This window comes from Adiantum capillus-veneris, chromosome 8 (genome assembly GCF_014529385.1).
Source record: "Adiantum capillus-veneris isolate H3 chromosome 8, ASM1452938v2, whole genome shotgun sequence".
Lineage (NCBI taxonomy): Eukaryota > Viridiplantae > Streptophyta > Polypodiopsida > Polypodiales > Pteridaceae > Adiantum > Adiantum capillus-veneris.
In genome coordinates, this window is record NC_140938.1 from 31,053,125 (window position 1) to 31,125,213 (window position 72,089).

General features: G+C 43.3%; 1 protein-coding gene across 1 annotated transcript; it reads right to left on the reverse strand.

Annotated features, from left to right (window-relative positions):
- Window positions 1-4,384: 4,384 nt before the first annotated feature.
- LOC147451899 (P-loop containing nucleoside triphosphate hydrolases superfamily protein) lies at window positions 4,385-32,184 on the reverse strand. Its single transcript, XM_086517788.1, has 6 exons — window positions 30,236-32,184; window positions 28,704-28,844; window positions 7,140-8,817; window positions 6,859-7,040; window positions 5,820-6,748; window positions 4,385-5,739 (listed from the first exon to the last, which is right to left on the reverse strand). Exons 1-6 carry the CDS (start codon window positions 31,862-31,864, stop codon window positions 4,923-4,925), a joined length of 5,376 nt encoding a protein of 1,791 aa, XP_086373914.1. The 5' UTR covers window positions 31,865-32,184; the 3' UTR covers window positions 4,385-4,922.
- Between the last annotated feature and the right edge of the window lie 39,905 nt (window positions 32,185-72,089).

The window sequence follows — 72,089 nt, forward strand, 5'->3', positions numbered from 1 at the left end:
AGAACTTCTTGCCCGAAGTTCCCACCATATCATATGATGTAGCCAATCCCAAATACTAAACTTGGCAGGCCAATTTTTCGCATCCAAAATTATTCTCAAGATAAAAATTGCACATTCGACACCTTCCACAAATTTTCATACATATTGAGCTTATAAAGCTCCCAAAATAAATTGTTTGGTGGCACAATTGATCACCAAAAATAAGATTTATGGATTTACATCTATCTTTGCAAATTTCACCTTATTCTTATATTATGTGCTCAATTGGTACCATTGTCATGCAAGTGAATTTGTATGCACATATGGGTCATGATGGAAATGCCCACAAATTATGTCCATTCTAAATTGTAGCATAAGTTGAGGCATTTGCAATAAATATATTCAACTCTTTCTTCTCAGCCTCATTTGCAACTAACTTAGGACAACCCATAATAACATTAATATTCATGCTCCAAGAGTTGAGAATTTGCACGAACATTATTTTGCTCTTCTTTTATCTTTATCATGTTTCTGTAACGTAGTTTTTTTGTGTGTTTCTTGGCTTGTTCTATGACAAGCAACTTTACCCTTCGCTTCATGTCTTAGCCAATATGTAGCATCCATTATAGCCTACTTTTTCATGGGACAATTCTTATAATAGAATTATAACCGAATCCTCAAACAAAAGATCATTATTATCCATATCATTAACATGGGAGTTGAAGAGAAAGTCTACCAAGAATTAGGAAGACTATCAATCACAACTTGGTCATGCACTTACTAGAAAAAATCTCATACGAGTAGCTAGTTCTCCTATATATCATTGATGTTGGTCAAAAAACGAAAACTAGATTCATCTTTAGTCATGTTCCTTCTTCTACTTGCTTCCATAGATTGTGGCACAAGCTACATTACAAACTTGGTATAAGTTCTTAAGTGTGTCCCATCCATTCCTTGTAGACATACATGAATGAATAGATGGAGTAATAGTATATTTTTCAAGTAACTTAATGAAGGAACTTTTTTTTTTTGCATCTCATTCACTCCATCAAACATCCTCATGAGTAGTTGGCACTAATTTTGTAGAGCACTTGCAACAGTTGAGCTAGAACCATAGTTGTACTAGATATAAGTCTCCCATAGTACAAGCTTATGCATCTCTATACTTATATGATCCTTTATAGGCCTTGGAAAAACTTCATTACCTCGTGTAACATTCCATAGACCCATAATAACCAACACAAGATACATCATAGACACCCGAAACTGAGGAATTGCTACATCAATCTATCCTAGATAACCACCATTCAAAATCCATCATTTTTTTTTGTCCTAGACGTTGATTAAACTAAAGAAAAAGAACCCTTGATCAAAAATTCAATAGCAAAGCCCAAAGTATATAGTGACACAAAATAATCCACCAGAATTCTGTGCTGAATTGAGGAAGTCAACTAGAGGATTCTAGCAATGTAGCTTTGAAAGTTCTCACTTGCTATACTAGTACTATTGGGATCAAAGTTATAAGAATTGTTGCGTACCAAGAGAGGAATTTCCCCAAGAGCACATATCATAGAATGAATATTGACATAGTGTGCAAGATATAAAAGTAAGGTAGTTGATGGGTGTATATACATGTGCACGAGAGAAAATATCATCATGAAAAAACACAATGGCCCTATGCTCAAAATGTGTGTGGTTATAGGAATGAGGGTATGTGTCCAATGTTCGATCACCTTTTGTAACCTCACCTTCTAACTTATTATGTGTTTCTTTAAGTTCAATGCTGTATCTAGTGTATTTGATAGTAGGCTCCTTTCACTTGCAAGCATGTGGTTATTTTTCTGCAGCAACTATAAGTGGCATGCTCCATACAAACTACATTTCCTTGGATATCATTTGCTTACTTTTGTATGGTGTATCAATTCTAGGGTGTAGGAGTTAATTTTTCCACAGACCTGATTTGTGTTACCGAGTTTAATCAAGGATGCAAAGTGATTGTTTTCTTTCTTACCTTTGAGGCATGCATATAAAATTTGGTCAACTTGTTTTTAAAAGGTTGCATTTGCACTGTCTTTATCCTACATTATCAAATTGCATGGTTGGTCTAACCATTGGCACTACAATTGTCACTACAATTGTGGAAGCGACCTTAGTGATTTTCGATTCAAAAAGGTCAAGAGTGTCCCTGTGTACAAACCACACAATATATATTCAATATTAAGTAGCCTAAGGCTACCAAATAAAAATATACATTATTTAAGAATTTCATTTTCAATCTTCTTGAACTTCCGCAATACTTTGTCATTTTTACCTATTGTTAATTTGGATTCTCAGTTATTTTTTGTCATCCTTATATCTACAAGATTGTTTAGTGTCCTCTGACAACATCTCCATACTTCACTATCTTGACTACAAGTGGACAAAGCTGGCTAGGAAATGTTTGTACCTCCTTTGTGACCCTAACAACTCTATCAAAACCAAACTCTTTATCATTGAAAACTCTGTGGACTTCAACCCTCTAGTACACAACCAAACATGTACCCCACCAAACCACCCAAGCCATTGTATTCTTGTAGTTTCCCAAGAACGCAAAACCTTTTCAAACCAGATACCCTAATCAATTATTTTTATCATCAAAACAAAATGCAATGAACCCACATCCTTTCAACATCGTAGCTTCTCAAGACTCCAACCACTATCAACAAAATTTTCATGTAAATGCAATGAAATCACATAACTCAACCTTTTATTATTGAAAATTTTTAATAGCTCAAGCTCCAACCCCTGTCTATAGAATTTTCATGTAAATGCAATGAAACCACATAACTCAACCTCTTATCGTTGAAATTTTCGAATAGCTCAAGCTCCAACCTACACCACTTTCCTTACCAAACAATTTTCTCTATGCAGGCTCCCAAGGGTGGAAACCCTTACCCCTCCTAGTACTCTCACCTTACATTGTCAATCAAGAAAATCCCTCCCCGCCCCGCCCCCCCACCCATCCCCCCCTTTTTTTCTAGCCAAAATCTTACCCTTACTTATGTGATAACCTTGCCACATCTAGCTTCTTACATCCAAAACCTTGTCCCAACAGCTATGGGTAAGCCTTAAGTCCTTTGACCTAACTTACTGGTTAAAACCTTGCTTGAATCATGCAGTCAAATATCCTGGTAGTCATAACCCTTCTCTATTTACCCTTGACATCCCTCTCTCTACCCTAAATCAAAAGTTTTACCCTACCATTTTTTTCCTTGTCTCCTAAACCAAAGGTGAAGTGTCACTTCAACTCCCTATATAAACCCAAAGACAGATGTATCAATTGCCTGATGAGACCCTACAAGGGTGGAACCGCCTTGGCCATACATAACACAATCTCTCTTTCCGAGTCCCAACTACCTTGGAAAGTTTCGCGCGCTTGGTTTACTATATTTACAATGTAGAGTTACAAGACTTTGCATGCCTCGTGCATCGTTCTAGCTTGCTCAACAACAGAGACTTTCACCCTTACCATCACAAAAGTTTTGTAAGAAATTGATCTTCTACAATGTTCAAAATCTTTTTTGTTTGAATCATTTTGTAGTGTTGCACTTAAGTGTGTGGTTTCACTCAAGTCTCCTAGAAAACAATAGTTAATATGGTTCTTCCACTCATCACCAATCAAAATTTGTCTCAAGTTTTCTACTCAGCTGTTTTTAAGACATGCAATCTTCAAAACCATGAAAAAATCAAGGACTTATCAAGCACTAATCTTATGTATTCAAGCAGGCTGTCTTACAACAAAACAAAGTGAAACCAGGCAGCTCAAGAAATTGCAGAGGTATGAAGCCGTTCAAATTTTGCTCTTTACTTACTCGCAATACCTATCTATAAGCATTCCCATTAGAAAAATTAGCATCATGAAATCCGTTTCCAATATTTTTCTTATTTAGATTGATCCATGTTCCTTTGACCTGACTAAATTTGATGTGATTGAGCTATTTTTTATGAATCTTTACCTCTTTTTCTCACAAATTAATTGAAGGAAAGATAAAAGGCTGTTCATTGGACCTTCCATTATTGGCACATTACAAGCACTAAGATCTTAACGGAAAAAGTCAACTTAGATTAAGAAGAAAGATTCGATCAAGGTCCTTCAAGAGTTCAATTAACTGGTCATTATATTTATCTGTATGCGGTAAAGACCACCTACCTCCTATCTCATCCAAAAGTCATTAGGGCAAAGAGCTGCTCGCATTTGCTATACCAATAAAATTGGGTACCTAAATATTCCTCTTGCAAAAGACTTTTACAATTTGACTGGAATATGAATGTCTGTATAAACACTGACGTGTTTGCACAAAGAATGAGCCAGACACCAAAGTCAGGTTCAGAAAGACAAGATCAAACTATGATTTTCTACACCACCTCATAGAAAGCAATAATGAATACATCAAATACACCACATTCATACTTTCTACCATACTAAGGTATACAACTCAAATTTTGAGCCCCCTATTTGTCTGCTTGAAATCGTCGTATCACTCCCTAAATTGATAGCTTGGGTGGGGCTGTCTTATCGTATCAACCATTTTGTAATCCACAATTGCAACAACGTTCACAACACTTGGAAACGGCTTTGGTATCTGCTTGACAAAATTGAATTCGTTGAAACTATACAGAAAATGCTCGAGGACTGATAGCCTTTGCTGATGACATCTCTGTGGGCCAAAAGAGTGGCTAGTGGACTACATCCCATGAGGCAGTAAACCTCGTTCTTGTACTGACAAGGAAAAGCTTTTCACTTTTTAAACTTTTCCAGCACTTTCACTTTCCCGAGCATCAATGCTTTGTACACTCTCACAACTTTCCAAAACCGCCATACTGTTGTGAAGACCGTCTTGCCGCATACGGGATTGAACCAGCCAATTGCAGGTAGTTTTTGAGAAGAAAATTAGAACATGATATCAGTCATTATTGAGATAAGAATCAGCATTATCGCGATCTTTCAGCCAGCCAAACTTCACTCCCTCAAGAGCCTTTGATGTCAACTCCTTGATAAGTTTGACAAGCGAACAAAGGCAAACATAACTCGAGGTTGTCAAGTTTTCATCAGATTCTGCACTGGTCAATAGCTTGCTTTTGCTGCTTGAGAGCTTAAGTGATGCTTTGCCATTCCTGTGGTGAGCTCTACAACAACAGCCATTTCTGCATGATGAGTTTGCACCATAAGGAATATCTTGTGCCAAAATGCGATTCAGTTCCATTGACACAGCTGACGCACACATCCCAATCACCTCATCTGCTACATTCAAGGAAAGTTCCGCCCCTTTGGATTTCCACGCTCTCATGAACAACCTTCTTAAAGCCCCCCTCAAAAGGAGCAAACAGCTAGGACAACATTTTCTAATAGCTCTGTTGTCTATTATCTGCTGTGGTGCCATCACTTCACTTACCTTGTCCATGGTTGTATTACCATTTAAGTGCAACTTTTTTTCAGACTTTTCAATATGTGGTGGGCTGAGTTCTAACCCATGGTCGGTTTTATTACATTCAAAGATGGCACAGGGTACGTGCACATCCGCTTCCATACCATGTAAAGCCTCGACCAAACTGGTCGATTTAGGAGAAGAAGGTACCAGTGCAGTAGGCAGCCCTTCTGTTTCTTCGGTTTCAGACGATGTTCTTGCTGCTGTGAAAGTGCCATTGTTTCCTCCAGCTTCTGATTTTGGAGCTGAAAACTCTTGAGTGTTGTCTTGACGTCTGCTGGGGGCAAAATCAAACCTGCATCACCATGTCTGGAGTATCAATAAACTTGCAAGCATAAAGACAAAACTGGTCAAAAGGCTTGAAAATGCAGTTACCTGCGCAGATTGTACGCCCACATAAAAACCTTATCCTGCAAAGATGCTGCCTTGTGGAAAAGATGAGAAAACTGCTTACGATTCTTTCCAAGGCTCACTTTCATATTTATTCGCTCCATCAATAGCTCCACAACTTGTTGAACACCTCCAGCTACATCTTTGGCTCTTGAATAACTACCACTAAATGCTAAAAGACCAACTGCATTTAATCCTTTCAAACTCACAGTATTGACCTGACCACTCTGAGCACTGCTACTATCAATTGATTCAGGCAGTGCTGTTTTGGATGTCGCTGTAGTATAGGAAGGTCCTTCCTGTAGTTTGGAGGTTGCATGGCGCAAGTCCCTTAATTCAGGATGATAAAGCAACTCATAGCCCACTATAGAGATGGCAAGTGGTAAGTAGCTTTGCTCGGGTGGACATGGAGAAGCTGGTTGGTTTCCAAGACTGCAGGTGCTCTTAGACCCCATGCTACTTGGATGCCTAGAGTCTGCCTTAAGACCCGTCTCATTCAAACCTGCAACAGGACTGAATGCATTGACATCCTTGTTAAAGGCATGCTCAGTAGAGCCACATTTGAAGCCTCCCAAAGGGCTTGCTTTCAGCATGTCTGCAAACGAAACTTGCTTAACTGAATTGAAAGGATCCACTGTGCAAGTTTTGTTTGCTGGTTGACCATGCAATAACAGTTCTTGACAAAACAAGCCTGTGAAGCCATCAGCTGCTCTGCTAAAGACCGTCTTCATATCCTGCACAAGAGATGCTTCAACCCATGAACAAGGAGAAGATCTGTTAAAAGATAGCCACATCTCTTGAAGCAGGGACCCTCCAGACTTGTTCACATTGCTGCAGGATGTTGATAACGAAGTCCCCCAAAAAAATTCAACAACTTCGTGCGGAATATCATCCTTCTGCATTTGACTGGAGGCCTTCATAAACACAGACCATGGTCAGTGACATTTATGTGAACATCTGTTAGACCTTATTTAGATATGCTTGTAATGGCTCAATATGCAGCAAAAGGATTTTATTTACCAACCACAAAAATAATTTGCACACTTGAAGGCAACAGATTCACTTGTTGTGTGAAGACACTCCAGTAGTGAGAAGCTCGTCTTTCTTCCGCTTGCTCTTGAACTTGATCTGTCACTACAGATTCCACAGCCCAGGACTCCACTTGTGGCATATATATCACACAAGGACTCTTATTTTGAATGCTCCCTGTTGAGAAATGAAACCTCAAAGGGTGAAAAACTTAAGAGGTAGTGCAGATGAACGGAACGAATGCTTCATCACACAGAGGGCAGAGTTTGTATATACCAAGAATGTGTGTGAGACCTTGAACAACATCTCCTCCTCCCTCCTGTAACAATGATGTTAAATTAAGGTTGCACATCTCCGCAAAGCCCTCAAATCCAGACATAAACCATGCTGCAAAATGGTCAAGCCATGCCCTTTCTTTTCCTGACATCATGACACGAAATTTGCTCCCTTCATAAGCAACATTCGGCACAATCAACGTCGCTGGCCTCACTTTCCCATCAGAAACCATGCCGATTCTGAAGAAGATATCTTCTAAAGTTTGCTCCAGTTCTTTTCTCACAGAATTAGATCTTGTATTATGCAAGAAACTGTTGGTTTGATCAATCCAAGAGTCACCAAGACTATGATTCAAAGTTACTTCCAACTTTGTAGCTAACTCGTTCAAAATTGGAGGCAGCACTACTCGACTATCCAGATGAAGTGACAGAAGCAACTCGACCATTGGCCACAACAAGACTGGTAGTATGTGATGTGGCACAGGCGTACAAATTACACTGTTGAGTGCTGCTTTTGCAGACCTCCAAGAGCAAGGTGGAGATACCTGTTCCAAGGCAGTAGCCCAATCAGTTGTACTGACACTTAAATCAGGAAAAGGTGGTATGTTACCCTGCTTTTCGACCAATGACATCAAATGATCGACAGAAACCATTCTTCTCAATGAGTTTATAGCAGCCTGTGCACAAAGAGCCTGCAAGTCTGCTCCAGCAAAACCTATGGTCTTGCTTGCTAACAAGGATATGACTTCATGTCTGGGAGGCATCTGCCAATTCTTAGTGAGAAGTGTAAGAATTGCACTCCTGCCAAGAAAAGAAGGCAAAGGAAAATAGATTTCCCGGTCAAACCGCCCAGGACGTCGAAGCGCAGGATCCAATGCATCAGGCCGATTGGTGGCACCAATAACAACCACAGATCCCCTGGACTTGATGCCATCCATCAAGGCCAATAAAGTTGAGACAACAGATTTCTGAGTTTGATCCTGATGCTGAGAACGGGTGGGTGCAAGACCATCAATCTCGTCAAAAAATATGATGGAAGGCTGATGCTTCTCAGCCAAATAAAAGAGCATACGAAGTTGCCGCTCCGCATCACCTGCATATTTGCCCAAACAATCAGCACCTTTTCTTGCAAAATAAGCAATCTGTTTGTGTCCCTTCGCGCATGCCCCAACAAGTGCCTTTACAGCAAGGGTCTTTCCTGTCCCGGGATGCCCATGTAAAAGTACTCCACGAGGTGGTGATACACCGAGCCGTGAAAAGGCTTCAGGGTAAAGCAGAGGCAAAATTACCATCTCCTTCATGCACTGGATGACATTGTCTGAACCTGCAATTGATTCCCAACCTTGAAACTTGTACTGTTCAGTACCTCCACCGACCATTACAGGTGCAACTCGCGCAATATCTCGCTGAAAGCGTTTACGCTCACGCCTTAAAAACTCTTCATCGACACCTGCCTTTTCCTGCCATTTTTCTTCGGCTTCTGCATCCAGTTGAGCAGCTCTTTGAGCTGTCTTTTTCCATTCACTAACCTTTCTTTTGAAGCGTATCCGTCCCATGTTCAAACTACTTCTATGATGCCGATGCCCAGGCAATTGAGGCAGAAAATGGTGAAGATGCTCATCACACGCCATGAGAAACTTTTTGTGATCAAAATAACAGCCTTCAAAGCGTGCGCAGGGCTGCATTGCAATCATCGAATACTTTTATCAACTCAGGCAAAGGAACATTCATTGCTTTGATTTTTTGAAATAGACAAAATGTCTGCATGCAATTGCTACCATTCCTACCTTCTAAAATTAGCCACCCATGAAAGAGAAATTTATTTAACTTATAACAAATGCAAATTAACGTTTATTAAGATTTGTTTGCAAAACTCCACACACAAAAACAACCAGACCTGAGTTCAACTCGCTCATGTGTAAGTGCTTCCTGTTTAATATGTATATCATAGCCATCGGGTGCACTCTTCCAAACTCAACTGTAGAGTTCACGTGGAGTTTCAATAAGTCATCTTTAAGTTATTCAAGAAGTTTTCAAAACTCTTTAGGCTGAAAGCATGAACTGCAATTTTTCTTTCTCACACTTGCAATCAAATCCTTAAAACAACCTCCTACAATGATCCACTCATTTGCTGCAGAAATTGTGCAAGGATAAGTGAAGTCTGGGACTGTCTGGCCAGTCCCAGATAGTCCTAGATATTGACTGTCTGGCCAGTCAATATCTAGGAGAAGGTACCGCTCTTTACGCGTGACCAAAAGAGAACTACCGCAGCCCATTGATAGCCAGCAGAGACACTCTTATCCTAGATAATGATTCTGTGGGGAAACGGACATGTCTGCTTGGATCCTGATGCACCTTAGGCAGAGCTCACACACCGGCTTACAAACGCTAAACATGCAGCTATAGCGACAGCCTTTCCCCGTTATTGTGGTATAGCAACACATGGTGGTCGCACTATGCCTCATGATAGCGTTAAGAGTTCAAGCATCTCTCTGGATTCATCCAATCGGTCCTAGTTTTTCCTAGGGACAAGTGTTAGGGAGTGTGGGCTGTTTTGTGGCTATGCCCGGCCAATGTGAGGTTGTTTTCTCATGTCGGGATATGTCTAGCCATGTTTAGCCTTGGGTTTTGGCTTGGTTCCATGGCCATTAGGCTCCTGCAGGCTGGGAGTATTTTTCCCAACTTTGTCTTTTACTTTCTAGAGCCAATGGAGGTATATAGGCAAGGCAAGGGCACTAGAGGGAGATGGTGTGTACACAAAGCCCTTGTCTTTTTTTTTTTTCCAGAGCCAATGGAGGTATATAGGCAAGGCAGGGGCACTGGAGGGAGACGGTGTGTACACAAAGCCCTTGGGTGCAGGGCGCCCCTAGGGGGCAGCCTTATGAGGGGTGGTGGGCAGAGGGTGCAGATCAGCCCCAGAGTTTTCCCAACATTTTCCCACCCCAGCAGTAGGGCAGCACCGCCAGGCAGATGATGGGCAGCAAGGGGATTTCTCCTTGCGTTTTTCTTCTCATAGCACCTAGATGGAGACGACAATCATCATGATGCAGAGCACCACATCCAGGGTGCAGGCTGTGGAGTGGATGTCCTATGCTCTCTAGATGGCACCATTGCCATGAGGCATGTCCATCTCCTTCCAGATCAGTTCTCTTGCTAGGAGGATATCGCGCCAAAGCCTCGCTTTCCCACGAGGCTAGGGCAACCCATGTGGAGACTGTGTCACTGCTCTCATGTGCAGGAGCAGATGTCAGAAGCAGTCGCAACTATGCGTACCTTGGGTCTAGGGCATGTCAGATCTATGTCGGACCACCCTTGGTCACTTGTATGAGCAATTGTTATCAGCATGGAGAGCCTCTCTCTCTCTCTCTCTCTCTCTCTCTCTCTCTCAGCACCGACTTTCACATATGGTCAGGAGATTGTAGAGTATACAGATGCATACACTTACCCTGGGGTTGTCTTCACTGGGCCGAGGTTTTCTTTGGGGTGAGCAGCAGAGACTAGACTGACTAGAGCTTATGCGGCCTTGGAAGGCTTGGAGAGGATGTGTTCGCAGGTACACTTCCAGGAACCTCGGACAAAGTTATGGCTCTTTGATACTTTAGTAGCCTCAGCTATGTTGTATGCGGTGCAGATATGGGGACCTTTTGTAGGCCAAGATGGTTGGAGACGTATGGAGAGGCCCTTGGTATCTATGATCTCTCGACTTATCAGAGCCAAGGCCTCCGTACCCCACGCTATCATTCGAGCAGAGCTAGCTGCCCCTCCTATGGAGATTGAGGCGCTTACCAGATCAGTCTCCTTTGTGCACAGCTTGTGGGATACTACTAGAGACAGATATGCTAGATTGGCCCTTGAGTCTTCCAGACAGTTAGCTCTTCAGGGGGACACTTCATGCTGGTACGCACAGATGACATCATGGTTTTAGATGCATGGCTGGACAGGCTGCCCCCTTTCCAGTACTCTCTTCAGGCACCCTCGATGTCTCTTACACGGGTGGAGATTACTAGACTCATTCATCAGGACCTGATCCAACTTGATACCAGGAGGACATGGATAGAGCCGCCACATGAGTTGGGCACGAAGATGGATTTCGATAGAGAGCATCTTCTCCACCTCACAGGAGATGGGTTTGTGATTCGACCCAGCTACGTGGATACACATACGTCTCATGGTTTGCGGTGTGCCATTGGTCAGATATGCACATCCTCACATCAGCTGGCGATTGAGACTAGTAGATTCAGAGGGATACCAGTAGACAACAGGATATGCCGCTTATGCCAGCTAGAGCCAGAGACAGAGTTACATTACATATGTCATTGCACAGTGTACTATGAGATTCGGGGCCGTTTCCACTGCTTATTCAGAGAGGGTTTCGGTCCTTTCTCTAGGGTCATGAGTTATGAGGATCAAAGATGTCTTGGGCTATATCTACTTGAGTTACACAGATATAGAGACACTTTACTAGGGAGAGCTAGAAATGAAATGAAATGTTATATTAACGTCTTCAAAAGGCCAAGTGACCTATGAGACCAAAAAGTTACAATGTGGTGGATCTGATACAAAGTCAAAGTAAAAAAATGACAAAATGACAAAACAAATATACTATGGAATCCTAGACTGCTGGGTGTGAGCGGGGCAGAGCAGCTAGCTGGGGTAGCTAAATCACAAGAGATCCAGCATCGGTCACTAGCGGATCTCATCAATCTCCTCCATGGTCAGTAGTCTGACCGGGCGTCGTGCATGTCGGGCCAAAGTGATCCGAAGCCTCTGATGCAGCCTTCGTCGATGCTGTGTAGTCCTCCGCAGTCGTGGGCGTCTGGATCTCCCCAGCTCGATTGCCCGGTCGATCAGTGTGCCTCTAGTGTGAGGCGACGAGCTCTGCTGTGGTAGTGGCTCCTCCGGGTGTCTAGTGTCTGCTCTAAAGAAGTCTGTGATGTGTCTCTGAGACTGGCTAGCCTCTCCTCTCATCAAGCTCTCTCTATGTCGGCGCAGCTCGAGTAGAAACAAACCCAAGCATCTCTGATTCTCATACTGCATGACTCTATAGAGTGGTCCAAAGTCCTCTCTGAACAAGCAGTGGAAGCGGCCTCGTATCTCGTAGTGGACGGGGCAGTGGCATGTGTAGCGCAACTCTGTCTCTGGCTCCATGCCACAAAGGGGGCATGTCCTGGCCTCTGCTTTGGTACTCCACTGTATCTCCCAGTCTCAATCCGCAGCTGGTGTGAAGATGTGCGTATCTGGCCAATAGCACATAGTATCCCATGAGACAAGTGAGTGTCCATGTATCTCGGCCTCGTCACAAAACCGTCCTCTGTAAGCTGGAGAAGATGCTCTCTGTAGAAAGCCATCTTCGTGCCCAGCTCTTGTGCTAGTTGTATCCATGTCTTCCTAATGTCTAGCTGAGCCAGGTCCTGTCGGATGAGCATGGTGATCTCGGACTATGTAAGAGTCAGAGAGGGTGCCTCTAATGAGTACTGGAAGGGGGGCAATCTGTCTATGTTGAACCCATGCGCCTAAAACCATGATGTCATTTCACCATACCAGCATGCTGTATCTCCCTGCATGGCTAACTGTCGAGAGGACTCAAGCGCAAGGCGGGCATATCTGTCTGTAGGAAGTTCCCACATGCGGTGTATGAAGGAGACAGATCTGGTAAGAGCCTCGACTACTAGTGGGGGGCAGCAAGCTCTGCTCGGATAATGGCACGTGGTACTGAAGCCTTGGCTCTAATGAGCCGCGAGATCATAGAGACCAAAGGCTTCTCCATGTCCCCCCACCCAGCAATGCGACCTGTCCTCCCATGATGATCCAATGAAGGTCCCCATATCTCAGCTCCATAGAGCAATGCAGACGCCACTAAAGTGTCAAATAGCCAGAGCTTCGTCCGAGGCTCCTGAAACTGAACCTGTGAACACATCCTCTCCAATCTGCCCAATGCTGCATGGGCTCTGGTCAATCTAGTCTCCGCTGCTCTCCTCAGTGAAAATGTTGGTCCACTAAAAACCACTCCAAGGTAAGTGTAAGCATCCGTGTACTCCACCGTCTCCTGGCCGTATGTGAATGCGGGTGCTGACCTCCTGATCCACTGTGGGGTGGTATTAAATACCATGACCTTGGTTTTACCAAGGTTGACAGACAAACCACTTTTGTGGGCAAATCTATGCAGAGCATCCAAGTGACGTTGCATCCCCTCTGGAGAGTCGGAGATCAACACAATATCATCAGCATAGAGCAATAGTGGAATCCATGTCCCTGCCAGCTGTGCACCTCTATCACCATCTCTCTCAATGTAGTGACTAGTCAGCAACCTCATCCACATACATACCAAATAGAGTAGGAGAGAGACGGTCCCAGAGACGAATTACAGATTTCTTTTCACTAGATATGGGACAGCCAAAGGAGCAGCCATCACTGCAGAGCTCGGCCCACACTCATTCGATCACTACCGGCACTCTCATCAACCGAGCACTGGAGCTACAGAGATCCAGATTCCAGACGGCCACGATTGAGGAGAGGGCTACACAGCATCAACGGAGACTACAGCAGAGGATTCGAGCCATACTCTCTCGACATCCAGAGTGCAGATGAGGATGGATTCTAGTAGTAGTAGTAGTATTTTTGTTCTAGTCTTTTTGTACCCAGACATGGTATCAGATTCACAATTTTGCAACAGTTTGGTCTCATAGGTCATTTTGGCCTTCTGAGACGTTGATATAACATTTCATTTCATTTCTCTCTCTCGCAGACAGGGAACACAGCAGAACAACAGCGCCAACAGGTTCTCACGCGCAGGCTGCAGCACACATGCAGGCAGTTCTGGGGTATTTAGGGTTTGCGCTGCTGTCTGATAGGGTTGGCGATACGCAGGCTGACGTCCTGCTCGCACAGGCTCTGCAGGTCGTGCAAGCCCACCTCCCGCCCCTATTCGCCCTGGTTCTGCAGGTCAAGCAGGTCCCTCCTCTACCCGCCACTGCTCGCACAGGTTCCAGCCACTGCCCTGATAGACTAGACAATAAATAAAAATTTTGAAAACCCAGCTAGACAGTAAACAGAAATTAGGAAATTTAGAAATTTGAAAATTTAGAAAATCAGAGGAATGTAGGCTTGATGTGGAGAACACAAATACACATGTATGCATGATGCAGGGAAGGTATGTATGTTTATTGAGGACATAGTGTCCCCTTCGCTTTTGGCAGCCATTAGGCATGAAGAAGCAGAACGACAAAGCTGACCCTGTAGAGGATGTCATTCAAGAATGCAAAGACGAAATGATTGAGACCATTAACACAATCACCCGCAACCTCTTGAGCAAAATAAAGATACTCGAAGAACGCGTATTGGTCCAAGAAAGCAAGATAACCACACTGAAGGATCGTGTGACGACCCAAGATGAAGAGATTGCGTTACTCAAGAAGGTGCGATCACAAAACACACTTGAAGAGGGAGAACTGCCGACCCCAGTCTTATTAGCCACTCCCACCCTTCATCGCGCATCAGGCGCGCTCCCTTCTTCACCGCTCATGTCTTATAGGGCATAAGTCATTAAGATCACTTGCAAGAGAAGGATCCAAGATTTGTTTTGAGCTACTGTTTTTTCTCAGAGGCAGTGCCATGCAGATGTTGATCTCTATAGCTACCAAGCCACACACTCCAAGGACTTGGCAACCTTTCAAGAAAATTTTTGCCCGAAGTTATATGGTTTCAGACATCTTCCTTCGGAGTGCAACTTCTGGCAGAGTCGGGTATCCTAAAATGCTTGCCATGGAAACCCTAGCAAATTATATCTTGAAATTTCTCGACATCTCTCAATAGATGTCTCTTCTCGAGCAGATAACTTTGGAGGTCCATTGCGATTGCTGTCTTGGGACTACCATCGCCGCCAAAGAAACACTGTCTATCCAAGAGCTGATGGACCATGCTGTGGTTGTCTACGACCTTATGGAAGGAACCTAACCCTACTTTTTGATGCAGGTTTTAGGATGGAAAGTCAATCGACTTTTCGAGCTCTGCTGATGTCGAGATTGCTTTTTCAGTTTGAGTTCTGTTGAACCAAGATAATGTGGATGAAGAGGTGAAAGAACTCATGACTCTAGTGGGGCTTAACAAGCAGATGCACATGAGGGCTTGGAGAGTGGGCAATAAGAAAAGTGGGAGCTGTTGCTAAATTGGCTTTATCTAACAGAAAAATGATTCTAAATGAATTATTGGATTTATAAGTGAGAGGGTTTTCTCGCTTGGAACAACAGGAAAAATAATTCTAAATGAATTATTGGAATTTTAAGTGAGAGGGTTTTTCTCACTGGAGACATCCGAGTATAGAGTATTCCTAGTGCGTCATTCAAAGTAATGACGGGAGCACTGTGAACGGGAATATCTGTAAGGCCACCAAGAACGGGTACTTCTGATGCGTCACATCGGATGGGTGACAGGGAGCAATCGGGAAGAAGTATCCGACCATCCGGGAACGGACATCTCTGATGCGTCATAGGATGGGTGACATAGAGCATCGTGAAGGGGATTGTACCGTAAGTTCGGTAGGAAAGGACTAGGTGATGGGTATTCTTGATGCGTCACAAGGTGGGTGACGGGTGCATCAGAAAGGGGATATCCATAGTCGAGAGGAAATCCGAACTGGAAAGAGGAATACGCGTAAAGATGCAAGCACAAGAATAAAGATGGGTTCTGAGAAGCTTTTCTTAAAAAGCGGAATATTTTAACGAGTTTTTCGGGAAGAGCAGACGCTTTCTCGCGAGGAATCTATGTTTGCATTGCATTCGTGCATGTGGTTGCATCCAGGGATGCCTGGGAAGTGCTGTGAAAGCATTGATTTTAACTTATTAGGTTTTATTGAGTTTTTGGGCAAGTTCAAACCAATTTTAAAAATATGCCGACCGTCCACTTAATAAGTGGGCAGCCACTTAGAAAATAAAGCAACAAAACCAGCCAGCGAATTCTCTCTCCCTATTTCGGGTAGAACAAAAAAAAAAAAAAAAACGAAAAAAAATTATTTAAAAAAAAAAAAAAACCCGGCCGCGATCTCTCCGCAGCAGCTATTCGTGTCGTGGTGAAGGAGCTATAAAAGCACCACATGCCCTCACTGAAGGGAGGTTACCAACGCCAGCAAGAGAAGACTCTGCCGCCAGAAGACGCAAGAGATCGCGTGAGACTACGAAGCACGGAAGTCGCTTTTCCCTCGCAAGAGCGACAGGTATCTATTGTGGATTCGCCATACGAATTGTTGTCGCGTGTTTGCGTGTGTGTTTGCAGGTACTTCATCGCGAAGGAGAAGCGAGAAGGCTTTGGCCTACGCTTGGGAATTCCGGAAACGGAATTCGGAAATTGTCTGCGGAGTCTCAACTCCGAGTACAGACGGAGAAAGGATTGAGAGCTGGTCTCTCGGATTTCCCTTACGGGAAGGAACGACCATCGAGTCAGAGATTTAGAACGGAGGGGTTTTCTCAAGTTCTTGTGCTTGTAAAAAGATTCTCCCTAATAAAGAATTCTCTTTAAGGGGGGGGACCAGCCCATCTTCTGGTCACTATCTATTTCTCTCTATATCCTTTGGCTTCAGTATTAAGTGATAAATTCTATTTATCCGAGTATATTTTATATTGTTATGCGCTGAGATTATCCGAGCCGAGCTAGGCGTCCCCCCCCGTGGTGGAGGCATTGACTAGATCAGTATCCTTTATACATGGTTTATTGGAGTCATCTCGACAACTAGCGCTACAAGGCGATACAGCATATTGGTATGGACAGATGACAGCGTGGTTTCAGCATATGGTTTCAACACGTTTCAATACGCCCTGGATGCACCCTCCTTGTCTCTCACACGAACAGAGATCACTAGACTCATACGCCAAGATTTGATTCAGCTAGATACCAGGAGCACATGGAAACAGCCGACACAAGAGTGGGGCACGAAGATGGCCTTCTACAGAGAGCATCTTCTCCAACTCACGGAGGACGGTTTTGTGACTAGGCTTGTATGCATGGATACGCACTTATCTCATGGGATACGATGCGCTATTGGGCAGATACGCACATCCGCACACCAGCTCCAAATCGAGACTGGCCGATTCCGAGGGGTGCCAACAGGGGCCAGGATATGTCACCTATGTAACTTAGAGCCAGAGACAGAGCTGCAGTGCACATGCTATTGCTCGGCGTACTATGAGATACGCGGCCGCTTCTACTGCCTGTTCAGAGAAGGTTTCGGACCATTTTCTAGAGTCATGAGATACAAGGATCAAAGATGTCTCCGATTGTTCGTGCTAGAGCTGCACAGACCTAGGGAGAGCTTGCTGAGGACATCAGGGGAAAGACAATCTCAGAGACGAATCACAGATTTCTTTACACCAGCCAAGGAAGAGCTAGAGGAGCAGTCATCACAGCGGGTCTCAGAGCCCACCCACACTAGAGGTACGTTGCTTGACCGAGCCACTGAGCTAGGCAAATCCAGACGCCGGCGACCTCGAGGGATCTCCCACCATCGACAAAGGCTGCAGCAGAAGATACATATCACTTTAGCTCGACATGCAAGACGGCCAAGCAGAGTATTGACCATGGAGGAGGTTGATGAGATTCGACCGCGACCGATGAGAGATTTCATTTGAACCCCCCCCCCCCCCCCTCTCCCCTATATCTCGTCTCCATTCCGAATCAGCTTCAGGTTCATTTCCTTTTTCCTTAGTGTTTTTTAGTGTTAGTTCTTTGTAATTTCCGTACTCAAACATGATATGAGATTCATCATTCACCAATTGTAACTTTTTGGTCTCATAGGTCATTTTGGCCTTTTGAAGACGTTGATATAACATTTCATTTCATCATCTCTCTCTCTCTCTCTCTCTCTCTCTCTCTCTCTCTCTCTCTCTCTCTCTCTCTCTCTCTCTCTCTCTCTCTCTCTCCTTAGTGTTTTAGTGTTAGTTCTGTGTTAACTTGGCAACTCTCCACTATTGGGGTGAAACAGAGTTGCCCATTGTCTCCTACTCTATTTGGTATGTATGTTGATGAGGTGTCTGAATACATTGACAGAGAGAGCGATAGAGGTGCTCAGCTGGCAGGGACGTGGATCCCATTGTTGTTATATGCAGTGATATTGTGTTGATCTCTGACTCACCTGAGGGTTTGCAACGACATTTGGATGCATTACACAGCTTTGCAAAGGATAGTAGATTGTATGTAAACCTTGCTAAAACCAAGGTTATGGTGTTTAACACCACACCACAGTGGATCAGGAGATCAACACCTACTTTCACATATGGTCATGATACTGTGGAGTATACAGATTGCCCAAGGGAAAGCTCGAAAAACTGTGAGGGATTTGCATCAAAGCGAAGGAGCATGCAGCCATTATGTTGGCGCCACACGGTCCAATAAGCCCAAAATCTAACCTTGTAACAGACTTGGACACTCCAAGTCAAGAATCAACCGCGACAGCACCAAATAACCACTTCAAAACAATTCACAGATCACAATAGATTTGCACTGGCCCGGCGGAGTTCCGTGCCTAGAGATATTGGCCCCAAAGACTGGCGCCCCTTTCGGTATTTCTTTTTGTATTAATCAATCATCAAAGTACAAGAGAGCGGTTAGGGTTTCACTCTCAGACTTTGCGTCCAGATGCTCTGAGAAGTGAGGCCCTCACCACTAATTTAAAGGTTACAAGGGATGCCCAAAAGCGGAGCCCCAAAAGCTTTCAAAATCAAAAGCATCAGTTCTCTCTCTCTCTTAGAGATTCTTTTCTTTTTTTTTTAATAAAAAAAAGCAAAAGCAAAATTCGCGTCGCTCATCATTTCCCAAAAAAAAAAAAAAAAATAAATTTAATAATCCGCCTCCGCGATTTCCGGAAATTAGGGTTTTTGGCAAAAATTAGGGTTTGCAGGAATTTTAGGGTTTTTGACAGAAATTAGGGTTTATGCTGTCCGCCACGTCATCACTTTGTGACATACCCCCCTCTTGAAAGCATAGTAATCGACCGCGATTACGCCTGCAAAACCGACAAAAGCCATAAACCGTCTTAGCAGACACTGACTGTTAGTACCTACGTACTAGGAACGCACATCTAGCACATGTACAAAATCGATAGTCACATCACACGACATCACAGGACATCACCAGACATCACAGGACATCACATGACATTCAACATTCATTCAGATCTTAGACCATGATTTATCGGCAATGTAGCTAGCAATCACATCTAGGTCCAATCGGGACCTCAACGATGTCCGATTGACTAACCCCTATTGCAACCATGTCTATTCGAGATCAATCAGACCAAAATGCTGCAGTCATTTCGTCTATCAGTTCCTACACTCACAAGAAGTCAAGAACAAATCAGTATCATAATCAGGAATTCCATTTCATAAAGTCATCCAGCAGAATACTGTCAGCTCTCAGTATCCCTGAAGCTCAAAGAGACATCAGTGACTTTAGTATCAAAATCGAGGCATCTGTTGACAAAGGAGTGGAGTAACTCCCCTCTTGTGCATCCCACTGCACCAGATCTTCGGCCAAGCTGAGTTTCTAGGTTCCGTTTGGAGTAGACTATGCTAAACCAAAACATCGAGGTAAAGTTTCACAATCTGAGGAGTATGTGCTAGGTCCTCCTCCTCCATCCACTTCGCATCAAGTGCAGGATAATTCTTGAACTTAACCAAGAACCGCCTTCAGACTTTACCTTTCTTCGTATCATTATGTGTCAAAATCTGTTCAGGAACAAGGATATCCTCGTTTTCTTCCACTTTGGGTTGCTCATCAGGCTCCCCATCATCAGGCACATCACCCTTAACAAGGTTCAAGAGACTCACATGCAATGCATTGTGAATCCTCCAAGTATCTGGCAGTTTCAATCGGAAGGAGACATCATTTATCTTGTCAGTAATCTGGAAAGGTCCGTAGTATCACATACTAAGCTTTGGAAAAAGCCTCTCCTTTCCCTGTTTCTTTCTTAGGCGTGCCTTCTCAAAAGTAAGAGCACCCAATCATCCTCCTTCAGTTTCCAGTCGCGACGATGGCGATCCGCTGCCTTTTTCTGTCGTTCTTGAGACTTCTGTAAAGTCTCGCGAACCTTGGCAAAAGCCGTATCCAAATCTCGCGAATATTCATCCGCTTCAAATTTCTAATCTTTCGTGCTCAGGAAGGATGGAACCTTCGCAGCAGTTTCAACAATCTCTCATGGCGTCTTCCCCGTCGAAGAGTGTATCGTGTTATTGTAGGCAAATTCCACCAAAGGTAAGTTCTTTTCCCATTGAGTCTTCTGATGCGAGATACAAGACTTCAATAAATCTAAAATCACTGAATTGGCAATCTCAAATTGCCCGTCAGTCTGCAAGTGGAACGATGACGAGAACTGCAACTACGTGCCAATGTTCTCCCAAATTGCCTTCCAAAACCAACTCATAAATCTGGGGTCTATGTCGGAGAGAATCGTCTCAGACGTGCCATGTAAGCGGAAAATCATCGTGATCATTCTGTATTCTCGAGAGATAAAAAAAAATGAAATCCATTTCAATATTTTCCCAGGGGCGGGTGGGTATGGGTAAAGGTTGTAGCAATCCTTGTGCCTTATGCCTGTCAAACTTGACCTTCTGGCATACCAAGCAACTGCGCACAAACTCTTCCACATCCTTCTTCAGTCCCCTTTCTTGGTGGTAGCAATGCCGCGGTGACCCGTAAAAGGTGGACAGTGGCAATCAATCATAACCTTTTCCCTCAACGGCTGTGTAACGCACAACATAGTCTTTTTCATCAAGTAGCCTTCCCGAAGGGAGTATCCAGCTACTGTCTCCCCATCCCGTATCCGTGTGAAAATATCTGCAAAATCTGTATCTGTGGCACACTCATCGACCATATCCTCGAAGCTCCTATGATGTATCGCGGAAATGTGTCCCAAAAAGTGTATCTCTGGTAGGAAAAATTCACTTTTCTTAGCATTAATCACTAATGTGTGATCTCGTAATGCCTGAAAGACTTGAAGCAGATGATCTCTGTGTTCTGCCTCATTCTTGGAGAAAACAATGATGTCGTCAAAGAAAGTGCCAACAAATAGCCTGTACTCTCGAAAAATCCTGTCCATCATCCGGTTAAATGTCGCAGGAGCATTGGTTAAGCCAAAAGGCATCACCAAAAACTCAAATAACCCAAAAGTCGTCCGAAAAGCTGTCTTGTAGACATCTCCTGGTGCTATCTTGATTTGATGATATCCACTCTTCAAGTCAATCCTGCTAAAGCACGAGGATCCCTGTAACCTGTCGAGTATATCATCGATCCTAGGAATCGGAAATCTGTTCTTGATAGTGATTTCGTTGAGAGTGCTATAATCGATGCACATTCTCCAAGATCCGTCTTTCTTCAAAACCAACAACACTGGAGAGCAATACGGTGAAGTACTAGGCTGGACAAGACCCTTTTCCAAGAGGTCTTTCACTGAGTTCATAATCTTTTCATTCTGTACTCGGCTCACACGATAAGGTGGCCGATTCGATGGCGTGCTTCCAGATATCAGATCAATGGTATGATCTTCAGGCCCTCTCAAAAGCAATCGGCATGAGGGTGGAGAAAAAAAAATCTTGGCGTTCTTTTCTTCAGGTCAAAACATATTCAACCTTTATCCATCGTTCAGTTCTCCCAAAAGAATGAGTAAGAAAACTGAAGTTCATCAAGTACAATCTCTAAGCCCTTCATTTATCAAAGTGGCTTTCTCGGCCCGGTAGTCAACCACGGCGTAGTTCTTGTGGTACCAAGGGATCCCGAGTAGAACGTCACTCACATGCCCTGAACACCCCTGTCATTGCAAACGAAGTTTGCCAATGCTCGGTGTAATGGCAACATCCCATCCGGGTGCCAGTCGAACTACCTCCGCCTGTGGCGTCAGTCTGTCGGGCGTAGTTCCAAATCGAGCCGCCAATTCCAAGTGAAAAGAAGTTGGCCTTGACTCCTTCAAAAGAGCTTCCTGATCCTTCGCTTTGCCCCGAAAGCGGCAAAGTTTGTACTTTCATTCATTAGATTCGGTGCCGGTCCCACGCCATGTGGTACCAGTTCTACTTTTCTATCTGCCTTTTCTGCCACATTCCTCAGCTGCTCTCGAACTCTCAGACCTGTCGTCGTCTTTATCATTCTGTTCTTTCTGTGCCTTATCAGGGCACTTCGCGGAAATATGTCCATGTTCCCCGCATCCAAAGCACTTCCCCTCTCTCTGATGAAGCGAGCTCTCTCCTCAGGAGTATGCTTGGGTCGTGCATCCTTTTTTTTTTCGCTGGGTTTCTCTTTTTCATTCTACTTTTATTCCCGGAAGTCTATTCGGCTCGTTGTGTCATGGCCTCATCTGTGGGGTAGGTCAGACTGCCAAAGTGAATGGCAAAGCCCCGCTTCGCATGACTCATCAACTCCTGAATAGAAGCCGACTTCTGTTCCAAGCAGTGATCTCGGATCTCTGTAGGTAGACCCAAGGTAAACCGCTCAATCTGTTCTCTGAACGAGATCTTCTTGAATGAAGAGGCGGGTAGAAAAGAGCTCCAGAATCTTTCACAATAAGAATTCACTGTATCGCTCTTGGTCATCCGGAGATGGTTCCAAGCAGCTCGTATATCTCGCTCAAACTCTTGAGTCAACCAAGAAGAAATAAAAAGCCTCTTGAATTTCAGCCATGTAACTGGCACAGTCTTGCTTAATAGAAGCGTGGACCACCAAGTACGAGCAGTCCCCTTAAAGTAAGAGGCAGCTCTCCGAATCTTGGAGTGCTCTGAATAGCGTCCTCCGCGAAAGCGATGTCAAACTGCTGTATAAAAGACAAAGCCTTCGAAGCATCTCAGTATCCTGAAAAGTATCAAACTTGATCGAGTGGCCACCTTCCTTAAACTCTCGGACTTTCTTGCTTTTATCTTCGAGAAAGTCATACTGGTTGGCTTTGTAAAAATTCTTCTTGTTCGCATAAAACTTTCCGTCATCGGAATCTGAGCTGTCTGTAGACGAGTCCTCAGTAGAACTGTGAGTCTCTGGGCGAGATTTAGCCTTCTTTGCCTTTCTCTTGCCCTTTCCAAAGCGTTGCTTCTTGCTTCGCTTTTTACCTTTTCTGTCTTCTTCGCTCGAATCCGAGGAGCTAGAAGAACTATCAGAAGAAGAAGAAGAAGAACTGGGTAGGTCTTCAAACTTGACGCGCTTCTTCAATTTCTTTGCCTTGTCAAATGTCGACCGACGACCTAAATATCCCGGGAAGTCAGTGCCTTTCTTCTGCTTTTTGCCGTGCTTTTTGGCTTTCTTTTGCGTGTCAAAAAGCTGAGCAATCCGTGCATCAACCACGTTCTCCAGTTCCTTCTCCGTATATTTCTTGGAGGCAGAAGGTTTCTTGAGAGCGGGTTTCGGGAGTGGTGTTGTGGTTCTCTGCCACTCCATCTGTACCTCTTCCAAAGAGGTCTGGTTCATATATTTTGCCATCTTCGGGTCCTTGGCAAAATTGAGCATCATCTTTGTTGCATCGCCAATCAATTGACGACGCTCCATCTCTCTTTGCTCCGCCTGAGTAGGCCGAGGCGGGCCATACTCTCTGTCTGAATCTTCGTTGTGATCCCAGCCCGTATCTCCAGATGCAGAGGGAGTCGACTGATCATTGCCTGAAGCCATAGGTGCCGCGGAAAAAAATTCGCGGATCGGATTTCCCGTAGAAGAGAAATCGGCCGTGCTCTGATACCACTCTAACAGACTTGGACACTCCAAGTCAAGAATCAACCGCGACAGCACCAAATAACCACTTCAAAACAATTCACAGATCACAATAGATTTGCACTGGCCCGGCGGAGTTCCGTGCCTAGAGATATTGGCCCCAAAGACTGGCGCCCCTTTCGGTATTTCTTTTTGTATTAATCAATCATCAAAGTACAAGAGAGCGGTTAGGGTTTCACTCTCAGACTCTGCGTCCAGATGCTCTGAGAAGTGAGACCCTCACCACTAATTTAAAGGTTACAAGGGATGCCCAAAAGCAGAGCCCCAAAAGCTTTCAAAATCAAAAGCATCAGTTCTCTCTCTCTCTTAGAGAGTCTTTTCTTTTTTTTTATATAAAAAAAAGCAAAAGCAAAATTCGTGTCGCTCATCATTTTCCCAAAAAAAAAAATTTATTATTATTTTTTTAATAATCCGCCTCCGCGATTTCCGGAAATTAGGGTTTTTGGCAAAAATTAGGGTTTGCAGGAATTTTAGGGTTTCTGACAAGGGTTTCTGCTATCCGCCACGTCATCACTTTGTGACAAACCTACACAAACAAAACCGAAAATCGTTGCAAGGAAGGCGGGAGAATACCAAAAGCCCAAAACCTTTTGTGAAAGACTATAGAGGGGAAACGGATCTGCACACTAGCTGCTATGCGGTGAAGAAAACCTCTAGTAATGCAGCAATCCCAAAGCAGGTGACAAAGAGTGTCTTCTGCAGTCGAGCAGTGAACACAACGAGAAGAGCAGATATGACATGCACTGAGAAAAGAGCCCACCAGGAGAACTCCAAGCAAGCATGGCCAAAGAAACAATCGCTCCTTCAAAGGCAAGTGGCTCTTCCAAAGGGCAGAGAGGCTTCTTTCACCATGTATCAGACTTGTGCATTGACCATAGGGCATAACAATGGTTAGCAATCCAGGGCCGGGGTAGAAATAGAGCATAAACCTGTCTAGCAGACATAGCCTCAAAGGGCATATCTCGAAAAAAACCAATCAAACATGCGATCATCATCAGCCAAAGGTGTCCAGAGCAATTCAGAGAGCAGGTGCGAGTGGATCATGAGACAGTTTCAAAGGAAACGTGCCAAGGCTGCAATTAGAAAGCACCAAGGAGGCCTGAAGCATCAATTAGTCGTGTGACTATGACTGCACAACAGTCACCTCCTCATGCCCCTGCCCTGGAGGATACCTAGCCTCAATCGGATCAGTTCTAACTTCTCCCCATAGTGGGCCCCCAGTGGAGAAAGCCTCCTTGTACAGCCAGACTGCCTCTCCAACTGAAGGCTCACCCAGCGGGGGTGGCAATTCCGGGAAGAATTTATTGCTTTCGTTAGGAGTATACTGACTTGACGAAGGGGAATAGCTGGGAGCAATAGGTGATGTCTAGTGGCTTCGCCCTGTCTCGCCCTGGGTAGGTCTACAGTAGGATCAGTCTCCCCGTATGATCAGATTGCCACTGCAAGTGAGCCCCACAAACCCCCATTGTGGGTGGGGTCAGGTAAACCAGCACCCCTTACCAGTTTATTAGATCCCACTAACCACTCCCTCACATCCAATAAAAATATCCCATACCAGTTTATTATCTTTGATGACAAGGAGTTCAGGACCTTCAGCTGTTTTCAGATTTTCAGAATGACCCAGAGTTCAAGAAAACAGGGAAGCAATGTTGAAGGCAAGACAGTTGGCCGACAAGAAGAGATGTGAATCAACCCTAATTGCCAAGAATCCATTCAAGGTGGAAAGGTACGTAAGGTACAGGTCAGATCAGGTACGTATGGAACGTACTTAAGGTACAATCCTCGGTTAAGGTGTGTAAACAGTACGTACCATTGGTAAACAAGCCTAACTTACAAAACATTCCATTGCCCGATTACAGAATAAGTTATATACCTAGATGAATCCAGAATAAGCCCAGATTCACCCTTAAAGGAAAGTGCAAGGTATAGACCCATGGTAGTCACCCACAAGACAATATAACCATCAGCTCCATCATGCATAGTATTGACTAAATACCACGACATCCCCACTAACGTCGTCAGTGCCCAATAGTGGGTGTAGAACTAGGTACTAACATATGCTCCCAAACACAACACACACCACACGCACACACACACATGAGCATACATCGACACAAAGCTCAGCGTACTGAGTTTCTGTCATGACTCCGAAGATCAAGGGCAGACTCAGCCATAATGAAGCCTAGCACTAAAAGAAGCATCGAATCGGAAAAATTAGCACAAAAATGTCTAAACAGAATAAGTGTCTAAACAAAGAGAGATTAACCAGCATTATTAAAACACACTTCGAAATTTAGACAAGACATGAATGATGCGATACCTCTTAAATTTCTCAAACTCAATGCTCATAGACAATCTATGGAAAATCACCACATCATGATCAGATCATAGATGCAGAAACAAATCCACGTGGCACATGCAACAAACAAAATAAAAGTCTGCTGAATGTGAACTCCACCTGCCAGCAACAAAATAAAAGTCTGTTGTATGTAAAATTCGGCAACTGCAACAAAATAAAAGTGTGAGACTCTCCAGCCATCGGTCACAATTATCAAAACTCTTCATCTGATGAAGACTCGTTATCAAATGAAGAACAAGGGTCCTTCAAGGAAAGCATGCCTCCATCATTGAGGGCATTGCTCTCATCATCAAACTTTGGATCATGTGAAGCTGGACCTGCCCGCACATGTGCCCAAACAAAACGTGCTGCCTTTTTTTTTTAAACACCATACGGTACGGTGCAGCCTACTGTACAGTACCTTCCGTACATACATATGGAAGCAACAGTGAATCCATGAAGGCCATCTACCAAAGTTACAGCAAAGAAAGGAGCCAAATTGGAAACATGCACATGCTAATGAAGACTATAAAAGAAAGGACTCGTTCATTCTGACGGGTTGGCACTACGAGAGCGAGAGCTAGCCATTAGCCTTGTACAAGTCTTACTCTTTGTACACAGACAGCCTTGATTGAGCCATTGGGTTGTTATACTTATGCTTTACTCTCAGTCTCATGTCTATTGATCATCATCTATGTTGTCTTGAGTATTTCTATTCTCTATTCAGTTTCAGTATAAAGCTCTTGTCTGGTTATATTCAATGCTGCTTGTTGTGCCTAACTTCTGGTTATGTTCAATGCTGCTTGTTGTGCCTAAGTCATGCCATCACCAAGACCTCACAGCTTTTCACTATTGAGCTTAAGGTTAGCCACAGACTCACCCCCAATGCAAGCCCTCCCGCCATAGCCCGCCAAAGAAACACCTTCCAATTATAGGAAGTTGAACATGCCAGGATTGAAACAATACATCTCCCCACGGAGCAATAGGTTTTTGACCCGTCAAGCATTGTTGACCTTGTCAACCAACCAATGCTTTCGTCCAATACCAGTGTGATAAGAGGTAGTTGCGGAACTAAAAGCAATGAGCTTTTGCCTTTTGACTTCCCAATCTTGCCACTGCTGATCAACGAGCAAGGGAAGGAGCATATGGAAAGAAGAAAGGCAGAACGAAGTTGGTCCCAAATACCTTGATATCCACGAGGGATATAAGATCGATGCCACACTCTACAAAAAAGAAGAAGCTAGTAGCGTTGCAACAACTGCTTTGTGGCAACGCGGTATCAGAGTTTTAAGCAATACCAAACCTTTCAATACGGTTATGTTCCTCAAGGTAGACACACAAATTTGGACAAAGCAATGCAACCATGGTCTCTCTATGCACTTATGTCTAGTCTGTGCATAAACATTCGCAAAGATGTCCTTATTAGCTTTAGAAAGGTGGCAGGGACATGTGGAGCACAAAATATAATGTGCTTAGGCACCTTGGCTACCCACTCGGTGTGGACAGAAGTGTCAATCAATTTCTGTCTTGGATCTCTAGCAAGATCATGGATAAATTTGTTTATTGGGAATTGTGGACATGGCTTTTTGCTAAAATTAATTCAAGCAATCATGCTGCCTATGCTTTCGTATTTCATGCCCTTCGTTGCCTTGGGATTTGAACGCAATTTCAAGAATGACTCAACCCATCCGCTTCATGCTTTGGAAGAAAAATAACCTCAAGTTGGGCATGGTTTGGGTCTCATGGCAGCACTTATCCACCCCTTAAAGAATGGGTGGGTTAACAATTTTGGGTGTATGGACACATATGATAGCCAAATGTTCTTCAGGATATGTGTGTTGATTCCATACAGTCATGGGTTCCTAGTGCTAAGTATTTCATATGCTAGACAGGTGGCATGGCAAGACTATGATAGAGGCACCATGGTGGCATGTTGTAAATGCAAATGAACCATTTAAATGTAAGTAGTCATTTTTGCTCACATGGTTGGTGCTTTCACGATAAGAGGTATTGAAGTTTGTTGACGAAGCCACCCTCTTGCTCGGCCTACAAGTTGTTGTCCCTAGGGAAAAGTCCCCCACATCAAGTAACCGCAATTGATATAAGAGACCAATTTAAAAAATTTATATATATACCTAGATGAATCCAGGATAAGCCCAAATTCACCCTTAAAAGGAAAATTCAAGGTATAGACCCATGGTAGTCACCCACAAGACAATAAAACCATCAGCTCCATCAAGTATTGACAAAATACCACGACATCCCCACTAACGTCATCAGTGCCCAAATTTGGCCAACTTAAAACTCCACCAATTACAGAGGGAATTAAGAAGTATATGGAGCTCAAGACCCGATAGAAGTTATTTGCATCATTTTCAACATACAATCACCACTGATCAAGATAAATGTTACCTTATCAAATCTGCTGAAGCAAACGAAAAAAAACTAAAAGATCGAGTGAAAGCTGTATTAATGAGAGACTTTAAAGTACAAAAGTGGACCCACCAGATGGTATGTTCGTGGACAACGCTCTATTCGACATCCGATAGTTGCACCAGGCCTTGTGCACCAGCTGCACTTCAAGAACTTACCCCTTCGCAAGGCTGCACGTATATTCTTTATACGTCCAACACCAGCAAAATATACCTGTATAAGAAATGTGAAGGATAATCAGGCAAACATTTTGTATCTGACAAGGCATTCTCCATTTTGAGAGCAATAAGACCATCCAGACAAAACTGAAGCCCAGAAAAGTCAGGAGGCAGAGCAATGCTTCGAAAGATGTTTGCACGAAGCAATGTTAAATAATGGAAAATACAATCCATCCAGTAAAATTTCCAGCTTTGTCAGCTAAAATGCAGCTGAATATTGCAAATACACGTGAAACTTTCAAGAAAAATGCTATAAAACAAAAACCAGCCTTACATTTCTGCCCAACTTGACAATTTTATCATAGATAGATACTGGAATAACGTAAGGGAAGTTATACACTAATGGTAATAATCCACAAGACTATATAGCCCTCATCTCCGTCGTGAATAGCTTTGACTAAATATGACAGCATCCCCACCTTGACGTATATCTCAAACATTTTATGGATACACTCACATAGGCTCTATATTCTACTCAGTAAAACAAAATTGTTTAATTTGCGAATAGCTAAGTTTAAATTGTCATATTTTCAAAGGTAGGCAACAATCATATGTATGCTGGTAATCAGCATTTTATGAAGCTTTACGAACCCCAGAATGTCTTGTAAATCTTGAAAACAGGCAACTCTAGTTCCAATTCCACCATTATTGCATAAGGCAACACTGATGAGAGCGAGTGCTGACACCCCTCATATGCCAAATTCCTGATCTTTATTTGGTATTGCTACCACAAGCTTCATTTTAAGCAAAGTAGCAAGTCAGCAATGTTCCATCAGAAACTCCTCAAGAACTTCACAATCCTACTGGCATATTTGTCAACCTTGTGATAAACAAGCAGCCAATCCTGGAAGAACTTTACTCAACCAATGCCAATATGAATAAATTATAATACCTTTTTGTGTGCTTCATGATGGAGAAAGTGAGGTCCCAAGCTAAACAACACTTCTTGAGAACACCATCAAAAATTTCTTGGTGACCCAAAAAATGAAGCTCTAAGCAAGCCTTTCAAAAGCTAGCAGCTTCTTCTTCGCCCAAACATCATTTTGAAGAGAATCTATCTAATATGCTACTTATTCAATCCACAAAATACTACTTTGCTCTTTTGAACACCCCCGCTCCAATAATTTCTAGTTTGAAAATGACAGGAAATTTCCTAGGTTACTTAGCATCAAAGGGACCACAAAATACTGCAGTCTCCAAACTTCAGGTCTAAGCCCTGACAACAGACTTCCTTGTTGTTTTTAGAAGAAAATCATCATAATTTTTTCTTCTTGTTCAGCTAGAAAATCCAAAAGATATAAACCTACCCATTGAAACCAGCTAAATTTCACATAAGTATGCAGGCAAGTGCTACAAGGTCAAACAAACACGGGCTCATAATCCCACCTCGGGACTCCAAATAGCACACTCCTGATGGACCCAGACTCCAGCAATGCCAAACTGATCACCCAAAGGACCCAGGAGAGGGCCAAGCCAACCTGGTTCATTACCAAAAGCATCCCATTCACTGTATACTGGAGAGGTTCGGTCGGATTTTGAATTTTGACTATCCTTTCTTTTGATTGAAACTGGTAACAAATACTTGGCAGGTTCCCCCCTACTATCTCCACCACAGAGACCACACTTTCTCCCTTCGAGTTCATTCAATCTTACTTCACCTTCATAAGCAGCATCTTTCTTCTCATTGCCCTGATCAGAAGTTCCAAGTGTCTCCACAATTTCCTCCTCCTTTGAGATTGGTAAGGTCTCCTCCTGCCTACTCTCAGGTAAGGAAGTCTTTGGAAGCTCATCCCCAGAAAGAGGCTTGCCAGTATCAAAATGATCAAGAGTTGAGCATGATAAATTGTGGTCATTGCTTGATGCCTGCACTCCATTCGGTAGTTTGTTGAATGACTTATTGCAAAAGTTAACCTCTGAAGTCTCCAAATAAATGAGGCTGCAGACACCAGAAGCATTTGCTGGAGGCTGAGATTGAGGAGCATCTTCTTGAACTCCTCCAAATGAGGCAGTAGTTTGTTGCTTGCTAGAATGGCTTCTTGAGAACAACCTTTGATCATTCATGATGCAATCTTTTTTATATTCTGAAGCATACTTTAAGCATTTTTGCTCATTTTCGTCACTATAAGAAGCATCGTCCAATCCCCGATTCTCTGAACTGCTTAATGACCTCTGCAATTCTGCTGCAGGGCCAGCGTTGATTTGAACATGCTTGGGATCTCTACTTGTCTTCAACACCTCACTGGCAGTACTTTCCTCTTTTCTGACCCTCCTCCTGGACTTTTTACTCCACGTTACCAGTGGGGCACTTTCTGTTTCCTGCAACTCGTCCAAGCTCTTCCTCTTTTCGGTTTTGCGTGGTTCCAACACATGCTCTTGTGTCCAGTCTTCTAGTGAGTCCTCATCAGAGGACAAGCTACCTTTCTTGGCAGAAACTAAGGAAGCATTTGACTTGGTACCATTAATCTCTGGTAAAGCTGAGCCCTCCTTCTTAATGATCCTACTACTTCTTCTACTTTTGCTACCTGACAATTCCATGCCTTCCTGCTTTTCTGCATGTGAGGCACCACTTCTCTGAAGGCTGTCCACAGTGCGGTACTTATGGCTTACCATTTCCTTGCTCCTTGAGCTTTTGACGGATGCAATATCAAACTTAAGGTTAGACACTTTGTGCCTCTTTTCTGACATCACATAACCATATTCTCTGAGATCTAAGCTCCGTTTGCGGGTGCCATTACCTGTACAAATTGGAACAAGATGTTCCATGGCACACACTGGAGGTCTCAGATGAGCCTTATCAAAGAATGTGCGTCGGAACCTGTAAGCATCTTGCCTTCTTTCTGAGTTTTCCAGAATCGATGCACGTCCATTCCTGCAGGAAGAAAAATTTTGTGGAAATACCTGCAGATTCGTAGGATTTTCATGTTGAGATGGCAAACTAAGCCCTCTTCTATGCCTTTTCGGTGAGATCAAGGGGTCGAGGTGGCTATGAAAAGCGCTACTAGAGCGAGCTGGCATAATGAAGCGGCACTAAATTCACGAGTCTCTGCGATCTAACACGCGAAGGAACGACAATTCACCCCGGGAGTGGGTCGAAAGTGCGGCGAATGCAATAAAAAGAGCCGATGCTACCTGAGCAGCGATCTTTGCATCTGTCTGCCTAGCTCGGTGAGCTTCCCTGCCGACAGCGAGAGCAAGCACAACGGCCAAGACGACGATCGCACATCCAATAGACGGTTGTGTGAGCAGGCGCCAACTTCGCCAAGTAGGAAAATTTGTTGTTGCGAGTTCAATCCCTTGTGATTCGGAAGGTCGCATGACTGCTAATACAGAGATAGCTTGAGCACATAAAGACGTTCAAGGGTCTAGTAGCCTACGCTATAATCACAGCTGCTGATAGATTTATCTCCGAGAACTCAAGCAGATAAGCATAGTAGAGGCTTTTGGAAGAAGCCCTATTGGTCGGGTGGATGTGAATTGAGAGGTCGGATTTTTCTTGTCATTGGAGCATCAACCCTCACTCGAAAAGGAGTGGCCAAATCAACCGAGGTCCTAGTAGGTGTGTGGGTGACTGCGCAGTGCTAGCTATGCTTATGTGCTCAGCACAAAAGAGAGGGAGAGAGAGAGAGAGAGAGAGATTAGAGTTATTTGTGTTTATTGGCACTGCTTGCTCAGCATGAGAGAGAGAGAGAGAGAGAGAGAGAGAGAGAGATCAAATGTCATAAAAACTAATATCTAACCAACCCAAATGATTTTCTCATATTAAACTGATCACTTAATGTGGGAGAATAAACGGGAACAAGGGTTAAGATATAGACGTGTGCTTTTAGATCTATCTCAACACGGGGCCATTGGTAAAGGGGCCCAAATGAGAAATGGTCTATCAAAGAGCAAAGCTAACCAATGGAGCATAAGACCTTAGGGTTAGCTTCATTGAAGACCTCCAATAATATGTGTAAAAGTCATTTGACCTTAGGTAAGCTAGGGCTAAGCTTGAGGCGCAGAAACCCGACCCAGCTCGAGGTGCTTGTCCTGCTTGTCATGCTTGATGACTAAGGTGCTTGACATGCTTGAGATGTTAGGGTTGCACTTGAGGTGAGAACCCAGCCCAAGCTTAAAGTGCTTAAGGGCCAAGCTTGTGGTGGGAACTGGGCCTATGCATGAGGGGTTGAGGCGTCAAAAAGTCAAAGATTCAATCCCTACAAGGAGAGGGCGAGCCCTACACGAGGGGGGATGAGAGAGAACACCCACACACTCACACAAGTCATGCATGGTACAAAGAAAGCAAAAGGGACACTTGTCAAGTTCCTCCTCATGTTGCCCTCATGGTGTGCCTAAAGCCTATTGGTTGGCCACCCAAGGGGTCCAATGATAATTTGGGGGATTTAATTAATTGATTTTGCATTTATCAAGTCCTCTCTCTCAAAGGGAAAGGGAAAAGGGGAACACTTGTCTCAAGGCTACCCTTGCTGCATGTAATGCCTCCTGCTTATGATTGGTTAAGCCTGGAGGGGTCCAATGAGCTTCAAGCATGAGCTACAAGGGGGGGTCGCCCCAAGCAAGCTAGGGGGTTGCTTAGGGGGTATACTCACCCACACACACTCACAAACACTCTCATTGTGTGCTATGCATGGTGCAAGAGCTCCATCTTCTTCTCCAAGCTCCTTGAGAAGTTGAGAGCCTACACCAACACTCTTGGCTATGGAATGCAAATCCAACCAAGTGCTATGCTTCAATGCTTAAGCTTTCCATCTTCTTTACTAATGCTATTATGTATGCTAAGCAAGAAGAGTGATGATAAGTGATGAATTATTTCTTTCTCCTATGGAATACTTCTTCTTCCTCTTCCCTACCCTCATTCCCTGCTAGCTCTCTCCACCTTCGAAGGTGTTTGAGGTCTTGTGAGGCTTGGGATAGTTAATGCTTTCTACAAAGTGCATGTTATGCTTATTGCAAGAAGACTAATGGTTTATTGCAAGTAGATTAATTGTATTGCAAGGTAGATTAATTGCTACTTTAGGCACAAGTTGATGCATAAAAGTATACATCCTCATGCACTCAAATGATTTAGGGAACACAAAGACTAATGATGTTCACGAGTTCTTGATTGTTTTCAAGCTAAGATTGATTGTTGATATTATGCAAAAGCTTGGTGTATGAAGCTTCCATCTCCATACTGCCAAAGAGGTCTCAAGGAACACAAAGATTGTATTGTATCAAGTCTCTCTTAATAAGAGAATCTATAATACAAATGCCTTTTGGAGGGGGGACCGGCTCCACATAAATCCGGTCCTCAACTGTTGTCATATTCTCTAATCTCTCTCTCTCTCTCTCTCTCTCTCTCTCTCTCGCAAAAGTATTGCTCATGCCTAGTTAATTAAGTGTTATGATTAAGTTGCTACTACCAATTAAGTTCACCCTCTATGCTCTCAAAGTTGCTCACTCTAATTCTCTTAATTCCGCTATTCTCTAAATTCATAGGCCATTCCATTACATCAAAGCTATTTGTGTTTATTGGCACCTGCCTGCTTGCAGGTAGTGGTATAAGCATGGAACTTGTCCAATCTTGGTGCACATTTCAAGGCTATTTTTAGCTTTATCTTAAAACTATTTTAAGCGAGCTTTATTTCTACGAGGCATGCGCTCTCTCTCTCTCTCTCTCTCTCTCTCTCTCTCTCTCTCTCTCTCTCTCTCTCTCTCTCTGTCTCTCTGTGCGCGTTGGCGCATGGTGCAGATTGTGTTCTCTCTCTTTCTTTGCAAAACAATGAAGAAAGGTATCTCTTTCTTGCTCCATGCAAGGTAGAAGGGGATGTTCTTACACATGGCCTACGGTGGTGGGAGATGGGCAATTGAACATAGACGAGAGCAACAAAACAATGAAGAAAGGTCTTTCTCTGCAAAACAACGAAGAAAGGTCTCTCTCTCTCTCTCTCTCTCTCTCTCTCTCTCTCTCTCTCTCTCTGCCTAAGGTGGTGGGAAATGGGTAATTGAAGATAGATGAGGCCGGCATGGCACCACCCGAAATGTCTAGAGCAGCAAAGGGGCTACCACAAAGGGACATCGTAGAGCAGCGAAAGGTGACTATTGGAGAGAGAGATTTTCTCCAAAGTTTTTAGGTGTGGGGGATGGTCATGATGGTGCTGTAATAGTGTGATCACATCGTGACCCATTGATGTCAGGAGCCATGGGGTCGGAATGGTCATGAACATAGACCTTCCAAAGGTTGCAGAGGCAACAAACTGTAGCAAGTGCTTGCATCTTTGTATATCCCTATGTAACTTTGCTTCCTATTGAGTGTGGTGATGGTGCATTTGGGGTTTCGGATATTGAGCTATGTATGAAAGCATCACCACGAATATTAACTTGCATACGTAAAAGACTATGTAGCTGAGAAATAGGAGTAACTGTGTGATCTTGGTAGTTGGAGTTACCTTAAGTTTCTTGATTGCTATCTTCAAAAGTGTTGGCAATGTTGACATCGATCTCCATGTTGTGCACTTGATGGAAGGAAGGTATGGGCTTGCTTTTAGAGCACTAGTTAGTTGTGTGTCCCATCTTGTGACAAGTGTAGCAAACAACATTCTTCATATCAAGTTTTTCATTATTCTTGTTGTCGTTATTGTTGTTGTTGTGGTTATATGGAGCCTTTTTCTATGACTTCAAGACAGGGAAAGATAAAGGTTTAAAAGCATTACTTGAACCATCTTTATTTTACCTTCCTCTCTTTAAAAGCATTTTGATTGGAGGGTGTACATAGTGCATCGATTTTCACTATTACCAGTACCACTGTGTTTTTCTATAATGAAGAGGATTTGTTAGCGCATAAAACTTCTCGAGGAATCTATCCACGGGCCGATGACATGAGGTAAGCAGGTGCGTCAGATGGCATCTAGTGGCGTCAGGAGGCCGAACGGGGTCAATATTTGCACGTGGATGAATACGGACACAACGTGGGTGTTTTCTTGTGAGAGTTATGCAAAAAGGTCATCATTAGGACCACTTTTTGGGGCCACTTCACGTGGTTGCAAGAAGCATTATTGAAAAGAAATGAGTGCCAGGTGTGCGGATGATGCAAAAAGGTGACAACTATGCACTGCGAGGTTAGTTTTTGGCCTGTTCGGGGTCCGTTTGAGGTCATCTAAAAGGCCAAGGGTGCCCAACTAATAAAGCTAAGAGTGGGAACTGAAAAAACTGGGAGAAGACCAGAAAAAACGTGGAGAAGAGAGGAGGAACAGCCGCAGGTGTGTTTTGGGGGTTTTTGGAGCCTATTTTGGCCGTAAACTGCTCATCCGAGGTCGGATTTGAGCACTTTGACATTGTAGACTGGGGTTTTGGGCAGTTCTGGACGCGATGGCGCTGTCCATTTTGCCAAATTCCTCACTCTTTTTGTGCTATTTTTGTTGTGTAAGTTTCTCCTATGAGCGAAGCTTCTGCTCCAATTTGTGATTGTATCTGGCAAGTTTTACCTATATTGTGTGAGCTATTTGCCCCATTGGTGTTGGCCCAAGCTCTATTGTACCTAAACATCAGAAATTCTCCTCTTTTGAGCTGAGTTTTTTGGGTGTGTGTGTGTCTCTCTGTGTGGAGTGGGCAAATGGGTAGTCTCTCTCCTCTCACTCCATCAGTGTGTTCCCTGTCTTGGCCAGGTGGGTTGTCTAAGCCGAGTGGTGCCCCATAGTGTGTGTGTGTGTGTATCTTCCCAAGAGTGTGTGTTGGGTCGTTATAGAGGCGTTCTGTGTGTTTCCATCCCGCTCACATTCTTTTGGCGCCCCCACGGAGGATCTTCTTCGAGTACCTTCTGCTTCGAGCTTCAAGCTTCGAGATTTGGGATTACAGGTTGCAGGTTGGAGGTTGCAGGTTATAGGTTACAGGTTACAGGTTACAGGGACAGGTACAGGTACAGGTGATTCACACAGGTACAGATATCTGGAGTACAGTGATATACTAGAAGTGATGTCACTTGCAGTTGTTGTGGGTATGCATCACTTGGCACCTGTTTGAGCGCATTGTCTGCTGGATTGTACGTTACTTGTGAAAATTGCCATTGTACGTCTTTTTGGAGCCATATTTGGTTTTATTTGGCAGTCCTAGCCATTTCTGAGACTTGGTCTGGAAGGTAGTCATTTTCTGAGACTTGACTATACGCGATTTGCATTAGCCTTCGTGTGAGGGTCGATAGCGTGAGGTTTTATTGAGCTGGGGGATTCTCAAATGTGGAGATCCTTTCGGTGATACAGGTAGCTGGAGCACCCTTTTCGTGACCTCGCCATAGGCTATGTATTAGTGATTCCTATTTGATGCTCGGGTTCTATTGTTGGCAGTTTATGCATACATATACAGTCTATATTTTGGGTTCACACTGCTCTACTTCTGGGGAAACTCTGTCAAAATTTTTCCAAGTTATGATGGCTGGTCTTTTGGTCTTTTAAGCCATTTATGCTGTTAAGCTGCTGAAATTTTGGCAAAATCGGAGGATAAGACAGGTGTGCTTTCATGGTTGTCTTTAATGGATGATCAAAATGGACCTCAGTTCACTCCTTTTCATTTAACACAGAGAATCCAGATAAATGTTCATGTGTCCAGGAAGATTTTTTTCCAGCAGCGCATAGTCTTTATGTTCGGGCCAAGAAGATTACGAGAGATCTTGGAATGTCCTTTGCCTGTTGTAATTCCGATGATCAACTATGAAAACTCATTTGATGTGCATGTGTTTGTCCTTATCTAAAGTTGAGCTCCATTGAAGTTTCTGGGAATTGAGTCAGTAAAAGTTTTGGGTTCTTGCACGTGTGTTCAAAGGGGTTCTCAAAGCATTGTAACTTGGGTAGCCATGGCTTTCTCTTATCCGGAGTTTCATGGAAGACGTGATGAAGATGTGGAAGATTTTTTGGAAAAGATGGAGGTTGCCTACATTAGCAACCAGATTCATGACCCTGCGCAGATGTTACGTCTTCTCCAAATTTGTTTGAAGAGTGATGCACGAGTCTGGTCCAAAACATTTGAAGAGGAGTTGCGTGCAGCGGATCCACCTGTAAGATTGAGTTGGGACAATCTAAGGCATGGGTTGGAAGTGGAGTTTGTGAAGATAGAAGATCCTGACAAAGTGTGGCAAGAAGTACAAGGTTTGGTGCAAAAGGAAGGTGAACCAGTAGATGCGTACATACGTAAGTTCTCATTGGCATGGGAGCGGATGTGCAAGGCCTTAGCACCACAGGTACCCCCGCCTGACATGATGAAGAAGGACAGGTTCTTGGCTGGTCTTTGGGAGAATATACGTTGGAGAGTGGAGCTAAAGAAGCCTAGGACATATGAAGATGCACTAGAGGTAGCAAGGAACAAAGAGTGGAAGTTGAGGAAAATGAGCCAGTTAGGGGTGGAGTCTTTGCCCATGACGTATGAATTTCAGCCAATAGAGTCTTTACAAGGTCGCATGTCAGGGGTTCATCATGAACCAGTGGTTCCTGTTACTACTCAGGTTATGCCAGCAGTGGTCACTACATCGGTGCAAGATGATGGGCTAAGGCAAGACATGAGGCAAGTGGTAGATTTGATGAAGAATCTCAGCCTAAACATGCTAGGTCAAGTGGGAAATAATCGAGGTCGAGGGAGGTTTGCAAATCAGCCAGGAGGTGAAGAAAAGCCTATGAATGGTGTTGGACAGAGCAATGGTAGGTTTTGGAGGCAGGCGCCCACATGTTACAATTGTGGAGAGTTGGGTCACATCAGCCCGCAATGTGATAAGCCACCAAGGATGGGGGAGACATGTATCCATTGCCAAGACAGGTGTTAACTAGGTCAAATGATTATGGCATCGAAATTAAGGGAGATGAAGAAACCAGTGGATTAACCCAAGAGGAAAAGGGAAAGACAAAAGTGCTTAGTGTAGTCACCTTGGAGAAGGCATCAAAGCCAGAGGATACATTAGTGATGCCTATTGGGAAGAGGACCACAGAGGATAAGCAAGGAAGAAGTGCCCCAGGTCCTAGGAAGAAGAAAGGAAAGAGCCATGAAGGCGAGGATGTCAAGGCCAAGAGAAAAAGGAGATCTCGTCGAAAGTTTCATGTTTCAGATTTTCCACTAGGGGATGGGCAATTAAGCTATGACTTGAAGGAGGATCTGACGAGCAGGAAGGCAGATATTACTTTTGGGCAGCTTATAGAGATGGTGCCTAAGCTAAAGCGATAGTGGAAGAGGATGGTTAACCCAATGGAGAAAGAGCCAGAGAGAGGTTCAGTGAAGGTGTTGGCAATGGATGAGCTACCAGGCATTTGCCCAATAGTAGATGTGTGGCATAAAAGGAAAAATTTAGGACAAGTCTATGTTGATGGCGGGGCCCAAATATGTGTGATAACACACTCATGCGTTGAGAAGATGGGTCTTACAGTGACAGGGGTGTCAGGGTTTCGGATCAGATTGGCAAACCATCAAAAAGTAAAATGCTTGGGTGTTGTAAAGAGCTTAGAAGTGGAGGCATATGATGCAAAGGCAGTGGTTGATTTTCATGTGATGACAGCAGGGTTGGGAGCATATTCTATTATACTGGGCAGACCATGGTTACGTGCAGTGGGAGCTGTTCAAGATTGGTGACATGGTACGATTAGCCTCTATGGAAAGACAGGTGCCAAGAAGCTATACAATATGGACACAAGGAAACGATTAGAGGAGCTTTATGAAGATGAGGATGGGTCTAGTGATGAAGACTCTTCCACGGTGACAAATGAGGACAGTGATAGCACTACCAGCAGTGATGAGGATGCTGATGTTGCATTTCTTTTGATGGATAAAGAAATCCAGGAGTCTGGTTTAATCACATTTGCAAATGAAGTTGAGGATGAAAGTGAAGGGCCTTATGAAGTGATTGAAGGGCTGATGCAAACCAAAGTTGAGTTGTCAAAGAAGCAGGAATTGATGACACAAATGATTAGCGGAGACCTCTCAGCTATGGAGAAGGAGATATATTTGCACATGCTGGCTAGTTTTCCTGATTTGTTCATTACTTCATATGAAGAGATCAGAGGGTTCAAGGGTGAAGAGATGCATATAGAGCTGAAAGAAGGTGCTAAACCAGTGCGGCAAAGGCTAAGAAGGATGGGTCAAGAGCAAATGGAAGCCTTGCGAGAAGAGGTGAACAAGTTATTGAAGGCAGGGTTCATAGTCCCTGTGGAGACCACCAAATGGGTGAGTCCAGTTGTAGTCAGTCCAAAGAAGGATGGGAAGTGGAGAATTTGTGTAGATTTTAAACCCTTAAATGTAGCCACTAAGAAGAACCAATATCCCCTTCCATTCATCGATCAGATCTTGGATTCAGTGACAGGTTATGAGAGGTACAATGTGTGTGATGTTTTTTCAGGCTATTTCCAATTGAAGATTGCTCTTAAAGACCGCACAAAGACAACTTTTATTACGCCATGGGGCTGCTATTGCTATACAGTATTGCCGTTTGGGTTGTCAAATGGACCTTCCTTCTATCAAGAGAGAGCAAATTGGGTGTTGGAACCATTCATTGGTAGTTGTGTTAAAGCTTTTATGGATGACTTCTGTGTCTATAGCAGTAGGGTTGAACACCATGAGAAGTTGCAGATGGTATTGGCTCGATATGATGAATGTGGAGGACAGCTAAATCCAAAGAAATTTCATCTAGCACAACCAAGGGTGAAGTTATTGGGCCATATGGTGTCAGAAAATGGCATCGAGGCTGATCCAGACAAGGTTAAGTCTATTATTCTTCTTCCATCACCTACGAGTACAAAGCAATTGGCAACCTTTATACACAAAGTGAAGTACATGGCACGGTTTATTCCATTGTCTTCGCAACTCCTTTATCCATTACAACAAGTGGCAAAGCATGATCCATTGCAATGGGATGACAAGTGTGAAGAAGTGTTTCAAGAGGTGAAAGAGGTGTTAGGGGGGTTGTCAGCCATGCAGGCTCCTGATTGGGAGCAAGTGTTTTATGTAAATCCATCAGTAGGGGAGGATGCCATTGGAGCCATGCTATTGCCAAAGGGGAAGGGCAGCCATTATATGAGGCCAGTGTATTGTGCAAGTCGTGTGAAGCTGGTAGCAGAGAGAAAATTCTCGGAAGTAGAGCTAGTGATGGCCAGTGTAATATTTGCTTTTCGACGATTTCGTCATTACTTGCTACCACGACCTTTTGTTTTCTTGACGAGTTATGCCTTTTTGCCACAGTTAATTAATGGCACTAACATGTCAAATGTGGTCAAGAAATGGGTAATTGAGGTGCAAGAATTTGAGTTCTCTTTTCTAGTGGAAGATAGTACAAGGGCTACCCTAGCTGATTTGTTGACCTACAAGGAGAATCCCCTTATTGTTAAGGAAGAGGTGGTGAGAAAGGTAGTTGAAGAAGTGCCACAGATCAGCAATGCACATGTGTTGTTCTTTGATGGTTCATATAGAAAGATCCATGATGCGACTTCAGGGGGTATAGCACTTTATGATCCAGAGGGGAAGCTAGTATGCAAGAGAGGGTTCAAATTGGATGCTCATAGTAACAATGAGGCTGAATATGCTACTTTGGAAGCCGGATTACCCATTTGTTTGAAGCATGGGGTTCGAAGGTTGAGCATAAAAGGTGATGCCTTGTTAGTGGTGAAGCAAGTGCTGGGTGTGTGGAATAGCAAGAACACCTCATTGAAGGAAATGTGCTTCAGAATTAAAGGCCTGTTAAAAAAGTTCGAAGCATGGAGCATCAGACACGTTGAACGTGCTCTAAATGGGGAGGCACATGAAGCGGCTCAAGGCATGATTGGGGAGCTATTTGTGTTGAGGACCAACTTACCTCTTTACCATGGTCGGGAAAGTTTGGCTCAAGAAGAGGAGTTTTTGCTAACAGGAATCATTCAAAAGGAGATTCAGAAGTCTAAGAAGTATGGTTTTGTGCGTAGAGCATATAGGTACAAATTGATTGGTGATGTCTTATACATGAAAGGGGCTGATCTCGTGTTGAAACGTGTACCTTGGCGGGAGGAGCTTTACAGAGTGTTGGAAGAGAATCATGAAGGCGCATGTGGTGGCCATTTTGCTCTAAAGATCACCTTGCATAAGATTTTGCAAGAGGGGTATGTATGGCCTAGTTTGCACAAGGATGTTCACCATTGGTGTAGGTCTTGCAATAGGTGTCAAGCATTTGGGAAGAGAGTGTTGAAGCCAGAGCTACGAAAAACCATTATGGCGTTTGATGTGTTTGAAAAGTGGGGGATTGATGCAATAGGCCCATTACCTATCACAAGCAGGGGCAAAAGCTATATCTTGACGGCAGTGGACTATCTCTCTAGATGGGCAGAGGCTATAGCAGTAAAATAGATCACTGCAAAGGATGTGGCAAAATTTGTGTATGATGAAATATGTTGCAAGTTTGGGGTGCCATTAGAGCTACTTTCAGATAAGGGGCCAGGATTTAGAGCTAAACTGCTAGACTTCTTATGCCCAAAGATGAAGATTAGGCACCAGCATACCACTCCTTATTACCCGCAGTGTAATGGCTTAAATGAAAGATTCAATGGTGAGTTGGTACAAATTCTTTCTAAAGTGACAGAGCACCAAGGAAAGAATTGGGATTTGGAATTTCCTAGTGCATTATGGGCTTACCGTACTTCGGTGAAGACAGGTACAGGGTTTACTCCATTTCATTTGGTGTATGGAAAGGAAGCACTATTGCCTGTGGAGGTAGAGTTGCCCGCGGTCAAAATGTTAGAGAAGTTGCTTGGGCCGCCTAGTGATGCATTCAAAGAGAGGCTCTTGCAGTTACAAGAGGTTCAGTTGGATAGGATGAGCGCATTGGAGCATTATGTGCAGATGCAGGATAAGGCTTTGGCAAAGATAAATGAAAAGGTCAAAAGTAAGGGTATCAAGAAGCATGACTTGGTTTTGCGCTACAAAAGTAAGTTGGACAACACCTTCCAAAAGAAGTTTCAAATTAAGTGGGAAGGCCCTTTCAAGGTAGTGGAGTGTTTCTCGAATGGTACATATCAGTTGGCTAACCTGGATGGGGTTCTACATAAGTCAAGGGTAAATGGATTTCGTCTTAAATTGTATTATGCTAGATTGATGATGGTGGATCAGGATGAGCTGTCTGTGGAGCAAGTGATGTCTGTGAGAGATGAGGAGACTTGTGATGAGGCGAGCCTCATATCTCTTTTTGCTACTGCTGATCATGAATGATTTAGCATGCTAGGGGATGGAAAAATTATGTCAAGAGTTTTTTGGAGTAAGAGATTGTGCATATGTACATATCCATGCATGGTGCATCAAATAAAGAATTGCCCATTTTTCAGAGCCAGGTGGTTACGTGGGGTCCACATGTGTACAGGTAGGACAGGGTGTACATAGTGCATTGATTTTCACTATTACCAGTACCACTGTGTTTTTTCTATAATAAAGAGGAGTTGTTAGCGCGTAAAACTTCTCGAGGAAGCTATCCACGGGCCGACGACATGAGGTAAGCAGGTGCGTCAGATGGCATCTAGTGGCGTCAGGAGGCCGAACAGGGTCAATATTTGCACATGGATGAATACGGACACAACGTGGGTGTTTTCTTGTGAGAGTTATGCAGAAAGGTCATCATTAGGACCAATTTTTGGGGCCACTTCACGTGGTTGTGAGACGCATTATTGAAAATAAATGAGTGCCAAGTGTGCGGATGATGCAAAAAGGTGACAACTATGCACTGTGAGGTCAGTTTTTGGCCTGTTCGGGGTCCGTTAGAGGTCATCTAAAAGTCCAAGGGTGCCTAACTAATAAAGCTAAGTGTGGGAACTAAAAAAACTGGGAGAAGACCAGAAAAAACGTGGAGAAGAGAGGAGGAACAGCCGCAGGTGGGTTTTTGGAGCCTGTTTTGGCCGTAAACTGCTCATCCGAGGTTGGATTTGAGCACTTTGACATTGTAGACTGGGGTTTTGGGCCATTTCGGACGCGATGGCGCTGTCCATTTTGCCAAATTACTCACTCTTTTTGTGCTGTTTTTGTTGTGTAAGTTGGTAAGGTTTTATTTCCATTCCATATAATCCCATGATGGTATGTCTTTAGCTGGTTTTTATCATTAAATTGCACAATTATGGAAGAACACCCATGGCAGCACACATATTTATTGCATGTCGTAGCTATCAAGCACCTTTTGCAATAGAAAGAAAAATCACTTGTGTACCTCATAAAGTTCTTAAGCCGACTTGCCTTGCTGCCGTAATAATCAAACCTATTCAATCAAGAAGAGAACCGATAGCCTCTCTCATCCTTGCAAGTAGCCCATGGCCAACATTGTCGGCCTTGTCCACGACTGTCGCCTCTTTGTATGCTCCATGAATGCTTCACATGAGCATAAGCATTGTGCCTTTGCAACATGAGGCAAACATGTTGCCTTTGCAGCATGCAATGTGCCTTCCATGACCCTCTCCTCTTGGTCCAGCTACATGGCTCGGTTTGAATGTGGTAAATCTCCTTCTTGCCCCTTGGATGCCACAATATGCATGCCACAACCACCACCATGCCTTGCATAGATTCTTGAAATCTTGCATAAATGCTTCGAGTTGGTTTGAATCTGGCATATTTAAAACTCTTCACTAAGTCAAATCCATTTACAATAGAGTTATTCTGGGCGTTGCTAATTGATGAGCATCCATGTACTAAATCCGGGTTACCTTGAGCGCATGAAGAACCCAAAACGAAGCAAAAAATTCAACTTGTGCATCGTTTACATGGAGGACATCACCCTTCATGTGAACCCAACCGAGTATGAACTCAAGACTAAAATAAAACCTTTGCTAGTTATGTCGGTCGTCTACAATAGAGCACCGATGGCGAGGAAGAAAGAGAAGATGATGCATTGCTCTACTCAGCCAGGTCCAAAGACGAAAAATACTCCACGAATCCGTAGAGGGAAAAAATGCTCTGATTCATGTAGGTCAACTACGCCTACTTCCCTCCTCAAGCCGTCGTTCTCGCCATGCATCCTCCTTGATTGCTTCTATCTTCGTCCCTTTTTTCCCTTGAGGACACCATGGCAACTTGAAAATGAGAGAGAGAGAGAGAGAGAGAGAGAGAGAGAGAGAGAGAGAGAGAGAGAGAGAGAGAGAGAGAGAGAGAGAGAGAGAGAGAGAGAGAGAGAGAGAGAGAGAGAGATGCTTTGCTTCAAAAGGGCATGCCATAGCATACAAAAGTAGGAGATTGGATGACCAAGAAAAGAATCTAGGAATATTTGAAAAAGAGCTTTTAGCCATCTTACATGCTTTAGATTCTTGGAAGTATTATCTCATAGGCACTCCATTTATTTTGCGCACAGATCATCAAAGTCTTAAATAAATTTTGATGCAAAATAAATTAAGTGATAACCAAATGAGATGGGCAAATACTCTCTCAGAGTTTAATTTTTGTATTGCACAACCAAGTGGCTAATGTACTTTCATGAAGGCCAAGGGTGAATGCTATATCAATAGCTACTCACAATGATCTATCTTCTAGGATAGATGATTACACTATGGATCCAGACTTTAAAGATGTAATGTCATCCATTGCACTAGGGAAGAAAGAGGAACCATATAGTGTGTAAGATGGTTATCTTCTCTATGGCAATAGGCTACGCGTTACACATAATCTACGTGAAAACGTTATGTACAAATCTCATGTTCACCTTATGCGGGGCATAGAGGGATTCAAGCTACTGTCAAGGGAGTAGAGATGTACTTTTATTGGCCAAGAATGAAGGCAAAGGTACCGGATTATGTTGCCAAAAGCATTGTATGTCAAAAGACAAAGTATGATAGAGGAAAGTAGCCTGGCTTGTTTCAATCATTGCCTATACCTGATTCCCCATGAAAAAGAATATCCATGGATTTCATCTTTGGATTACCCAATTCCATACATGTGAACACGGGAATGTGGACAACAGTAGATCGGTTTAGTAAGCAAACACACTTCATACCGGTCAATAAGAGTATTAAAGCCACCATATGGCAACCCTCTTTATCTCTGAGGTCTTTAATGTTACCATATACATGTGGTAGTGATGTGTGAACACACTTAGGATCGTCGTGGCATTTTTTCCCTCTTTAGGAGGTTTTCTCCCCCATGCATTGTATATACACCCATTCATCCTAGGGCTATCTATCTTTCCATTGCACACTAAGTAAAACACTCTCTATTGTGTGCCTTGAGCTTCCTTTGTCTTCTCTAAGCTATGTGGTTTCCTTGCAACCCTAATTCAAACAATTGGTATAAGAGCAGGTTGCATCCTCCCGGGCTTAGTCGCCAGTAGCTCCAGCACACGTCTACTCACTTTCTTCGATTTCTGTGAACTTTGGCGAGCGTTTGCAGGTCGACAAAAATTTCAGCCTCTGTTTCCAATACAGGCAGTACTGCACAGGCTATTTCGTCATTTTGTGTAAAATTTCTGTCATTGATGTTTTCTGCATAGCAAGTCCCTTACAGTCTTCTACGGTTTGTGCTATATAGCACGTATTGTTCCCGCTTCATATCTCCTCTTTTCGGACAGTTTTCATATCAAGTGCAGCATTTACCATGGGTGACAACAACACGGATGTGTTCAAGATGTTTGCTGCTAAGGACATATTGGATGGGGACAATTACCCTATGTGGGCTTACATGATGCAACATGTGCTTGTGTCAAAGGGCGTCTGGAATATTGTGCAGGGCATTGATGTTTGTCCTGGATTTGAGGATGAGGTCTTGCTGCAAGGATTGCTGCTATAAGAGTTGTTTTGCCTACGACAGATCAAGCTCCTTGGCATGTAAAGGATGTGCAGGCTAATGCGTTGATTGTGTTGTCTGTGAAGCAAACCATTACTCCTCACATTAGCTCAACAAAATCTGCAAAACAGGCTTGGGATATTCTGGTGGTCTTTATGCAAGCCGCAATGAGGCAAAATTTGCATTGCTGCGTAAAGAGCTGGAATTGAAGATTATGCATGAGGAAGATGATATGGACACTTTTCTTGCTGGTGTGAAGGATATCAATGAGCAAATTATTTCTGCAGGTGAAGTCATTTCAGACAGTTCCCTTGTGCAGACCGTTCTCGATGCCTTGCCAGACTTTTACCACACTTTTGCTAGTACTTGGAGACTTATGACCCAAGGAAATCCTGAAGTTGTCAAGTTTGATGCATTGTGCACATTGTTGTTGCAAGAGTCACTTTCCAGAAAAAACAAGACAAGATAGCATGCAGTGAACAAGCTTTTATTGCCGCTCAAAGAAAGGGTGGTAACAGCAATGCAACCACTTCTTATGGTTCTTCTGTGAGTGGAAAATCACTTGTTCCTACTACTTCTGCTGGCAACAATTCGTCTGGATATTCTGGTGATAAGGGCAAAAAGAAGATGCGTTGCCATTATTGTAAAGCTAATGATCACTTGATCAAGCAGTGTCCTAAGTTGAAGGCCAAAGAGGCTAAGAAGAAAGAGGCTGACTCCACTGCAAATGCTGGTTCCACTACAAATGCAGCCATTGTTGAGTCTTCTGTGAAAGGAGACTGTGATGCTAATGTTGATGCAGAATGGGCTTTTAGTGCAGAGTGCACTTATAATCTTGTTGTCCATGATGTATGCATGTCAGTTGTTGCAGATTCACATGTGTGGTATTTTGACAGTGGTGCAACAAAGTACATTACCTCACATCGTGATTTGTTCACCTTTGTTGAGTCTGTCCCTTATGGGAATTCTATTACTTGTGCCAACAATGCCTCTTACCCGGTTTAGGGAGCCGGAAAGATTGTGCTTACCGCTGCAAATGGCAGTTCTTTCACACTTGTTGATGCACTTTATGTACCTGGGATAAAGAAAAATCTTTTGTGTGTATCTCCACTTGCTAGACTTGGCCTTGTAGTCAAATTTGTGGATGACAGATGTATAATACATGATCTCAGTTTCGATGATGAAATTGTTGCATCCAGCATTTTATGTCGTGGGTTGTATAAGCTCACTTTGTATGACAAGTGTGGGATAATTTTGCAAATGCAATTTTGGATTCAAAGGATATTTCAGATGCAAAACTTTGGCATGCACGTTTTGGTCATTTGAATTTTGTCAATTTTCTACATTTGCAAAAATCTGATATGGTTGCTTCTTTGCCACCTCTTGAAGCACTTGTCAAACACGTTTGTGAAGGCTGTATTTTGGATAAGATGCAGCGTTCTAAGTTTCCAAAGGATGGTTCAGTTAGGGCCACATGCAGGTTGCAGCTTGTGCATAGTGATGTTTATGGGCCCATGCAAACTCCGTCCTTGGGAAATTACATTTACTTCGTGACTTTCATTGATGATTACTCCAAGCATGCATGGGTATTTCCTCTTCGAGAAAAGTTCGAAGTTTTTATGTGCTTCAAACAATTTCTGGCTATGGCTGAAAATGTCTTGAAAGTACTGCGTGCACCCTCCACTCCGATCGAAGGGGGGAGTATATGTCTCATGAATTTAATGCATTTTTGGCTAGTCGTGAGATAAAACACCAATGTACAGTACCTTATACGCCTCAACAAAATGGTGTTACTGAGAGGAAAAATAGGTCACTTACGAAAATGGCACGATGTATGGTCAAAATTTAAGCTTTGCCGCATTCTTTTTGGCTTGAGGCCATCATGTGTGCCACTAATGTACTAAACAGGTGTCCTACAAAAGCTTTGCAATCTATTACTTCATATGAAGCATGGCATGATAGAAAGCCTTCTATTGAGCACATGCGTGTTTTTGGATGTTTGGCATATGCTTCGGTGCCACAAACACAACGCAAAAAATTGGATGATAAGGCTGTCAAATGTATTTTTGTTGGTTATAGTGCTGAAAGCAAAGGTTACAGGTTGTATCATCCACAAACAAAGCGTATTCTGGTTTCACGGGATGTTGTGTTTGTGGAAGATTTTGTTTAGTCCTTGCTGTCATGTACTAGAGACAATAATGTAAGCTCATAGGACATTTATGACACTTTTTTGCCTCTTTTCAGTGGTGAAGTACGAATGTAAATTCCAATAAGGCAATTGTACAACCTATGGGGGTTTCTGAAAATGTTACGGATCAGTCTATTACTGATGCAGATGTATATGATGTACTTGATGCGGAAAGGGCTGAAAATGAGAAGGCTAGAGGTATGCCTAAATGGCTGGTGCATACTTTGCGTGACAGTAAATTGGATGCACCTTTGTCTAGTCGTACTCCTTCAGGCTCTCACCATGCATCTTATGCATCAGATTGTTATGCTTTGGCTGTGTCTAGCTTCCGTGATGTTGAGGAACCTCTGTCTTTTGAAGAAACACAGAATTCAAAAAAATGGATGGCTACCATGCAATCAAAATATGATTCTCTTATAGAAAATGATAGATGGACTTTATGTGATTTGCCTCCTGGCAAAAAGGCCATTGGTACGAAGTGGGTTTACAAGTTGAAACAAAAGCCGGATGGTGAGATTGATCGCTATAAGGTTCGACTTGTTGCAAAGGGTTATGCACATCAAAAAGGCATAGATTATGAAGAGACTTTTGCTCCCACTTGTCGTATGACTACTATGTGTTTTCTATGTGCATTGGCAGCTTATTTTGGTTGGGAAGTACATCAGTCAGACATTGTTACTACTTTCTTCAATGGTGACATATTTGAGGAAGTTTATGTAACGCAGCCTCGCGGTTTTGTCAAGAAAGGACAAGAGGATACGGTGTGCAAATGTAACAAAGCTTTGTATGGGTTGAAGCAATCTCCTTGCACATGGTATGAGAAGGCTGACACTCATTTGGTCAAAGGAGGCTTTCGTAACAGTCCAACAGAAAGCGCATTGTATGTTAAACATGAGGGTGATGTACTTCTCATTGTTGTTCTTTATGTGGATGATTCGTTGGCCACTGGCCCCAATGAGCCGATTTGAATGCTACTTTCAAGATGAAAGATTTGGGGTTGTTGCATCATTATTTGGGTATACAATTCAAGCAATGTGATGGTGGTATTGATTGCCTTGTGTCAGAAAAGTTACATAGAGACACTACTATGTACGTTTGGACTTGAGGATTGCAAACCTATTGCCACTCCCATGGAAATAGGTTTAAAATTGATTCTCCATGATGCTGATGATCTTGCAGATGTCACTCTTTACCAAACTGCTATTGGTTGCCTCATTTATGTATGCAACACGAGGTCGGATATTCAGTTTGCAGTCTCACACGTCAATAGATTTATGCATAGCCTCACACGTCAACAGTCTCACACGTCAACAGATTTATGCATAGCCTAGGGTCTAAGCATTGGCAGGCTGTCAAGAGGATTTTCTGCTACTTGAATGGCACTTTACACTATCATTACCGCCAGACTTACATGCTTTTTCAGACTCAGATTGGGCTGGTTGTTTTGACACGCGAGTGTCCACAAGTGGTTTTTGTTTCATGCTTGGCAGTTCATGTATATCATGGTTGAGCAAGAAGCAATCTACTGTGGCCACTTCTAGTGGTAAGACTGAGTACAGGGAAGTCTTCACCACTACGGTTGAGTGCGTATGGCTCAGATGCCTTATGGTTGATTTGGGTGTTGGACGCGACATAACGCATTGGCAGTTTCAGGAACCCAGTTTTTCATGCTCGCACAAAGCACATTGAGGTGCATTACCACTATGTTAGGGATAGGATCTCAGCAGGAGAGATCAACTTGGCTTATGTGCCAACATAGGACAACTTTGCAGATCTTTTCACAAAGGCATTGTCTCGTGAGAAGTTCGAAGCTTTTCACAAGGCTTTGGGCTTACTCCCCTTTGTGGATTGATCATGTCCTCAAGGCATGGTACTTCCCTTTACTCATGTACCAGCTCTCATTCACGGCATCACTCCAGGGTGGATTTGTTACCATATACATGTGGTAGTGATGTGTGTGAATACACTTAGGACCATCGAGGCATTTTTTCCCTCTTTAGGAGGTTTTTTCTCCCGTGCATTGTATATACGCCCATTCATTCTAGGGCTATCTATCTTTCCATTGCACACTAAGTAAAACACTCTCTATTGTGTGCCTTGAGCTTCCTTCATGTTCTCAAAGCTGTGTGCGTTTCCCTGCAACCCTAATTCCAACTGGCTTATGCGCCAACACAGGACAACCTTGCAGACCTTTTCACAAAGGCATTGTCTCGTGAGAAGTTTGAAGCTTTTTGCAAAGCTTAAGGCTTACTCCCCTTTGTGGACTGATCGTGTCCTCAAGGCATGGCACTTCCCTTTACTCATGTGCCAGCTCTCATTCACCGCATCACTCCAAGAGGGATTTGTTACCATATACATGTGGTAGTGATGTGTGTGAACACCCCTCGGTATTTTTTTCCTCTTTAGGAGTTTTTTTCCCTTGTGCATTGTATATACAGCCATTCATTATAGGGCTATCTATCTTTCCATTGCACACTAAGTAAAACACTCTCTACTGTGTGCCTTGAGCTTCCTTCATCTTCTCCAAGCTGCGTGCGTTTCCCTGCAACCCTAATTCCAACATTTAAATACCACGGCTTACCAACATCTATAGTATCCGATAGAGATCCAAGAATGAGTAGAAATTTTTGGAAGGGTCTCTTTGAAACTTTGGGTACTAAGTTGAATTTCTCATCGGCCTATCACCCACAAAACAGATGGCCAAACTGAGATAGAAAATTCAACTATCATTGATCTACTTAAAGCCTATGTTACGAAAGTATATCAAAGAGATCAGTGGGAAAAGTATTTACCCTTAGTAGAGTATACGTACAATAACATTTTCTATATTTCTATGGGAAAGGCTCTCTTCAAGGTAATTGAAGGAAGACCCAAGCTCCCATTGATAGTCAAGATACTCGGGAAGATATTTATTGTTGATGAGTATAGCAAAGATCTTAAAGAATCTTTTGAAAAGATCAAAGAAGTTATATCCATCACGAAACAAAAACAAAAGGCTCCTGTTGACGAGCCTTTACCTTCAAAGAAAATGATTGGGTATTACTCAAGTTTCCAAAAGCACACCTAAGTCACACTACATGCAAAGGAACACAAGGACGTCCAACGGATCACCCAAAATATTATGCTAAGTTAGCGAAATGATGTTATGGTCCATTTCAAATTCTTAAGCCTATCAATGAAACAACTTATACATCAAGGTTACCAAGTACTTGGCTCATTTGTGATGCCTTTCATGTGAGCCTCTTGAAACCTTATAATGGTGAGCCACCCAAAGAACCAATGATTGAGGGACCACCTAAGTTTCAGGGTCAAGAAGAGATTTTGTAGCCAGAGAGCATCTTACATCATGAAGACAAGGTTTTAAGAAGTGGTAAGACTATCGAACCATATCTTGTAGAATTATTTTTTTGAAGATGCAAGGTGGATGTGCGCTTTGCCGCACATGTCGGAGGCTGGGAACTTTCTTATGCACTGTGTGCAAGCCTCGAAAGGTTGCAAGCACACAACTAGACAATCCTAGCAAGCTCAAAGGGGCGGGGGTGTGTCACTCATTGCTCAATGCTTCCGTCGTGAAGGATCCTGTGCCGCAAAGAAGAAGGAGCCGCCGCCACCACCGATGCCGCCGCAATGCTCAATCACTCTCTCTCTCTCTCTCTCTCTCTCTCTCTCTCTCTCTCAAGCATACACACACATACACGTGAGCACATGAAGGAGAAGGAGACAGAGATGGAGCAAGAGCACTTCTTAGCTTGCACCTCTAAGAATGAGGGTTTTTAGGTCAAATGGACCTTTTGTAAGAGTTTGACCCAGTCACACATGGACGCCCACAGTGGTCGATCATTGCAGAACTACTGTAAAATTAAGTTAAGTGGTGCACCTCTCATCAAAGATCACCTACACACCTATTGGACCGACAAGCCTGGTCCACGACTCAATCAAATAAATAATAAGGCATTCGTCAAAGGTGATGGGGTGTCCGTGAGGGTTAACATGCCCCCCTTCCTGATGTAGATTCCATCCTCGGAAGCTATTGAGATGAAGCCCGTTCATCGAGGTGGAAGAGCATCTGAGTTTGTAGTCTTGAGTTGTCTTCGAACACTGCAAAATCAACCAAAAATCACACAGTAATTACATTCTCATATAAATTAAAAGCATATGCAATTATAGGCACACAAATTGACAGAATATTAAACAATTTGTCACACCTGTAAACATTAAACTGTAATATAATCAAATGTATAAGCAGTGTAAAGGTAAAAAACTTAACAAGTTTGGGGTCGCTAATTTAACGGTTGAAAGGCACTAGAGGTCAACTATTAATACCATGGGCAAGCTTTTCAATTCTCTCTGGTCAATTAAGTTGTTTAATCGCAAGAGAAAAGTATTTCACGTTCGAGGGCTATTTGAGGCTATACCTAGAAGATCTTCTAGTTAAGCTACAATAAAAGGAATTGCTTCTGAAATCATCGTGTGAATAATTCCCTTTGTTTGACCCCCAATTTTTTTTCACATTGATTCAATTTTTGACGTGTGTGCTTATTTTGTATGCCTTGGGAATTTTGCTTTTCAAGGAAAAGCGCCCACACTGGGAACCTCTAGGGCTCTAGTACCATAGGCAATATATGTGAGTGAAGTACCAAATCAAGCTGAGATTTCTCTTCCAGCTTAAGATTTTACATTGTGACACTTTTGATCTTTTTGTTTGTTCGTTTTCAGCATTTTAATTTTGTAACTTTGGGGGGTCATATAACACTGATACACCTCCCCAGGCTCATCACACTAGTAAACTCCCTTTATAATACTTAAGCGAAAGGTCAATAGGGTCAAGCCCACTAGAAAGCCCTAGTACATTTCACACAATGCTGCCTAAATCGGATTAAGAACCTAAGTAACCATTGATTATTAGGAAGGCATTCCCCATGGTATTAAGAGAAGATCTCTAACACCTAACTTGGTCAAACTAGCTTAGTCGGACTGCTTGATTTTTAAACCTAGACAAGTGATTATGACAAAAAATTACATTGAATTAAATGTTTGATACTAAGCAAATGCAGTGAATATTAGGCTACCAATCACAATTAAAGTAGACAATCATAGATGCAAAAAAGATAAGGGGCAATGCTAGTGGACAAGAAACACCTGTTTGTGTCGATGGTCGCGCTTGATTTGAAGAGTGAGTCGAGATAAAGATTCTATGAAGGTCCAAATCCTATCAATAGCAACACGCTCCTGTACAAACTAGGAAACAAAAGGAATACCTCCAGGAGGCACATTAGTGGGAAAAGGTACCAACACTTATTGAACACAACAAAAAACATAAGGAACCCTAACCTAATTATTTGCACTCCCCCTAGAGAGTCAAGGGAATAGGATATTGTAGAGGTTGGGGGGAAACCCTAAGGCTAAACCCCTATCCTTGTCGTCGAGATAAACAAAGTCACCATCCATGAGACCATATGTGCCATCCGTGTAGTCCTGTAAATTTTCTTCTTCATCATAGGTGTCCATGTTTACTAAGAAGGTCACTAGATGCCTATAGTCATCTTGGTCAAAAGGGTAGGCTTGTGCAATGGGAGAAACGCTCTCTACTAAGTATGGATCAGACGTGGTCAAGAGACGTACCAGCCATTCTAACTCCTCAAAATTCCTCTCACATGCTAGCGTACCTATCAAATCCCATTCACATGCAAGCACTGGAAAGACCATGTGAAATATTTGTGAAAAGTAACGAGGGTACCTCTTACCCAAGGCAGGAGTGGATGACTCTAGCGTACTAGCCATATCTGTACACGCAAATAGATGATGGTTAGAGTGCAAATATTACAAGGGTCGTGTTCTTGTGCATAATTTGATTTTATGATTTGTGTTATGGCTCTTGCTCTTTTACTTTTTTATCTTGTTTTTGTGAGTATAAGGCTTTATATATACATTCCCTAAGATTGGAGATTAAGAGGTCAGGGAGAAAGGTTGAGAGGGAAGCAAGTGAATAATGGATGTCCACAAACACTCCCCCCTTCCTTGGGTAGATCATATCGTTTGAAATGATGTCGTCACCCTTTGAAACCAATTGTTCCAGTTGGTAATAGGTGAGGATTTTTGCCAGTAGTTTTCTATTACCCTAGGTGCCTCGTCAAGTTGCAAGGGTGGTAAGGTACTCTCCCAGGATCGATTGAAGTGGTTCATCAGGTGATTCTTGAACACTGGGAGGTGTGGATTCTTTTGTAGCTTCATGGAGGTCCACTACTATAGATGGAGGCTGTGTAGAAGCTTTTACCTCTATGGATGTATTACATGAGGAGCTAGAAGCTTCATGGAACTCCCCCCTTCCTGAGCCAGGTGGAATAAATTGGTTTTGCCTTGGAGCCCAAACTAGCTCTGGACTAGGTGTGAGCATTCTGTGATCTTTCTCTTCCCACGGTCTGCTGCCATTGGCTTTAGCGTTACACTGTTTGACTCATATGGGTTTGTTGTCGATAGGGAAGGACACATTTTACGTTTAGGTACCCAGATTTTCTCATTTCCATCATAGTAGCCTTGGGCTTCTAATAGTCGTTTTGGAATCCATCGTGATTTGGTCTTGGCTCTCCTACAGCGCGCTCTTGGTTTTCCAGGGGAATTTTTTCTTGGAATGGATGGGAGGGTTGAGGTAGTTGGAAGTAAGGCCTTGGGGACCCATTGATATGTACTCTTAGGTCGTGCAGGTTGAGTACTTGCAATATTACTGCTTGCTGCAACTACAAGTGTTGAAGTGCTAGGTTCATGGGTAGCCGGCAAAGACGAGTTAACCACCTTGGCTTGTGAATGTTGGCCATCCTTAAACTTTGCTAGAGTTTGCAATGTAGGTGACTTTGCTTGAATGATAGGCGTAAGAGTCGATGGTCGCGTCGTGACACTACCAGTATCCCAATCAATAGTGCATTTGGTTGCCAACATCCACGTGCGTCCCAGGTTTACGTTGCCTTCCATAGCTCCCGCGGGCATGACTAGAAACCTCTGCACTATGCTTCCATTGTCATAGACAATAGGGGTCTGAAGGACTCCAAGAATAGCAGTTTTCTTTTTATTAATGCCCTTGACTTGCATCGTACTCGGGGATAGGGTCGGTTTCCCTAATTGACACCAAACTCCATGGGATAACAAATTGTGTTTAGCTCCCGTATCTAATAAGGCATTGTATAGTACTTTCCCATAGGGACTATTTAGCTCAATTGGGTATCGTAGGGGTGGCTCAGATTCTAATGAGTCGTCATCTGTGTCCTCGAAAAATGCTTGCGTGATTCCCAGATTAGCCTCTCGTTGGCGTCTAAGACATTGTTGTCGTTCTCGAGCCTCAACTCTTGCTTGGATTTTTTTAAGCTCTGCTTGTTCCTTGGCAGCCTTCTTTGATGGATGGCTTGCAACTCTTCCTGGCTTAGAGGATCATAATATCTTTTGAATTTACTCCCATTAAGGAATCCAATGGTTTCAACTCTATCTAGAGTCTCCACACGAATGGTACCTTGCGGGGTAATTTCACACACTCGATATGGTCCCTTACCAGCGTATTTCAATTTCTTCTTTTCATTACGTACCCCGTACATAAGAACTTTATCACCAACCTTGATGTCTTTATCCTTTAAATGGCTATCAAACCACTTCTTTCTCCTATCCTTCTCCACTAGAGCATTTCACACAGCTAATTGCCTCTCTTCATCTAGCCTTTCCAGGATATATAATTGCTCCACTAAGGGGTTACCATCCCAACCTTCTTGAGAAGCTACTCGAAGACTAGGAATGACAAACTCCCATGGCATAACTGCTTCTTGGCCATACACCATCTTAAACGGTGTGCAATTAATAGCAACTTTATACGCAGTACGATAAGCCCATAAAGCTGATGTAAGCTTTAGGTCCCAATCAGTGCGATGAGCCTCGACTATCTTTGTTAAAATGGAGATGAGAGTTTTGTTGGTACTCTCAGCTTGGCCATTTGCTTGGGGATAATAGGGTGTAGACTTGTGGTGAGATATCATGAAGTTTGATGTGAGTTCTTTTATTACTTCATTTATAAAATGAGTTCCATTGTCACTCACAAGTTCAAAGGGGCATCCAAAACGTGTGATAATGTTCTCAAAGAGGAACTTAGCTGTTGTTTTTGCATCTGCCTTTCGTGTTGCTTTTGCTTCAGCCCATTTGGTTACATAGTCGGTAGCCACAATGATATATCGTGATTGCGTGTTACGTGCAGCCGGACTAATCGGTCCTACAAAGTCTAAGCCCCACTTTTCAAATGGTTGGGTTACCTTGATGGGATGTAGAGGCATCCTATCACTTCTTTGTGGCTTCTTGAAGCGTTGGCATTCATCACATCCCTTTGCAAAAAGTGATGCATCCTTAAACAGAGTGGCCCACCAATAGCCTGACTCTAAGATCTTTCGGGAAGTCAACTTTCCTGAAAAGTGACCACCAGCTACGCCCATGTGTGCCTCTTATAGAATATATAAATACTCATCCTCGCGGGCACAACGTCTAAGGACATCATCTTTTCCTCTCTTATAGAGAGTTCCAGCCAGTAAGCAATAGGGTTCGCATTCCTTGATTAATTTTTGAGCTATATCTTTTCGCAGCTCTTTGGGTGGAAAACCATTAACTAAGAAGTTAACAATCTTTTCACTCCATTTAGGCATTGTCTCAACAATGAACAAAGGAGTATCAGGCAATTCATCATCAACCCCCGTAGGAGCTTCGCCATTAGGGATACGAGATAAATGATCCGCCATGACATGTTTCCTCCCAGGCCTCACAACAACGGTGAAGTCAAACTCAAGAAGAATTAACAACCATCGTGTAATTCGACCTGTGGAACACGGCTTGTTTACCAAATATAGCAATGCTTGATGATCAACATAAAACACAAACTTGGTAGCAAGAAGGTAATAGCGAATTTTCTTTACTGCGTAAATCATAGCTAGACCTTCGCGCTCTGTAGTAGTGTAGTTCATCTCGGCATCATTTAATTGGCGACTTGCAAAGCTAATAGGGTAGTACAATTTATGTTCTCCTGGTTGAGTTAGAACACACCCAATAGAAAAATTTGATGCATCAATATGCACATGAAAAGGTACATTCCAATCAGGTGTTCGCGGGATTGGAACACTTGTTAGGGCCTTCTTTAATAACTCATAAGATTGATGACATTCTTCCGTCCAGTGAAACTCGATAAGAAGCTTGTACAATGGACGCGCTATCTCGGCAAAGTTTAAAATAAACCTTCGATAATAACCAACATGGCCCATAAATCTTTGAACTCCTTTATAGTTAGTAGGTGGTGGCAAATCGGCAATGGCTTTAATCTTACTCTCATCTGTGGATATCCCGTTCTTGGACACTATATGCCCTAGAATGACTCCATGCTTAACCGAAAATTGGCATTTGAAAGGGTTCAATGAGATGCGATAAAATCTGCACCTTTCAAATATTTTTCGTAGATATAACAAATGCTTCTCCCAAGAAGAATAAACACAAAGGTCGTCTAGGAAAGCTTCACAAAACTCCCTTAGAAATTCTTTAAACGCAGTGTTTATTAATCGTTGGAATGTAGCAGGGGCATTTGTTAAGCCAAAAGCCATAACACGAAATGCAAACACTCCAAACTCTGTGATAAAAGCAGTTTTAGCTTGGTCCTCTAATGCAATTGTGATTTGATTGTAACCAGAGTACCCATCTAAAATGCTATAAGCTTCCTTGCCCGCAACTCTTTCAAGCACATGTTCTGAATATGGCAAGGGATAATGATCTCTCCTAGTAGCTGCATTAACTTTCTTGAGGTCCACGCACACTCTTAGTTTCCCATTCTTTTTTGGCACAATGACTATTGGAGAAACCCATTCTGAGTGCTCAATAGGGTATATGAGTCCACATTGGATAAGTTTTTCAATCTCCTCTTGTACAATTTTGGCGTATTTAGGATTCATTGGATATGGTCGTTGTTGGACGGGTTTAGCAGCGTTGATCATGGGAATTGTATGTTGCACCACAGAAGGTGGAACGCCCTTCATGTCATGATATGTCCAAGCAAAGATATCCTTGTATTCCTTGAGGAGCTCCTTAAGTACAGCCTCTTCAGTTTCGGTAAGGTCTTGAGCAATAAAGACTGGTTTAGACTCCTCACCTGGTTCTGCTAATTCTATCTCTTTAACTACCGCTGGACCATCATAGACTCCACTGCTTCCATTGGTAGGTATTCAATGGGCTTTGGCATACACAACCTTTCGCTCCCCCGTGGTATAAGATTTAAAATGTTCAGGAGCCGTATGTAAGTCAGCAGGCTCTTGTCCTGACGGAGACCTTTCTTTTAGTTCTGCCTCCTTTTGTTGTTGTGCTAACTCTCGGTTTTGACGTCTTCTTATAGTTCGACTCAATTTCGGCTTTGTAACCTCCAATTGAGCGAGGTCAATGGGTTGCGGGCTGCACCACATGACACTCTGGAGATGTTCACCCCAATTGTCTACTAGCTTTCAATGAGCATCACATGCCCCTAGATAGCTAAGCCATTCTGCAGTAGATCTTTCCTTGTTTATCCTAGCTCTCACATTTGCTCGATATCGTCGTCTCTTATATGACCTTTGTTTCTTGTTAAGGTTTTGATTTTGGTAAATGTTTGAACTCGACTCGCTTGATAGGTCTTCGCTTGTATCTTCTTCACTCTCATATAAATTACCGTAGATGGTCGTACTAGGCCTTGAGTTTTCAGTTTCTATACTTGGCTCACTCGATGTTTCCTCAGGTTCTGAATCCATTTCTCCCTGAGATTCCGTTTTTGATGTGTATTGGCCTGAAGCCTTTGAGGAATCATCGGTTTCACTCTCAGGTAGGTGTGCCTCTTTCTTATCATCGGATGTTACATGCGCTACACCTAACATGTTTACTGGGGCAATGTGTGGTATCTCTTCCCCATCTGGTGCTACCCAGGTTGTTCCTCTAGCTCCCCATGTATCTATAGTTGCCGCTAGGTGCACCCAATCGACATTGTCTGACTCAGCCATTCCGGGTAGGATATCCATATAAGGAGAGTTCTCCCCAATATCCGTGTCTTCGTTACACGTGTAACAATACTGTAATGGAGCTGAGTGAATTGTTGTGTCTGATCGATTATCAATGATGAATTTATTTCCTAGAGGATGCGTTCGACCACTTAAAAGATCAACTCGAATGATAGAGTCTTGGAACTGTAAGTAGACGTGGTTTTTGGACCAGTCATGCACCATTTTTGCTTCCCTCATGAATGGACGCCCTAAGATCATCTCAAATGACATAGGATGCTTGGAAAAATCCATAACAATGAAAGTCTGCCTTACCTTGTGTCCCAAGACCTTGATTCTGAGATCCTTTAGCATTCCAATAGGCGTAACAATAGATCCATTAGCCATTTTTACCACTACGCTTGTGGCTTCAAGGTGAGGTCGCCCCATAGACTCCCAACAACTCTTTGTCACCATGTTGACTCCCGCACCACCGTCAAGGACCCCCTTTACAGTTAATCCTTTAGTAGTGATTGGTAGAGTAGCATTAGATTCATCACCTTCAAAGTATTGCCCCAACTTGTAAACAGGTACTTCAATTACAGATTCATGTCCCGCTAGGTCAGATGGTGGTGCTAAATGTTCCTCATCATTCATTACCGAGTTAGGTTTGTTCATATGTGCAAATTGTGGTAATCCGGCCTCTAATTCTCCATTGAGGAAGGCTAGAAGAGCTGAGACTAGCTCGGGGTCTTTATATAGTTTGGACATGATGGTGGTTCTAACTTCTGAAGACATGAAATCCATCAATTTGGCAACATTTAATGGCATCTGTGAAGATGGAATCTCCACTTCCTCAAGGGGGTCGAGCATTCCCTCACCAAACATTCTCTCTAGTAGGAAAGGTGTGTGTCCACTTACAGATGTCCTACCCTCACTCTCTTCCCGAATGATACTGGGTATAGCTAACGGCCTGTAGTTCTTGTGAGGTTGAACTTGTGTGGGGAACACTGTGTCAGACATCTGGATATGTTTGGGTTCAGGTTCTAATGTTCGTTGAGTTTCTTCCACCAAACCCCTCAGTTGTTGGACTCGTTCAATTTCCACTGTTGGGTTTGGATAGGTTCCAATCTTTCTCTTGCAATCCTCATTTTTTGTCTCTCGTGGCTTATCTTGGGGGTTCGCAACTGGGTGGTTTAACTTTGAATACTCTTTTGGTGTTCGTCGTAATTCCCTCTCGTGATCCTCCTCACTGGCTTTTTCCTTTGTAGTAATAGTTTTGGTCTCCGTGGTCTCTATCGAATCTGAGTCATCCTCAGGGTCATTCATATACACGGGATCCTCTCCTGTCCCTATGTTAGTCTTTGAACTAGGTTTTGAGCTAGAAGCATTAAGGGATTTCTTTCTTCGTGTTTTCTTCTTTCTCGCTCTCCCAATGGATGCAGCATCTCTCTCTTCGAGGATGTAATTTTGCTTTTGGAGCATCGATTGTGTGAGTGCATTCACTGGTGCTATGTTTATAGTTGGTGGTGTCCCATCAACAATCTCTATTATGTTCAATGGTGTGATTTTCGGTGCATTTGGATTGTTAGGACACTGTGCGATCAAATGATCTATGCCACAACGATTACAAGTGAGTATTGGCATTGCCAATGCACCCCCTTGACTTGTTTGCATTAGTGCAGCATTCTTTTGCATTCTAATGGGGCACTCAGCTACTCGATGTGGTCCACCACATTTGTAGCACTGAAGAGGTGGTCTCTTGGCAAAACTATTAATGTTTTGGCCTCTTGCTGCTAGCGCAGTAGCTTGATATACCGGTTTGATTTGTCCCCAATGGTCTTCCATATAGTACATGGGACACTCCTCAAGCATGTCGACTCCATAGGTGATACTAGAGTCTATGTCCTCTTCGCAATCTACATAAGTACTAGATGACTCGCAACCTATTTGGTTCATAGGTGTAACTCTTGGATGAGGGGGTTGCGGTCCTAGCACTGGAGGTGGCAACGGTGTGGTTTGGACCACATTTTGGGTTCTAGGGACCATGTGCTGTAATGGAAACTGTTGCTCCATGGGTGGGGTAGGCATCAATGCAGGAACTCGAGGTGAGTCTGCCCAAGCTATAGGCGGTCTATTTTCCATGATGCGTTTAAGCATTAGGCAATCCTTCGCTTGATGGCCATACCTACCACACGCGTTAGAAGTCCCGTTAAACTTTACTCTGAAAGTAGGGCATTCACTCGTAGTATGTGGGCCCAAGCAAATTGAGCACCATTGTTGCTCCCTTCTTGGATACATATGAGTGTTTTGTGGAGCACGATTACCCATAAGGCTTTCTTGGATGGCCTTGGTGAGATCTGCCAAAGTCATCTCAGATATCCTTTGCTCTTTCACGATTGGCTTTATCTTCATTGGCTCATGCCCTGACGCTTGCGAGCTACTAGACTTCGGCTCGGCGGACACTCTTTCTCCTGCAATCATTAAATTATCCTCCAATTGGATTGCATTCATGGTGACTGCTTCCCAAGTAGTGATACCTCTAATGACTAGGCCATTATAGATACTTTCATGTCGTAGTCCCCTAATGAATCTATCGAGCAATTGGTTGTTGTTGAATCGCTCGTTTGGATTGCATCGAGAATTCAAATTCTTTAGGCGACTAATGAAGTCTCTCACGGATTCACCTTCTTCTCGTTGGGCTTTCTGGAGCTGAGAGGCTACACCCCAAAGTAGTCCCTCTCATATGTATTCTTTTAAGAACAGTCTCCTAAGAGTAGAGTAGATCGTTTTCTCTTCTACTCTTAAGGTTCTATACCAATCTCTAGCCTTTCCGCTTAGGGTCAAACTCAAAGCCTTACACTTATGTAGCTCATTGTGCTCTTCCAAGGAATCGCACACATGTTCAAAGACTTCCATATGCTTTCTAGCATCTCCGTCTCCACTGAATTTTTGTGTGAGCTTAGCTACTTGAACTGCCTTGCTACTAGGCTCTCTATCAGGTGCACTACGCATGTTTTCCGCAATAGAGCGACCGATAGTTTGAGAAAATGTTGCCAAATCACCTATTTGAGCAGGTATAATGGGTGTATGTGCTCCTGGAACCACATGTGAGATGGGAGTTGGCCTTGGCCTTGGCATACGTGCGGCTCTTGGGTCCCATATTTCGTATGGTGGTGTACCAGACGGTGGTCCAAAGTTTACAGGCGTGGCCCTAGGCATAGGGGGTGCCTGATATGGCATGTTATTATTAAATGGCATGGCTCCACTTGTATAAGAGCTTGGATAATTCTATTGTGGATTGTAAGCTCTTGGAATAATCGGAGGTGTAGGAGCTACATGAGGCTGAGGTACGACAGGTACACATGATTGATACATACATGTAGGTATAGTTGGGGGCACTGTGCTACTAGGCATCGGCGCAGTGTTAACAAATGAACTCCATGGTGTATTTCTTGTCATGCTCACCACTGGGATATGCATGGTAGCCGTAGTGTCGTTAAGAGAAAGATGAGCTAGATCTGGGAAGGTAAAGCTGCCACTTGTGGGCTCAGATTGTACTGAGACTCCTGGCGAAACAACATATGGAGGATCAATGGGGCTCACTGAGGGAGTCTCCATTTGTGATAGGGTTGGTTGGTTGGCCTTTCCCGTATCCAAGAATCTCATTAGGCCTGTTGAAGGCATGTTGATCCCTGTGTTCTGTCTTTCTAACTCGACAATCCTATGGAGGACATCACAGACTTTCTGTTGTTGCTCATCTATGCTAGTAGCACCCGATGTGGATTGTAGAACATCTAACCAACCCACATGATAGGTGTGTCCTGTGTACCGATTAGTTAAAGCTTCTGCTTGTAGGTCATACTCCCAATTTTCATTTAGGAATATCCCATCTAGGCCTGGCGTGCTGGAGGTTTCCCTCGAAGTGGAAGCATTATTGCTCCCCATCGCTTGCCCCTCTGTGATTGCTACCTTGGGAGCACTCGGTTGCTCGGCTGGCATGATTGTTGTCATAGGATCCTTTGCTTTCAGGGCTCGACTTTGTTCTAGCCTTCGTAGGTTCTCAATTTCCCTCTCCCTTGTTGCTTGCATATAGCGTTCGATCTCTTGCACTTCGGCAAGACTCCTACCATCGGGTAGTAGAACCTCAGAGGGAGATAGTCCTAAAGGATCAGGAGGTGCAGTGGATGGAATATTCACATGCACACTCTCAAGAAGCATAGGGTCTATTTTAGGCACGAATGACGAATTTACTTCCCCACTCCCTTCATTTATTTCATTAACCGCATGTTCGGAGCGAGTAGCTCTACTAAGGGTCTCTTTTAAGAGGCTAAACACGCTGGACCTGGGCCGTGGGCCCATGGCATGCATGTCTTGACTTGAACTATCAGGGTTTGGTGTAGGATACCCCTCCATGACTTCATAGTCAGAGGAAGAATCACTAGACGCGATATGAGGATCTTGGGTCGCTCTACCTTGAGTCCCAGCCGAAGGTCCAGAACCTAGGGTGGAGGAATAATGGGTGCCCGCGTAAATGGAGGCACTACCAATATGCTCATGCTCTAACACTCGTCCAGAGCGTAGTTTCATATGACTTGGATCCCCTAGAAGTGTCAGTGAGTGCCTGTGAAGGCTGCTCACCTAGTATTTTTGGGTGTTTTGCAACCCAAGTCTTTTCTTATTTATTTATTTTTTTGATTTTTTGGTCCTTTTTTTCTGACCCAGCCATAGAATAGAACGTATGATAGCTCAAAACGAGCGTCTCGGTCAGAGGGACGTGCCGTGCTTTACAGCCCTCTGTTTGGTCACTTTATGCCCTCGGAATCCCTAAAACCGTCAATTTCTAGTAAGGAACTAGGCCCAAATTAGAAAGTCTAAGGGTGCAAGTGGGAAGAGAAGGGAGGAGAGTGGAGGACTTGCCCCACATGCTCTCATTCCCTCTTGAGGGGGTAGGGTATATATATAAGAGTGAGTCTAGTATATATCATAAGATTGAGGATTGAGGCCTGGGCTTGGGCTTGGGCTTGGGCTTGGGCTTGGGCTTGGGCAAATGATCCCGATCAAAATTTTAGTGTAGCCCCCCAGTCACTCACGCTTTTTTTTTAAAACAATTTTTTTTAAAAAAAAATGAGGCGACGACCACACACCCTGTCAACACCTACCTATCCTCTCTGTCAACAGCTCACAGCTCACAGACAGCTCACTACCTTATCTACTTACTAACAGTGCTACTAACCACTAACTAATCTACTAACTGATCTGTTAACTGCTTACTGACAGTGAGCTAACTGTCCACCTACTTCCTCTCTCACTACCTTACTGTGCAAAGACTGTGTGCAGGCAAACCTTGACAGAAAACTGTGTACGGGCTGTGTGCAAACAGAAATTGCTAACTGCCTTCCTACTTATTCATTCACTGCAAACAAGCTAACGACTACTAATTGTGCAAAGACTGTGTGCAAACAGAAAACACAACATTATGCAGAAATCACAGAACTTGCAGACAATACAGAAATTAACAACTTGCAAAAAAACAACTCATTCCTCTTCCTCTTCCTCTTCTTTCCTACTACAAACAACTCATAGGAGAAGCACAAAGTGCCTCTTGGGCTTAGTGCAGGGCGATTCCCCGGCAGCGGCGCCAAAAATGTGTGCTCCTTGCCGCACTGTCGAAGCAAGGGCCTTGCCTAACACTGTGTGCGAGCCACATACGGCTCCAAGCACACAACTAGCTTAACTAGTAAGCTCAAACGAGGGCAATGGTGTGTCACTCACTGCTCTATGCTCCTGCCGTGGAGGATTCCTCGCCGTGAAGAAGAAAGAGACGCCGCTATGTCGCGCTCAACCGCTTCACCGCCGTCGTGCCGCCGAAATGCTCAATCGCACTCTCTCTCTCTCTCTCTCTCACACACACACACACACACACACACACACACACACACACACACACACACACACACACACATACACACACACACACAAGGAGGTGAAGAGGGAGAAGATGGAGTTGGAGATGGAGATGGAGCAAGAGCACTCTTCTATTGCACAAATGAGAGAATAAGTGAATTTTAGGTTTAGTTGGCTTTTATATGAGCTCACCCCATTCACACTTGGGCGCCCATGCTTAGCCAACTAATCCCTTGAATGTCCCAGTTAGAGTGCGCCTCTCATCGGCGATCACTCTTACCCTTTTCCTATTGGTCCGACAAGCCCGGTACCTGACTCTACCAAATACATAATACACGTCCGTCGTAGGTGATGGGGTGTTTGTGAGCCGTGAGGGTTAACACATGCTCACGATCATCATGCACCATTGTCATATATACTAGGTTGTCCTACCAGAGATTGTAGACGTCTCTTTTGTCAGAGGTTTTATATGAATCTACCTCACTTCTTCTCGTTCCCACCTCTCATCTCCCTTCCTCTTGGCAAACACCTATCTTCCCAGTCTCGACCTTTTTGTAAATCTTCTCTCCGGCTCACATCTTGGAGCCTTGCCTTATTAATTTCAACAGGATGTCGAGCTATGCTCGTTAATCCTCCCGAGCCTTGCAGGAGATTGAGAAAAGGCTCGCCTTCTTGCTTTGCTTGCGTGCATTATCATGTTGTTTCGCATAATGGAAAACACACAAGGTTGCAGGCGCGTTGTGTAGGGTGAACAAGCTGATAGACTAGGACTGACATGACACAGAAAATGGATGTGGACAATTGTTTGTTGTCAGTAGTAGGTAGACTCCTAAGCGGTTGTCCAATGTGGCTCATGCAGTCAGTTGGCGCTATTGTGCGCGTCTGTCGCATGTGTCAATGCAAGGAGCTTGCCGATACACTGTGTGTGAGCCACAAATGGCTCCAAGCACGCAACTAGCCTAAACTAGTAAACTCAAAGATGGTGATGGTGTGTCACTCACCGCTCTACGCTTGCTGTCATGGAGGATTCCTCGCCGCAAAGAAGAAGGAGCCGCCGCTGCGCCGTGCCATCACAATGCTTGATCGCACTCACTCTCTGTTTCTCTCTCACGCATACACACACACACACAAAGAGGTGAAGATGAAGAAGATGTACATGGAGCAAGAGCACTCTTCAATTGCACAAATGAGAGAATGAGTGAATTTTATGTCTAGTTGACTTTTATATGAGCTCGCCCCATTCACACTTGGGCGTCCATGCTTAGCCAACTAATCCCTTGAATGTTCCAGTTAGAGTGCATCTCTCATCGGCGATCACTCTTACCCTTTTCCTATTGGACCGACAAGCCCGGCACTTGACTCTACCAAATAAATAATAAAACGGCCGTCTTAGGTGATAGGAATGTGCGTGTGGGTTAACATGCCCCCCTTCCTGATGTAGATTCCGTCCTCTGAAGCTATTGAGTTGAAGCTCGTTCGTTGAGGTGGAAGAGCATTTGAGATGAATGTCCTTAGCCTTCTTCAGTCATTGCAAAATCAAACAACATTGGCACAGTAATTGCATTCTCATATACAATTAAAAAGCATATGCAGTTGTAGGCAGACAATTTGATTGGTAACAAAATTTTAAACCATTTGTCAGCAATAAACATTAAATTGCAATATAATCAAACACATAAATAGTTGTAAAGATAAAAAATTAAACAAGTATGGGGTCCCTAATTCAACGATCGAGAGGCACTAAAGATCGACTATTAATACCATGGGCAAGCTTCTCAATTTTCTCTGGTCAATTAAGTTGTTTAATCGCGAGAGCCAAGTATTTCATGTTCGAGGGCTGACTAGAGGCTATACCTAGAAGACCTTGTAGTTAAGCTACGATAAAAGGAATTTCTCATGAAATCATCACCTAACTGATTACCTTTTCTTTGACCCCCCAAAGTCTTTTCACAGTGATTCAATTTTGATGTGTGTGCTTATTTTGTATGCCTTGGGTTTTTTGCTTTTCAAGGAAAAGCGCCCACATTGGGAAACCTCTAAGGCTCTAGTACTATAGGCGGTACATGTGAGTGGAGTACCAAATCAAGCTGAGGTTTCTCTTCCAGCTTAAGATTTTACATTGTGGTGGCACTTTGATTTTTTGTTTATTCGTTTTCAGCATTTTAATTTTGTAACTTTGGGGGGTCATATAACTAGTGCATTTCACACAATGCTGCCTAAATCACATTAAGAACCTAAGTAACCATTTATTATTAGGAAGGCATTCCCCATGGTATTAAGAGAAAATCTCTAATGTCTAGCTTGGTCAAACTAGATAAGTGAGACTGCAAACCTAGACAAGTGATTATGACAAAAAATTACATTGAATTTAATGTTTGATACTAAGCAAATGTGCTAGATATTATGCTACCAATCACAATTAAAGCAGACAAACATGGATGCAAAAAGATAAGGGGCAATGTTAATGGACAAGAAACACTTGTTTGTGTTAATGGTCGCGCTTGATTTGAAGTGTGAACGAGAGAAAGATTCCATGAATGTCCAAATCCTAACAACAGTAACACGTTCCTGTACACAATAGGAAACACAAAGAATACCTCTAGGAGGAAGAAAGAACTTTGCTAATCACTAAACTCTAAAACATAAACACTCCTATCGTACTAATCTTACCTACCCTCCATCAGTTGAGTGATGAGGATCAAAGGTGTTTGATGACATAGATTTCTGTTTCAGTGTACCGGATGTGAATGTGTAGGTCTGGGTCAATGTTTTGACTTTTATTGTGCATACTCGTTTGCTAATTGCTCTTGCTCTTTACTTTTTTTCTTTTTTGTGAGTATAAGGCTTTATATATACATTCCCTAAGATTGGGAGATTGAGAGGTCAGGGAAAGAAGGGTAAGAGGGAAATGATTCAATAGGCTGACGTGAATGAAGACTTCCCCCCTTCCTTGGGTAGGTCATACTATTTGAAATGTGCTCATCACCCTTTGAAACCAATTGTTCTAGTTGGTAATAGGTGAGGATTTTTGCCAGTAGTTTTCCATTACCTAAGGTACCTCATCGACTTGCAAGGGTGGTAAGGTACTCTCCCAGGATCGAACTTGAAGTGGTTCATCAGGTGATTCTTGAACACTGAGAGGTGTGGATTGCTTTGTAGCTTCATGGAGGTCCATTATTGTAGGTGGAGGCTGTGGAGAAGCTTTTACCTCTATGGATGCATTACATGAGGATCTAGAAGCTTCATGGGACTCCCCCCTTCCTGAGCTAGGTGGAACAAATCGTTCTTTCTGTACCCAAACTAGCTTTGAAGCGGGTGTGTAGCATTTTGTGATTTTTTTCTTTCCACAATCATCAATTCATTTTCGAGCTACAGGATTGGGCTCGCATGGATTAGGTGACAGGTAAGAACACAATCTATGTTTTGGCACCCAGATTTGATCATTTCCTTGATAGTAGCCTAGGGCTTCCAATAGTCGTTTAGAAATCCACTGCCACATTTCCTTACATTTCTTGGAGCGAGTGGGACGTTTCTTACAAGGCTTCTTCTTTTTAGGACTAGCTATGGTCGCTAAAGAAGTTTTAGGGACCCACTTGTACGTTTTCTTGTTATATTAGGATGAGTCTTGTCAGAAGCTATATGCATTGCTTGTAGCATATTTAAGGGTACGGGCATTTCATCCCCCTATGTGTTACCTAGGTCGTCCCCCTATTTCCCCAAGTGTCTATGGTTGCTGCTAGGTGGACCCAATCCACATTGTCCGACTCAGTCATCCCAGGTAGTACATCCATATAAGGAGAATCTTCCCCAACATTAGTGTCCGCTTTACACGTGTAACAATACTGCAATGGGGCCGAGTGAACTATGGTGTCAGATCTATGATCAATTAGAAAGCTGTTTCCTAGGGGATGTGCTCTACCAGTTACAAGATCACTCGAATGACAGAATCTTGGAACTGCAAGTAGACATGGTTTTTAAATCAGTCATGCATCATTTTTGCTTCCCTCATGAAAGGGCATCCTAAGATCATCTCCGATGCCATAGTGTGCTTGGAGAAATCCATAACAATGAAGGTAACTCTTATTTTATGTCCAAAGACCTTGATCTTGAGATCTTCTAGCATCCTAATAGGTTTAACAATAGACCCATTGGCCATCTTCACTACTATAGTTGTGGTCGCAAGGTGAGGTCTTCCCATAGTTTCCCAGCAATTTTTAGTCACAATGCTAACCCCAACGCCACCATCAAGGATTCCCTTCACAATTAATCCCTTAGTAGTGATTGGTATGGTCGCATTGAATTCATCACCCTCAAAGTATTGTCCCAACTTGTTAACATGTATCTCTATAACAAGGTTCTCATCTATGTTGGGTTGTGGATCTAAGTGTTCCTCCTCTATTGGCATCTCCCCAGCTCCATCCATCTGTGCAAATTGTGGTAGCCCAAACTTCAGTTCTCCATTGAGGAAGGCTCGAAGAGCTGAGGCTAGCTCAGGGTCTTTATATAGTTTGGACATGATGGTGGTTCTAACTTTTGAAGACATAAAATCCATCAATTTGACAATGTTTAATGGCACCTTTTGGACTTCAGTCCCTTGACGTGGGGAAGATGGGATCTTTAATTTCTTCGATAGGATCAGGTAGTCAATCTGTAAACATTTTTTCCATCAAGAAGTGAGTACGTCCACTTTCCCATGACTTTAAGTCACTTTCATCTTGGACGACACTAGGTATGGCTAAGGGTCTATGGACTTGGTGAGGTTGTTGTTGCGTAGGGAACACAGTGTCTGTAATCTGGATTTGCCTAGGTGCTGGTTCTAGATCCCTTTGGGTATCTTCTGTCAAACTCCTTAACTGCTTGACTCGCTCAATCTCCTCTGTACGGTTTGGATAAGTTCCTATCTCCTTCTTGGATCCTGGCCATTGTGGCTCATGAAGATCTTCCTTGTTGGTTTCTATCTTAGTGGTCATTTTGGTCTCCATGGTTTCACCTGAATCAGAATCCTCTTCAACGTCGTTCATATATACGGGGTCGTCACTAGTCCCTATGTTGGTCTTTGAACTGGGTTCTGACTTCGCTGCTTTTTGCGATCTCTTCCTTCGTGTTTTCTTCTTGTTCTGAGATTGTGCAATTGATGTCGTGTCTCTTTCCTCAAGAATATAATTTTGTTTTTGGAGCATCAATCGTGTGAGTACGTTTACTGGTACCACCGGTGTACTTTGTGATGGCGCCTGGGTAACCTCGATCAAGTTTAATGGCGTGATCTTCGGTGCATTTGGATTATTTGGACATTGGGCAATCAAATGATCTATGCCACATCAATTACACATGAGTATTGGCATTATAGACGTGCTCACTTGATTGGTTTGCATTAGTGTGGCATTCTTTTGTAGCCTAATAGGACACTCGGCTACACGATGTGGACCTCCACACTCATAGCATTGAAGAGGTGGTCTCTTAGCTGTGTAATTGATATTTTGGCCTCTTGCCGCAAGAGCAGCTACTTGATATACATGTTTGACTTGTCCCTAATAGTCCTCCATGTAGTATTGTGGACTTTCTTCAAGCACATCCATCCCATAGGCAATATTAGGATCTATATCTTCCTCACAGCCTTCCAAACAAGCAATAGATGACTCACAATCCACTTGATTCACATAAGTGATTCTCGGATGTGGTGGTTGCGGTCCTAGCACTGTAGGTGGTAAGGGTGTTGTTTGAACAACATTTTGGGCCCTAGGGACCATGTGTTGTGCTGTTTGTTCAAGAGGTGGAGCCGGCATCAATGCAGGCACTCGAGGTGTGTTTGTCCATGCTAAGATTGGTCTATTGACCATCGCGCGCTTAAATACTATGCAATCCTTAGCTTGATGACCATACCTCCCACAGGCATTGCAGTTCCCATTGAATTTTACTCTAAAAGTAGGGCATTCACCGGTACTATGCGGTCCATAGCATACTGAGCACCATTGTTGCTCCCTTCTTGGATACATATGATTGTTTTGCGGAGCACAATTGTCTCTAAGACTCTCTTGAATAGACTTGGTGAGATCTGCTAAAGTCATCTCATATATCTTTGGCCCCTTAGCAATAGGCTTTAGGGTCATTGACTGATGCCCTGATGCTTGCGAGCTAATAGATTTAGTCTCAATAGACACTCTTTCTCCTTGAATCATTGAATTATCCTCCAATTGGATCGCATTGGTGGTGACTGCTTCCCAAGTGGTGATACCTCTAATGACTAGGCCATTGTAGATATCCTCATGTCGTAACCCCCTAATGAATCTATCAAGCAATTGATTATTATTGAAGCGCTCATTTGGATTACAACGAGAATTCAAATGCTTCAAGCGATTAATAAAGTCTCTCACCAACTCTCCTTCCTCTCGTTGGGCTTTCTGGAGCTGAGAGGCTACACCCCATAGCACTCCCT

Excerpts from the sequence above, each read along its gene's own strand:
- LOC147451899 (XM_086517788.1), bottom strand. The coding sequence starts at position 31,864 with ATGCCAGCTCGCTCTAGTAGCGCTTTTCATAGCCACCTCGACCCCTTG. Across the intron at positions 28,845-30,235 it reads GTGCTATTTGGAGTCCCGAG|GTATATTTTGCTGGTGTTGG; the intron begins GTGGGATTATGA and ends TTTCTTATACAG. Across the intron at positions 8,818-28,703 it reads GTCCACGAACATACCATCTG|CCCTGCGCACGCTTTGAAGG; the intron begins GTGGGTCCACTT and ends ATTGCAATGCAG.